This window comes from Oryza glaberrima, chromosome 2, assembly GCF_000147395.1.
Source record: "Oryza glaberrima chromosome 2, OglaRS2, whole genome shotgun sequence".
Classification (NCBI taxonomy): Eukaryota; Viridiplantae; Streptophyta; class Magnoliopsida; order Poales; family Poaceae; genus Oryza; species Oryza glaberrima.
Window position 1 is genome coordinate 10,250,826 of NC_068327.1, and position 56,476 is coordinate 10,307,301.

Here is a 56,476-nt window from a genome sequence, read left to right on the forward strand (position 1 = left end):
CGTTTGTTCAGGAACAAGAGGAATGCTAGAATGATGCGATGGCACGCTGAAGAATGTCAACAGGACGGGATGCTGAGACACCCCGCCGATGGTTCGTAGTGGCGAAACATCGACAGAAAATTTAAAGACTTTGGAAAGGACGCACTGTCACGCCCGGAATTTCTATCCAAAATTCCAAACGCTTACATGTGTGTGAACCCTCGTCCAGGAATCAGCCGAGGCACACAATAACAAATTGATAATAGAGTGCAATTATTACTCTAATTAATAAGCGAATAAAATGTCATTACAGAGGTAGATAGTTCCTCTCAATCAATAAAGATCTAAGCAGCGGAAAATAAGGTAAACAGCGCAGACGACTCCACTCCACAGGCAGCTTGACCAGGGCTACACCTAATCCTCCACACCATCGGCATCACTGTAGAACTCCTCCTCTGATGAATGATTGCAAGGTGAGTATATGACATACGCAGCAAGCCATGCAGCAAATATGCAAATGCACAGGATAACAAAGAACGACATAGTAGGGTTTCATTTGCATAAACAGCATTTAATAAACATTTCAGAATTTAATAAAACAGTTAAGTAATAATTAAACAATATTAATCCAATGCTATACAACATACCCTGTTGCATAGGCCCAACCATTCTGAACAACCAACCCGGCTGCACAGTTCCATCTCCAAACCAGGAATATACCATTCCAAATTAGGAGCTAATCAAATTATTACCAGTTATAGCATCTTTCATTATGATGAGAGATGTGAGACTAATCACGAAAGACATTGTTAGACCCGCCCATAACCGCGGGCACGGCTATTCGAATAGTTTTACTCTGGCCAGAGGTGTACCACTGTACCCACAAGACACAGCCCCACAACATGTCACCATGTGCCTCAATACCACCACGGTACCTCAGAAAGGAGCTGTCACAGTACCCCTCGCACAACACAATCCACCACAGCGCACCGTTCCTGGATCATAATCACCCCCTTATAAACAAGGCATGGACTCCCCAGCGACCCCCGTGGGCTTATCTCCGCCACTTCTCAGTCTGGTGCCCCGCAACGAACCATGCTATACAAAAGGTAAAGCCGTTGCCCACGCTGGCTTGTGGTTGGCACGGTTAATGTTTCACAACCGAAACTCGTGAACTGGTCCTTAATTGTCATGAGCACGACCATCAAAACCATGTGCTCACAACCCACCATTATCAGGTTTTAGTTGGCAAATTAATTAATTAACCAATTATGGTTAACCATCATGAGTTATCATTAAGCCATCATTAAATAATAGTGAGTCATAAATTATCCTAAAAGTGTTCTAGTGTTTCTAAGCATGGCTAAGCAATCACATCTAATATCTAGCTGAACCAATATATAAAGCTCAACTAGTCAATTTATAATAACCCAAGGTATCAAGGAATAAAGTAATCAAGAACAAAAGGGCTATAACAAACAATAGGTTAATTCCACCCAATGACATTCGAAAATAAATGCAAGAGTTGAATAAAAATGATAGCTTTAAACGGGATCAACATGCTCAAAGGGTCGTTTGGGATCTGTGTGACTTGCCTTGCTGGCCTTGGAACTCTTCAACTTCTTCTCCTGCGAAAACGGACTCTCCGGAAAAGTCGGAATCTAAAGAGAAAAGAGCAAAAACACCAAAACAGCACATAAACAAGCATGAACAGTACATGTGGATATTTTTAACATGTAGATCTCAGTTTTAGAAAAATTTAGAAACTTGAACCAACTAAATCCGAGCTAAGATGAATTAGTTATGAATTTTTAAAGATTAAATCGGATTAAAACACTTATTTGGATTTTAATTGAATTATGACGCAATAATGAATTATTTTTGAAAAGGAAAAGAGGATTTATTGCGTCAGCGGCTAGGGTTTGCGGTGGACCGGGCGCACGGCGGCGGTTCACGAGATTGGACGGCCGAGATCGATCCATCCAAAACGAATGGCCGAGATCGATCGGTCCACAGCCAGACCACGGCGGACGGCATCGATGACGTCGGTGATGACGTCACCACCGGCGGCGACCAAACCGCGCGAGCTTGCCGGCGAACCACGGCACGACAGCGCGAACGGAAAGCCTCTACGGGTTGCGGGCGGCACGACGAACTCACCGGCGACCAAAGCGACGGCGGACGATGACCGGACGACGTCGGCAACGAGGAAGAAGCGGCGGCGACCTTCGGCTTGACGACGGCGACGGAGTTCCGGTGGTCGACAGCGACGGCGGAGGGGCAGACGAGGACGGCGACGCGACGGCGACCACGACGGCGGCCTTCCCGAGCGACGGCGACGACCGGAGCGACGGCGGCGCACGGCTGGAGCGACGGCGGCGACGGCGGCGCTAGACTGCACGGTGCTAGGGCGCTACGGGCGGCAAGAGGCGAAGGTGAGGGTGGCGGCGGGTAGCGGAGACACCGGGGATCCTTTTAAAGGGGCAAGGAGGCGGCGGCGAAGGCCCACGGCGACCGGCGACGCGAAGGAAAAGTTAGGGTTCGGGAGAGAGAGACGAATCCGATTCGAGATCGAATCCTCCGCTTTCCAAACGATTTTAGTCGATGATTCCAAAAGAGAAAAGATAGAGGAGATCAAGAAGATCATTTCCCCTCTATCGATTTCATCGGAAACGGAAAAGATCGGCCGGATTTGGAAGGAGACGGCGGCGGCGCGAGGAAGACGACGAGTCCGACAGGTGGGCCCCACCTGTAAGCGGGCGGACGCGCGCGCGAGCGGTGGCTGCGGGCCGGCTTGGGCTGAGGGGGAGAGAGAGAAGGTTTTGGGCCGACTTTTGGCCCAAAGCCAAAAGAGACTTTTTAAAATCTTTTTCAATTTAAATTATTCATGAAATGCAATTCCATTTATTAAAAATACTTCCTTAGCTCAAATAAATCCCAGAAAAATCTAGGAATTATAGAATTAAGCAAAGTATTTAATGAAATTTTATCTGGCCCTATTTTATATTGGAATTTATTATTTAAAATTAGATCTTCTCTTCTAGGCTTTTAAAATCAATTCTAATAATTCCAATTAAACAACAATTTATACTTTTAGGATTTTTAGGATGTGACACGCACGAAACATACGGTTTGGTTTAAGTACGGATGGCATGAATCCTTTTAGAGAGATGAGCAGCGGCCATAGCACTTGGCCCGTTACGATGTGTATCTACAACCTCCCTGGCTATGCATGAAGAGGAAGTACATAATGATGCCGATTATTATTCAATACCCCAAGCAACCTGGTAATCACATCGATGTGTACCTAAGACCATTGGTCGAAGATCTTAAACTGTTGTGGAAAAAGGAAGGTGTCCCCGTGTGGGACGAGGACAAACAGGAGGAGTTTAACCTACGAGCGTTGCTGTTCGTAACCATCAACGATTGGCCTGCACTTAGCAACCTTTCCGGGCAGTCCAACAAGGGGTACAAGACTTGCACTCACTGTATGGATAAAACAGAAAGTACGTATCTTAAGCACTGTAGGAATATTGTGTACATGGGTCATCGTCGATTCCTTGCTGCAAACCACCCGGTACAGAAGAAAGGCAAGCACTTTGAACATAAGGCAGACCACTGTACGAAGCTTAAACATCGCAGCGGGAAAACAGTGTTTGCTATGGTTAAAGATCTTAAATTAGTGTTTGGAAAGGGGCATGGAAGCTAGCCTATAGAGAGTGAAGATGGTCACGCGGCGATGTGGAAAAAGAACTCTATATTTTAGGAGTTACCCTATTGGGAATTCTTGGACTTCCGCCACGCAATCGACGTGATGCACCTCACTAAGAACCTTTGCGTAAACCTTCTTGGCTTCCTAGGTGTATATGGAAAGTCGAAAGATACACTGGAAGCACATAATGATCTGAAGCATATGGAACAACACGACGACCTTCACCTGGAACCAAAGGAGAAAGGAAGCCATTACTTGAGTCCAGCCAGCTACACTCTTAGCAAGGCAGAGAAGGAAAGTATGTTTGAATGCTTAGAGAGCATAAAGGTACCGTCTGGATACTCCACGAATATAAAGCGAATAATAAGCACGAAGGAGAAGAAGTTCACAAACCTAAAGTCTCATGACTGTCACGTGTTGATGACACAACTGCTACCAGTTGTAATAAGGGGTATCCTTTCAGACAATGTCCGGGCAACAATAACAAAGCTATGTGCTTTCATGAACGCAATTTCGCAGAAGGTCATCAATCCGGATAGATTAGAAGCCCTTCAGAATGATGTGGTGCAATGTCTTTTCAGTTTTGAGTTGATATGTCCACCTTCATTTTTCAATATAATGACGCATCTGCTTTGTCACCTTGTCAAAGAGATCAGTATTCTCGGACCTGCGTACCTACACAACATGTTTCCTTTCGAGAGGTACATGGGCGTTCTGAAGAAGTATGTTCGTAACCGTGCCCGTCCAGAGGCAAGCATCGCCAAGGGGTATGGAATAGAGGAGGTCATCGAATTTTACGTAGAATTTATTGAAGACCTTCGCCCAATCGGGGTACCTAAATCACGCCATGAAGGGAGACTACGGGGAAAGGGGACTCTCTGAAGGAAAGCAATAATGACTGTAGACAACAATTTATTCCGTAAAGCCCATTTCACAGTTCTGCAACAATCTTCATTGGTGGCTCCTTACATCGAGGAGCACTTGGCTCTATTTCGTGCCAGAAACATCGGTAAGTCCGATGCATGGATTACACGGCATCACATTGATACTTTCCCTGCGTGGCTATGACAATATCTCATGGGTAACGAGATGATTAACCAACAACTGACCTTCCTGGTGAGGGGACGATCTGGCTCGATCGCGGCATTTCAGGGATATAAGATCAATGGGTACACATTCTACACGAGAGCCCAAGACATGAAGAGCACGAACCAAAACAGCGTTGTTCGTATCGATGCCATGGGACACGATGGAACAACTGTCACGTATTACGGTGCCATCGAGGACATATGGGAACTTGACTATGGTCCTCTCAAGATCCCTCTGTTCCGGTGCCAATGGGATAGGTTGACTGATGGAGGCGTAACGATTGCTGACAGTGGGATGACAACGGTTGACCTTAACAAGGTTGGATACTCGGATGAATATTTTGTCCTTGCCAATGATGTAACACAAGTCTTTTACGTGAAGGACATGTCTAGCAAAGGAAAGAAGGGCAAAGAGCCTGACGAGCCGAAGTGCCACGTGGTTCTCCCAGGCAAAAGAAAAATCATCGGAGTAGAGGACAAGACTGACGAGGATTACGATCAGTTGGATGGGCAACCCCCTTTCACGGTGACAATTGACCCTAGTATCCTCCTATCAAATGAAGACACCCCTTACTCACGTAGCGATCACAAGGAGGGAACAATAGTGAGGAGAAAGTACGTGCGGTCAACCGTCACCGCCGATGTATTGCCGTAATTATTGTGTACACGATGTAAACTATTTTGGATGTATTGATTATCCATATAAACCAATCGTTGTATGGCATATGTTAATTATGTATTATTATTAGAATTTTTAACAATTTTAAATCATGCATATGGTAGTTATATGCGATAATTAGAATTTTTAAAAGTTTTAAATCATGCATGTGGCATTTACATATGTTAATTAGAGTTTTTAACAATTTTAAATCATGCATATGCTAATTATATATGATTATTAGAATTTTTATTAATTTTAAATCATGCATGTGGTATGTACATATGTTAATTAGAATTTTTAACAATTTAATATCATGCATATGCTAATTATATATGATTATTAGAATTTTTAACAAGTTTAAATCATATATTTGCTTATTACGTATTATCCACTTAATTTACTACAGACAACAATAATTTTTCGAGGTAGTTGTCATTAATTTTTCGACTTTAAATAATTTTAATGCATTATTTACTATTTTAGAAACACATATGTAATGTTCAGTGCTATTATCTGTAGTCTCGGTTCTTAACCCTAACCGGGTTTAAAAAGAATTTGGAAATAGCGGGAAAATATCTTTAGTCCCGGTTACAACCAGGACTAAAGATCTTAGTCCCGGTTGTTCTCACCAACCGGGAGTAAACATATCTTTAGTCAGAGTTGTTCTCACCAACCGGGACTAAAGATCTAGGGGTATATATATTCCCGATGCGTGCTCTCGTCTTCTCCACCAACACTTAGAAGTTTTTTTCCCCGATCTCGGCTTCTCCTTCGCCGCCACTGCCTACAGCATCCCCGTGCCGACGCCGTCGTCGTATCTCACCGTCGTCTCACGGGCGTCGTCGTCGCCGCCTCCGCCGCCGCCGCATCTCTGGGGTGAGAGCCGCCGCCGCCTCCTTCTCTCTCTCGACCTCGATCTCTCTCTCTCTCTCCAAACCACCGATGCCGACCACGACCTCGATGCGGCTGCCACCGCCGACGACGTCGCGCCGGTACTGCCAACGACACCGACGCCACTGCCACGCCGCTGCCCCTGCCTCGGCACGCTACCGCGACGCCACGCCACCGCCACGCCGCCGCCGTGCCACGCCGATGCCGCGCCGCCACGCCGCCGCTCCGCTGCCGCCACGTGAACGAAACGTGAACTTAATGAGAACGAACGTGAACGAGCGTACGTGAACGAACGAACTTACATGAACGAAACGTGAACTTAACGTACGTTAACGTGAACGAATGTACGTGAACTTAACGAGAACGTGAAGGTGAATGAACGTGAACGAAACGTGAACTTAACGAGAACGCGAACATGAACGAACGTGAACGAAACGTGAACGTGAACGAACGTGAATGAAACGCGAAAGAACGTGAACGAAACGTGAATAAAACATGAACGAACGTGAATGAAACGTGAACGGTCGCCTTATACGACACTACGTGAAATACAATATATGTTACTTTGCGTTTAGACTAATACATTTTTTTTGTATGTTGCAGAAAAGACGTCGTCGTTGTCCCTCAAGCTGGAGTGGTAGCTAGCCCTCGAAGGAATTCGCGCAGGCAAGTGATGTAAATATATGATGGTTAGATTTTTAATATAATTAAGACTATTAGATTTAATATACGACACTTAGACATAGCATATATGATTATCTAGGGTTCTAATGTACGACACTTAGACTTAGCATATATGATTATTTGAGTTCTAATATACGACACTTAGACTTAGCATATATGATTGTTAGAGTTTTAATATAAGATTATTAGATTTGTAATATAGGACTAATAATATAAGACTATTAGATTTAATATACGACACTTAGACATAGCATATATGATTGTTAGCATATATGATTGTTAAAGCAAATATGACCTATAGACTTAGCAAATATTTCTTGTATGAACAGATAGCTGATCGTGATGAGGAACATATACTGTACGATACAATCGCAGAGGGAAGCAGCCAGTACTAGAACGAAGAAGAGGGGAACGAGGATCCAAACCAGTACTTGAACGAGGAAGGGAATGTGGAGAGGGATGCGGAGGGGAACCAGGAGGGGAACGTGGAGAGGGATGCGGAGGGGAACGAGGAGGAGGAGGCTAGTGGAAGTCAACCCTCCGCTGGACAGAAGAGGGCCCGCGAACAACGAGGTGCCGTGAAGAAGCTAGAGGGTCGACACATCATAACGGAAGTGTACGAAGACGGCTGACCTAGTGCCCCGGCAGAAGCAGCCAAGAACTACGTACGACACAGCGGTTGGGTTGTGCGGGATAACGTGCCTGTCAGTACGGTGTTCTGGCGCAAAACAAAGGCACGCGGAGATCATGAGAGCTTTGTCCCAGATTCGGAGAAAGAGATGCTGTGGACCACAATGCTCGAGACATTCACCCTTCCAGCGGGTACAGAGAACATAGTGAAAAGGTGGACTCTAAAGAAAATGGCAGAACAGTTTCAGGGCTTCAAGGGAGATCTGTACCAGAAATACATCCTGAAGGGGCAGACACCGAACTTCAACACATTCCCAAAGCTAAGGGATCCCTGGGACGAGTTCGTTGCTTACAAGACAGGACAACAAGGGCAGGCGATGATGGAAAGAAACAAAGAAAATGCCACCAAGAAGAAGTACCATCACCACTTGGGGTCAGGCGGCTATAGCATCGCGATGCCGAAGTGGGAGGAGATGGAGGCAAGCTTGCTTGAGAGAGGTATCGAACCGGCCACCGCTAAATGGCCTGATCAATCGAAGTTCTGGTACTATGCTCACGGTGGAACGCTCAACCCAGTTGATGGCTCCCTGGTCTTCAGCGATCAGATACGCGATGCTGCGAGTCGACTAATGGACGCAATGGAAGCCTCTTCTCAGGGCACGTTCCGACCAGACAGAGAGAAGGACGAGCTGTCACTCGCCCTATAGACTCCCGAGCATCCAGGACGAACACGAGGGAAAGGGGTGATTACTTGGAATATTGGATTCAAGGAAAACATCCACACGTATAGGAGTCGGATGAGGAGCAAGAGAGATACCGAGGCGAAGATTGCAGATCTTGAGTACAGGGTATCGAGCTACGAGCTCAGCATGCAAGAGGAGGTGGCAAGGAAGGTGGATGAACACATGGTCGCACATCGGTCTCAGGATCCCCAGCCGTACATTCCTCCTGCAATGGTCAGCCCTTCAGGCAATCGTAGCAGCTGTGCCTTAACGGGGCAGGTAGGATCACAGAGCATGGACGCCATGCAAACCCAGGACGAAACCACCTGCCCCGTTGATGACATCACTTAGCGGACACCATGTGAGCTGCATATTCCCCTCAAGAACTTGTCAATAAAGGTAAGCTCGTAGTTTATAGATTTTAGAATTGTCCATTCCGCAAGTTGCTGCTTATATATGTTGATTACTAATAAATAACCTCTCACCACGTGAAGGTGGCATCGGGCATGGCCATCCCAATGGACCCTTCAGGGACTTACCACTACAGGCCGATTCCAGCAGGATACTCCAAGGTCGAAGTTGAGTTGGTGGAAGCCGCGTACGAGGACCTCGAGTTGGACTACCCTGGAGGAGACAGTGAGAAGCATCTACGAGACACAAGCCACGCCATTATACTATGGTGCAAGCGGTACATCATCCTCCCTGGGCGACAAGCAGCATCTCGTGCACCATCTCCTTCGTCTCCACCATCTCCTCCTCAGTCACCTGCACCGTCTCTCCTCATGCTCCAGCACCGTCTCCACCTCAGGCTCTTGCACCGACTCCTCCTCAGGCTCCTACACCGACTCATCCGCAAGCTCCTCATCCGGCACCTTCCAAGTCAAGGCCCCCCCAAGCTCCACCGCCTGCCCCCACAAGGGCAACGAAGAAGGCGAAAGTTCACGCCGCCAAAAACAAGGACCCGGGGTACGATTGCACGCAAGAGGAGCTTGACGCTTATGTGGCATCAGAAGTCAGGAGACAATTGAAGCCTCGAAGTCCAGAAAAGAAGATTCCTTTAGACCCGAGTGTCAGGAACTTCTTCAGGGGTATGTTTGCACCTGCCAAGGAGGCCATAAAGCTATCGGACTATGAGCGAACACTTAAGAAAGCATCTTCTAGAAAGTCCAAACCAGTCCCTCAGGTTGGAGAGCAACCAAACCAGGAGATTGAGCCGTTGGTGACCGGTGAAGAATTTGGAATACAAGATTTTATTAATGACACCGGGCTAACTACGGATCAATTGCTATGAGGTGCACCAATCGAAAAGGCGGAAGTGAAATACATGTACGAACTCGGTAAACCGCTTGCCAAGCCTGAGCAGCTGCAGTCCCTACCGACACAAATGTATAAATTCCATCAACTGTACATAGAGATGAGCGCCACCGGTAGAGAGATGATCGGAGCGAGGATCAGGGACACGGACTTCTTGCAAGGAGAAGATATTCTCTGGATCAATTTCAAGGGTATCTACGAACTATACCAGCTGGACGCTCTCGACGTCTCTATTATGAGTTGTTGGACTATGTAAGTATCGTTCAGTTAGATTTCTTATTACGTTTCCTTTAATTAATTAGGTCCTTGTATATAAGTACACCGTATATAATATATACTTCCTTTTATCGTTGTAGAATGGAGATTCAAAGGGCCTGACGGCGGGGTGTATTCGATACTGGATTCATCGACCCTCCGAAAGTAAACGTCGCAATGCTCGACCAGTATCCGCAAGCCACAGAGGACAATCTCGTCCATATCCTGAAGGCGCAGCATTACAAGACAGAGTTAGTTTTTACTGTCTTCCTACCAAATTTCATTCCCGTATGAACATGCTAAATGTTTCATATATAATGCATCCGACGCACATTGCAGATTCCACTGGGTCCTTTTACTCTTCGACTTGGAGGCCTGCGTAGTCAATGTATATGACTCAATGGATAAAAAAGAGTCTACGTTTGACCAGGTTTTTGAACTTATAGACAGGTACAGTCATAAGTTCCAACGTTAATTACGAATCTTGTTATAATTAATTGCTACTACGAATCATAGCTTTAAACTCCATGTAGGGCTTTCTCTGTCATTTGGTCCGCGGCAAATGGAGAGAAAGACTTAGGCGGAAGTTTAACTTTCATGTGAGTACACATGCTCTACATTTATATTGAATCTCCAATTCAAATACAAGTGTATATTAATTAGATCTCTCGTCATTTGTCATTTATATATAGTGCGCAAAGCAAGACCAGGGAACTAACTTGTGCGGCTACTACGTGCGCGAGTATTGCCACTGCCTTGCAGACCAAATCATCAACACAAGAGAGCTCGATGTACGTACAAATAAATTGAAAATTTCATTGCGTACGTATCGATTTGTTGTTTACTAATTAATTTCATACATTCATAGGATATTCGCTTGAGGGATAACCTCACACACAAGGAATTTATCGCGGCGGTTCAAGAACAACTCATGGGATTCATCAACGAACAAATCCTTGATTCCGAGGGTGAATTCTACTACGACAGAAATACAATTCGTAGGTCGTTAGCTTCTGAGATAACGACTACTACTACGTCAAAGTCGTAGCTAGCTAGGACATCATAATGAATTGTAATTAATACATGTCTATTTTTCTATATGCATGTACACATTTTTACTTTAGTGTAAATATATATTTTGGTCATATATATATGCACATAAAATATTAAGTGCTTTAATATATATATATATACATATGCATTTGCATAACATATATGTATAAATACATATATATTACGCATGTATATGTATTCAAACATATATAAATATAATATATATATATATATATTATAAATATATATGTATTGAAACATATATATGCATGGTTTATATATTAAACCATGTAGCAACAGGGCCATGCAAAGAAAAAAAAAGGTTAGCTCGATCTTTACTCCCGGTTATTTCATCCGGGACTAAAGATAGCGATCTTTAGTCCCGAATTGGTAGTCCCTGTTTGAAAACCGGGACTAAAGGGGGGTTACGAACCGGGACTACAAACGGTTTCTTTACTAGTGTGGGAAGTTAAAAACAGAAAATTATTGTAAAAAATAAGTTGAACGATAAAGATTGAAAAGACTAGGACGTCTTTGGATTTTCCCTTCCATCTTTCACCGATACATCCCTTCCTATCGCCACCACACCCACCTGCTTCCCGTGATGCCTCCTCCTGGTCTTGAGTGTGAGGACGGCCTTCTCGTCACCGTCCAGCTTCCTCACGAATTCTGGTTTTTCACCGTCGTCCTCAAGTCCAGAGACTTTACTACGCTACACTAGTGGATGCCATTTTCTGTCTATAATTTACCGTTTAAAACTCAACGATGGATACTAATTGGTTAGAAATTGAATGGGTACCTTCCAAGCACTGTCGTTTAATCGATCGATGAAGAGTGTGTTTAGTTATTTGGATGTAAAGTTTTTGAACTATACGAACACACATTTGAAGTATTAAACGTAGATTAATAACAAAACAAATTACAGATTCCACCTGTAAACTGTGAGACAAATTTATGAAGCCTAATTAATCCATCATTAGCAATGTTTACTGTAGCATTACATTGTCAAAGCATGGCATAATTATGCTCAAAAGATCCGTCTCTCAATTTACGTGCAAACTATGCAATTAGTTTTTTTCCCACATTTAATGCTCCATGTATGTGTCTAAACATTTGATGTAAAGTTTTTGGCCAAAATTTTTTGCGATCTAAACAAGGCTTATGTTCTCTTGTTGGGTATATGATTTAATACACCCTCTCTATAATATGCAATGGTAGTTGTGTTTTACTATCAAACCGCTGGTGGAATTAAAGCGTGCAACAATAGAAGGTGAGAGGAGGCCAATGTAGACACACACCTTTGGTGGCAAGGAGCAATTTTGCTCACCGACAAAGAAGGTCCATGTGATAGGAGAAATTGTTGAAAACTAGATAGAGATGGGAAGTTAAAAAGAGAAAACTATTGTAAAAAATAAGTTGAACGATAAAGATTGAAAAGTGTAAAATCAAAGGTGTTTTTGATTATTATTCTATGATGAACAATTTGAATTGGAGATTATTGGTTATGATATTTGGAATTTATTTGCGAAGTGGTATTGGAGATGATTGGATTTCATAGGTGATCTTCAGGTACTGCTGGATATGGGTCTGGTCGGACCGGGCATGTGCTGCTGGTCAGACCGGCGCAGCCCGCGGTCTGACCGACCGACTCTGTGTCAGTTTCGGTTTCAGGTTATTTGTTTAGATATCCGTGATTGTTTCATGTTTATGGCTTCTAGATGGATACTATGCGTATGTAATACTGTTGTTTACTAAGAATGAGTCAAGTTGGGGATAGCTTGGTCTCGGAATATGGTTTCTTTGTTTGTTCTATGTGTAGGTGACTCGAGATTCCAGGAGAGTATTTGCGGTGATGGACCGGGAGTCGGCTTGGGGATAAGACAACGTTTATGGTGATCAGAGATCATGTGGGATACTAAGGCTAGAGTTTAATGCACATGGTAGGTGAAGATTCCATATGGCATACGATGGAGGTATTGTGTGCATATGGGATGCGGAGTCGAATTTGGAAGGAATCCAAATTTGTATGATTGGTTATGTAAAGTTTGTTTTTTGTACTAGAGGGTTTCCAAGGGTGATTAGGACTTCTAGTATGAGTTTGGTTCGTGACTTTAGGCTGCCTAACTTGGGTATAAGTAGAGAGGGAGCATGAGGCTTTCTAGTATCGCTTTTGAGAGCAATTGAGTTGATAGTCGAGTTAGGGTTTCGAGTTTAGTCAATATTTGTAAGGAGTGCTGTTGGTGCACTTTGTAAACACATAGAGAATCAATAAAGTCATCATCCACTTTAAGAGTTTTTCAATTTGTGTTTCACCGGGTTTCGACGGTTAGACCGGCGGCTAGAGGCGGTCAGACTAGCGAGTGACCTGTGGTCAGACCGGCGGCGGCGACAGGAGCAGGCAGGCAATTTCGGCGGTTCGACCGATCGATCAGACCGACGGCAACCAGGCGGTCAGACTGGTGCATACACTTCGGTCAGACCACGATCCGTCGAATTTGAGGGTAACGTTTATTTCCGCTAAAAGTTTTGGTTTTCGGGTATACCAACCATTCACCCCCCTCTGGTTGGCTTAGTTCTTGTGATCGATCCTACAAGTGGTATTAGGGCCTTGTTTTCTTCTTTGGATTTTTACCGATCTAGAGTTTTTGCCATGGCTATTAGGTTTTCAACTAAGCCTCATGTTTTCGATGGAACGGATTTTTCTCATTGGTGTAGTAGGATGCAATTTTACATTATGGCTGAGGATTATGATATTTGGAGAAAAGTTTATTATCCTTATGTGATTCCTGAACAAATTAATACTACTGCTTTAAAAACTGAGTTTGAATAAAATTGCAAAGCTCGCAATATTCTTTTGAGTGGGATTTCTCGTTCGGATTATGATCGTGTTGCTCATCTTCAAACTGCCCATGAGATTTGGATTGCTTTGAGTAATTTTCATCAAGGAACTAATAACATTAAAGAACTTCATCAAGATCTTTTCAAAAAGGAGTATATTAAATTTGAGATGAAACCTAGAGAAGCTTTGGATGACTATTTGTCTAGGTTTAATAAAATTTTGAGTGATCTTAGATCTGTTGATTCTTCTTATGATGTTAATTATACACAATCTGAGATTTCTCGCCACTTTTTGAATGGTCTTGACATGTCTATTTGGGAGATGAAAGTTACATCTATTCAGGAGTCCGTTGACATGTCTACTTTGACTTTGGATTCGCTTTACGCAAAATTGAAAACACATAAGATGAATATTCTTTCTTGTAAAGTTGATTCTAAGTCGAGTGCTTTGGTTTCTTCCTCAACTTTTTTGGATGTTGATTCTTCTTCATCAAAGTCTTCCGCATTTGCTTTGTTTAATGCCATGTCCGATGATCAACTCGAACAATTCGAGGAGAAGGACTTGGTTTTGTTATCTAACAGACTTTCTCAAGCTGTGACTAATGTTAGGTACAGGAAAAGAGGTGGACCAAATCGTTGCTTTGAATGTGGTTCTACGGATCACTTTCGTTCGCGATGTCCTAAGCTTGGGAGAGCGAGGAGGGAAGATAATGGTGATGAGAAGACCAACGACAACAAGCCGAAGGGTACATTCAAAGGGAGGAAGATGAAGGAGACTCTCAAGAAGGCTTTTGATCAAGTCTACACCGCATTTGAGCCGCTAAGCGATGTAGATGGTGATAGTGGCGATGAAGATAAGGGAAAGAACATCTCCGGTGTTTGCTTCATGGCGCGTGGTGAATCGGATTCAGAGTGTGAAGACAATGAGGTACGTGTTTTTGAGGAAGTTATTCTTATTTTAAGTGAGAAAAATAAGAAGTGTGAGAAGATGTATAGAAAACAAAAATTTATCATTTAGTCTCTTAATTCTGAAATTTCTAGATTAAAATCTCTTATTCCTAATGACGAGTATAAAATTCCTAGAAAATTTTGGGTGGAGGCGGTTAACACCACATGCTATATTTCAAATCGGGTTTTCTTGAGATCAAAACTTGGAAAAACTTCTTATGAGCTTCGATTTGGACATCAACCCAAAGTTTCACATTTGCGTGTTTTTGGTTGCAAATGCTTTGTTTTGAAATATGGAAATTTGGATAAGTTTGAGGCACGCTCTACCAATGGAATGTTTCTTGGTTATCCCGCACACTCTCGTAACTATCATGTACTTATTTTGGAGACTAACAAAATCATTGAGACTTGCGAAGTTTCTTTCGATGAGGCTAGTCTAGGTACTAGACCAGATATTGCAAGTACATTGTCACATGTTCAGGGGGAGGATGGTCGTATTTTTGAAGACGAGAGCGACGACGACGACGACGACGAGGTCAGCTCGGCCGGTCAGACAGGGCGCCAAGCCGATCAGACCGCCGGCACATCTCCGGTCAGATCGCCTTAGGATGAGCGGTCAGACCGGCCAGGTTCGTCGGGATCGGGTTCTGTTGATGCTGATCGAGATGTACCTCCAGAGGCTACAACTTCGACCAGTGAAGGTACAAAACGTGAAACAACTTCAGAAGTCACTGCTCCTTTGCATATTCAACGACGACATCCGCTAGAACAGATCATTGGTAATTTAGGTGAGCGGACTACTAGGTCTAAGGTAACGACTCATGATATTTGTGCGAATTCTGCATTTGTTACTTCTTTTGAACCCAAAGATGTGTCACATGCATTAACTAATGAATCGTGAATTAACGCCATACATGAAAAACTTGAAAATTTTGAGTGAAACAAAGTTTGGACTTTAGTTGAACCACCTTCTGGACATAATATTATTGGAACCAAGTGGGTTTTCAAAAATAAACAAAATGAGGATGGTTTGATTGTGAGAAATAAAGCTAGACTTGTTGCTCAAGGTTTTACTCAAGTGGAGGGTTTGGATTTTGATGAAACTTTTACTCCTGTTGCTAGAATTGAGGCAATTAGACTTTTGTTGGCTTTTGCTGCATCAAAAGGTTTTAAATTGTATCAAATGGATGTGAAAAGTGCTTTTTAAAATGGTTTTTATACAGGAGGAAGTTTATGTCGAACAACCACCAGGTTTTGAAAATCCTGATTTTCCCAACCACGTTTTTAAATTGTCGAAAGCTTTGTATGGTTTGAAACAAGCACCTAGAGTATGGTATGATATGCTTAAGAACTTTTTGCTTGCGAAAGGTTTTACAATGGGAAAGGTTGACAAAACGCTTTTTGTTCTTAAGTATGGTGATAAACAACTGTTCGTTCAGATTTATGTGGATGATATTATCTTTAGTTGTTCAACTCACGCTTTGGTTGTGGAGTTTGCTGAAACTATGTACAGGGAATTTGAGATGAGCATGATGGGTGAGTTATCATACTTTTTGGGATTGCAAATTAAGCAAACACCTCAAGGTACATTTGTGCATCAAACGAAGTACACGAAGGATCTTTTGAGACGGTTCAAGATGGAGAATTGTAAGCCAATTTCAACACCAATTAGTTCTACAGCTGTGTTGGATCCGGATGAAGATGGTGAAGCTGTTGATCAAAAGGAGTATAGAAGTATGATTGGATCGTTGTTGTATTTAACTATTTCTAGGCCAGATATACAATTTGCTCTGTGCTTGTGTGCGCGCTTTCAAGCTTCTCCTCGTGCTTCACATTGTCAAGCGGTCAAGCGAATAATGAGGTATTTGAATCATACACTTGAGTTTGGAATTTGGTATTCTACTTCATCTTCTATATGCTTGAGTGGATATTTTGATGCTGATTTTAGTGGTTGTAGAATTGATAGGAAAAGTACTAGTGGAACTTGCCATTTTCTTGGTGCATCATTGATTGCATGGTCTTCTAGGAAACAATATAGTGTTGCTCAATCAACTGCTGAATCTGAATATGTTGCTGCTGCTAGTTGTTGTTCACAGATTCTTTGGCTTTTATCGACTTTGAAAGATTATGGTCTTACTTTTGAGAAAGTACCTCTCTTTTGTGATAATACTAGTTGTCACGTCCTGATAAATTCATCCCGAAATAAAAATCATTTCCTAAAAGGAATAATAGAATTAATTAAAATTCGAAAAGAAATTGGATAATACTAAAATACGTACAAGAAAAATTCGAATGTGGCCCGGAGAATTTTTTTTGAATTTCTCCGTGGTCTAAAAAGAGCCCTTAAATTTTACTTGAATTTTCAGAGCACTGGAAATATTATTAAGCAACACAAACAATTATCAGAGTTTATTAAAAAGAAAAACCTAAAATTAATCCACCTCCTCCCTTTCGGCCATGTCTGGCCCAAAGTCCTACCACTCTCTCCCGGCCCGCGGCCAAAGTCCTCCCTTTCTCCCTCTCTTTCTCTCCCTCTCCTTCTCTCCCTCCTTCTCTTGGGCCTCCCCGCCCCCTCCCGGCCCACTCCCTCCTCCTCCCTCTCTCCCCCGGGCCGTCTCTCCCTCCCCTCCTCCTGGGCCGGCCGCCCGGCCCAAGCCGCAGCGCCCTCCTGCCCTAGCCGCGTGCGCACGCGCGCCGCACGCGCGCTGACGCGCCACCGCGTGGGTCCCACTCCCGGTCGTCGTCCTCCTCCAGCCGCACGGCCTTCTCCTCTCTCTCTCTCGTGAACCCTAGCCATTTCCTCCCTCAAATCCGCTTGATTCAATTGGCTAATTCCAAAATTGATTAAGGGGGATTAATACACTTTCCTTCCTCTCCCTTGTCCCCTTAATCTCCCCATCAATCGTGCACTATTTTGACCAGAACGGCTGCGCCATTCATGGCCGCTTCCATGGCCGCCGGCCGCCATTTCTGCCGCCGTTCCCCGCTCCTCCCTTGCTCGGCTCGCTTCCCTCCGCTATAAAATGGAACCCACTCTTTGCGTTCTATCGTTTTAGCCTCCTCCCGAGCCTCCCCGTGGCTGCACCGCCTCTCCCCACCTCATCCCTCTCTCTCATGTGCCGCCGGCCGCCTCTAGCCATCTCCCCCTCCTCGCCCGTGCGCCAGCAGGCCGTGCCGTCGCTATCCTCGGCGTCGCAGCTGCCTCCTCTCCCCCGGTCAGCCCTCCGTTTCACGGGGAAACCACTGGAGGTGCGCCCCTGCCGGCAACCAGTGGCATCGCCGCCACTGCACCGCCTCCCGCCGGCTGTTCGCCGTGCCTAAAGCGTTGGCCGACGCTGCTGTCCCCTCCCTCGACACGGTGACGTCGCCATCAACCTCGGCCACTCCCCGGTTTTGCCCGGAAGCCGCCGCACGTCGCTGTCGCGCCGGCTTCTCCATCCTCCTCGTCGACGTCTCCTTCGGCCGCCCGTTCCACCCCGCTTGTGCACCGGCCAACGTTGCCACCACCACCTCCGGCATCGCAGCGGCGAGCCGGCGATGTCGTCCTTGGCTTCGCCTCCCCTTCAGCTGAACCTGCCGGGGTTCGTCGTCGCCTTCTCACCGGTTCCCATCGTCGTCCTCCCGTCGTTCCCGGTAGTCATGGTGTTCGTCCCTCCGTCAAGCCATGCTGTTCGTCGCCCGCCTTTCGTCAAGGTTGCTGCAGCCCCATCGTCGTCTTCGTCCTAGGCTCTGCGTCGTCAAGCGTTGCGCCGGCTGTGTCTCGCCTTCGTAAAAGGATCGCCGCCGAAGTCGTTCCCTCGCCATTCGCTTCCGTCGTCCCCAAGCTGTCTCCGCCGCACCCGTTTGTCGTCGTCGTTCCCATGCCTCGTTGTGTGGTGGTAAGGGTCTCTCTTCTCGCTGCCCCGTCCTCGTCCTTTCGGTGTCGCCCCGTGCCCGTTGTGCGATTGTCGACCCCGGTACCCGTGTACCGGTGTCGGTAGTCGATCGTGTGTGCGTGTGGTGACATGTTAGTGTGCCCGCTCGGTAGCCGCGTGGTTTCCACGTGTGCAGCCCGCGTGGTGTCTAGTGGAGTTCGTTTGTCAGCCACTTGCCTCGGTTGACACACTGGGTCCGCTTCCGTCGACCCGTGGACCGTCTCTATGTACTCGGTCTACCACGGTCCTTTAGGTTGACATGTCGGGTCTGCATGTCAACAGCGCAGCCTTCCTGTCTTTTCCAGGCTAGCGCTTACACATGTTTTATAGTTGTAAAACCTAATTACAATAATCTGTAAATCTCCATATAACAGCATTAAACTTCGGATGACCATGTCTTGGTCATACGAACCCCGAATCGACCCGTTCAAGTCTCTTAATGTTTGTTATAACCTAAAGAACCCTGTGCTTTCTTTTTATGTACAGCTATTGCTTCTTTATAGGCTTGTAGCTTTGCTTGTGTGCTTCGCGTAGCTTCTGTTGTTCTGGAGGTTTCTGAAGCGTGGTTCGCGGTCGTCGCCGAAGGTTCAGAAGGCCGTTCTCTCTGAGCAAGGCAAGTCACATCACCCTTGAGCATATTGAATCCAAGTTTATAAAATTATTTTGATTTAAATTATTGCACTACCGCTTTACTTAAATTCCCGCGTTATCACTGTTTTATTTAGCCATGCCTATTTACCTTTGTTATGACCTTATTATTATTGCTATTGTTATTATTACCTTGTTCACCCTAGGATAAACAAAACCCCAACTAGTGGGTACTCTATTAACGGTTCCATTAGTATGAATTTAGGTAAATGCTTCGCTGATTAATTAGGCAACACTAAGTGGTTTTATAACTTTAGACTTTGGGAGTTCTCATATGATTTGGACACTGTGGAATGGTTGGCTTGTGATGGAATTGAACACACACCTCCCCCCCTCTATTCAAAACTCCCAAAATGGTTTTAGGTTGGGCTCGAGGTGCATGGTTCTGCTAGTAGCACCTCGGCCACTATAAGGACCCGTCTTCGGGCCTCTATTGCAAAGCACTACCGTACTAACCACATGTCTAATGGGTAAGGCTTAACTTGGTGCTCAGTCTAGTCCTGGCAAGAGTACACGGATGGAGATGGACGAAGTCGGGGCTCGATGGACATCTCTAGGGCAAATGAAGGCTACACGAGCTGCGGCTCGGTAGTCGAGATGTCATGGCACATGGCTGGTGTCCTGCTGCTAGGGGCTCAATCTTACCTACCTGTCTCGGGATTCCGACCGTAGGCTAGGTTGGGTCGGTGCTTTTATCACGGCTAGGATGGGTAAAGGGGTTATGTCACATCCTTTACGACGGGTTCCACGGCCGTGGAATGCGGAGTAAAGATGTGTCTTGTGGGTAAAGATGTACACCTCTGATCAGAGTATAATCTATTCGAATAGCCGCGCCCTCGGTTATGGGCAAGCCTAGCAATGTACCCAAGTTAGTGGTTTAATTCTTAAAACTTGCTTAACAACTAAAATGTGGAATGGTTGGCCTGGATTGGCTTGGGACGAGCTGGGATCTGGGTCTGGTTGCCAGTTCGGTCTGAATCATCGTAGGCCTTAGGTTAAGGCAGGTTCGTGTGGGTTCACGGCCTTGATTAATAATATTGTGTAGCCCTAGGATTGTGCTTGTAAAATAGCTTTGAGCAACTAAGTGTCTTTTAAATGCTGTTACTGCAAAACCTAACCCCTATTATTATCCCCTTGTACCCCCTTGCATTAATCATGCATCTGCCGGTGTGGCTTGCTGAGTACGGTGGTTGTACTCATTCTTGCTCTATCTTTCCCCCCTTCAGTAAGAGAAGCTTTAGAGAAGAAGTCCTAGGTGGAGTCCTGGCTTATACCCCAGTTGAGCGCCTGTGAAGATGGAGCCGTAGGCCCGCTAGTCCGCTGCTGTTTATTTTTGTTTGTCAGGCCTGGAGTGCCTTTGTAATAATGTAAATATTATCGATATAATAAAGATGTGCCTTTTGTATCATGTTTGTGTGGTGTACCCCGGCTTTTCCTGGGACGGGGATTAATACACTAGCGTTCTGGAAAAGGTATTTTTCTGGGCGCGACACTAGTGCTATAAATATTACTAAGAATCCTGTTCAACACTCACGCACAAAGCACATTGATATTCGCTTTCACTTTTTGAGGGATCATGTTGAGAAGGGAGATGTTGAATTGCAGTTTTTGGACACAAAGTTGCAACTTGCTGATATTTTCACTAAACCTTTGGATTCTAATTGCTTTGCTTTTTTTCGTGGTGAATTGGGAATAATTCATCCTTTTTGAGGGGGAGTTTTGCACCTCATGGTTTTATCAAGCAAAAATATGACAATGAAAAAAATTGATATAAGAGAGCTTTGTGTTATATATATGGTATTTTCTTGTGCATGCTAGCAATACTATGAAGGTTTATTTGTCTCCAGCATAGCTTGTATGTGTCCTATTTTTTTATGAGACTTAGATTTTGCTTTTAAGGGAGTTGATGCATGACACTTAAATTCTATACTTGAATTAAGCAAATATGCAATGTTGATGCTAGCATATGGTTTGATCTATAAATGATCTATATATATGGTTTATTGAATTATTATTCCTCAAATAGCTTGTAGTTGCTTATTGTGCAAAGAGAATAAAAATATGAAAAAAATGAATATCGAATCCATGGAAATAGTCTTGACGACAAGGACATATTCGATGTGAGCAAAATAATGGGTGTCGAATCCCTGGAAACAGTCTTGACGACAGGGACGTACCCGGAATAAAAGAGAAAAATATGAGAAAAAGGCTCAAGAAAAATATTAAAAAATTCTCTTGGTTGTTTTGTGCAAAAGCTAATTTGAGAAAGAGTGATAAATGCAATAGGTATATATGTTTAGTGTTTATCTTTCAACCTATGTGCTTGTTAAGATGTTGCATTATAAATCGTATGAAATCATGAATTTTAATTGTTGATTCAAGCTTAATTGTAAAATCTTTGGGTCATGATTATACTTTAATGCATGCTTATTATATTATAGATGTGTTTATCTTCTTTTTATTGCAACACATGACATGATATACTATATGTATGCTAAGCTCTTGAACATTAATGAACATAATTCCTATGCTTGATGAAATCATTGTCAAAAGGGGGAGAAGAGAAGAATTTTTGGAAAGTTGAGAGCATGTTGTTTTTGGTTCAATTGGGAATTTCTTTCTTTTCAAAAGTGAGAGAAGTTTTCCTTTGGATTTCCGAGCACGATGTGTACGTTTGTACGAAGTGCGCTTTTTACCACTTTCATTTTTATTTTTCCAAACACCGAAACATTTTTGATGGGTTTGCCAATGTGTTCATCAAGAGGGAGATTGTGAAATCAAAGGTGTTTTTTATTATTATTCTGTGATGAACAATTGGCATTGGAGATTATTGGTTTTGATATTTGGAATTTATTTGCGAAGTGGTTTTGGAGATGATTGGATTTCACAGGTGATCTACAGGTACTGCTGGATTTGGGTCCGGTTGGACCGGGCATGTGCTGCTGGTCAGACCGGCGTGTATTGCACGGTCAGACCGGCGCAGCCCGCGGTCTGACCGGCCGACTCTGTGTCGGTTTCGGTTTTTCGGGTTATTTGTTTGGATATCCGTGATTGTTTCATGTTTATGGCTTCTAGATGGATATTATGCGTATGTAATACTGTTGTTTGGTAACAATGAGCCAAGTTGGGGATAGCTTGGTCTCGGAACATGGTTTCTTTATTTGTTCTATGTGTAGGTGACTCGAGATGTCGGGAGAGTATTTGCGGTAATGGACCGGGAGTCGGCTTGGGGATAAGATGACGTCCATGGTGGTCAGAGATCATGTGGGATACTAAGGCTAGAGTTCAATGCACGTGGTTGGTGAAGATTCCATATGGCATACGATGGAGGTATTGTGTGCGTATGGGATGCGGAGTCGAATTTGAAAGGAGTCCAAATTTGGTATGATTGGTTATGTAAAGTTTGTTTCTTGTACTAGAGGGTTTCCTAGGGTGATTAGGACTTCTAGTATGAGTTTGGTTCGTGGCTTTAGGCTGCCTACCTTGGGTATAAATAGAGAGGGAGCGTGAGGCTTTCTAGTATCGCTTTTGAGAGCAATTGAGTTGATAGTCGAGTTAGGGTTTCGAGTTTAGTCGAGATTTTTGTAAGGAGTGCTATTAGTGCACTTTGTAAACACAAAGAGAATCAATAAAGTCGTCATCCACTTTAAGAGTTCTTCAATTTGTGTTTCACCAGGTTTCGACGGTCTAACCGGCGGCGCACCGGCGGTCAGACCGGCGGCTAGGGGCGGTTAGACCGACGGATGACCTGCGGTTAGACCAGCAGCGGTGACAGGAGCAGGCAGGCAATTTCGGCGGTTCTACCGATCGATCTACATCGGTCAGACCGACGGCAACCAGGCGGTCAGACCGGCGCATACACTTCGCTCAGACCACGATTCATCGAATTTGAGGGTAACTTTTAGCTAAAAGTTTTGGTTTTTGGGTATACCAACCATTCACCTCCCTGGTTGGCTTAGTTCTGTGATTCGATCTTAAAAAAGACTAGGACGTATTTGGATTTACCTTACTTCTTTCACCTATTCATCCCTTCCTATTGCCACCACACCTGCCCGCTTTCCGAGATGCCTCCTCCTGATCTTGAGGGTGAGGACGACCTTCTCGGCTTTTCCCCACCGTCCAGCTTCCTCACGAATTCTGGGTTTTCACCGTCATCCTCAAGTCCAGAGACTTTACTACACTACACTAGTGGATGCCATTTTCTGTCTCTAATTTACCGTTTACAAATCAACGGTGGATAATAATTGGTTAGAAATTGCTTTGGGTACCTTTCAAGCACTGTCGTTTAAACGATCGATGAACTCTATTTTGGCACGAGTTGAAACTTTATGCATGGCAAGTTCAAGTCGTCTCGTTTCTTGGAGTGAAGCTTCCTCGCGGTGAAACTGCTTGCGGTGAAGGCGTGAAGCCTTTTCCTCACACGCGCACGGCGCCTTCCTCCCTAGCTTCCTTCTTACTACTAGTAGCTTGAGAGTTTGAGAAGCAGAGAGGCCAGGGTTGGCTACGAGCCTACTTAGCGGCCGAAATTTTGTTCCAATTAGACAAGCAGAGAGCAGAATCATCATCTCCCGCCACGGTAACCCTCCCCTCCTCCTCTGTTTACGCCTTAACTAATTGCTAGTAGTAGTACGTCTCATGACTCGTAATCTCCCTAAACTGATCTGAAATGTTCGACAGGATATATACAGGGGGGCCTGTCTGCCTGCATGTTTTGGTTGACATGATCTTGGACATGAGAGAGCCGGGTTATTGATTTGTTTTGGTGGCCGCCGGGCACAACCTGGCATCAACGCTCTCCCTTCTATTGTATGCCCTCTCTCCAATCTTCTTATTTCTTCATCACTTGCTGCTCTGTTACATTGCTTCGTGCAACTGACCAGGCAGAAAACAAAAACCAAGATGATCGTATGGTCGTACCAATGAAACTGTTGGCTTCTAATGTACGAAGTACACTTGCTGATTCTTTTTCTTTGGTTAACTGCACGCTTGCTTGATCTCCTTCACTAAAAGAACTGTACGCTTGTTCTTTTGCCCCCAAAGGGAGTTGCTATCCCTGCTGGATTACCTTAACACTATTACTCCTCACTTCTTATAGTTTACTCTTCGCTAATTTGCAGGATAGTTTTTTTTTTTAGATTTTTTTCTGCACCTTAAGGGTGTACCATCAGGTGCCTCCTCGAGGGCCATAAAATTTCAGCCTGTTTTTTTTGTTTTCTTTTTGGTACAAGTAAAACCAGTTATTCTACAGAGCACTACAGAAAAATAAAAACTTCAGCTTTATTATATATGACTTCAATCACAATATATACATCTATGTTTTTCACTAAATTAATCCACTCTATTCACAGGGCTTAAAGGAATCCCCAGACTCCAATCACCATGAGCTTATCCAAGACCATTGGGTTCATTAGTGGCATCAATGAGTGTGTAAATTTATTTCAATGGGCTACATCTGCTCTTTCCACTCTCCACTCTCGATGGAGTGGAACACAGCAGCAAAAGCTTCAGGGTGAATTATTGCAGTTGCAGAGTAGCCTTCAACGTCTTAGGGATACTCTTCCTGCAAATTATGATCTCATTGATCGAGCAGAGTGGAGGATCCATGAACACTGTGTGGCCAATCTCCTTCCAAATATAAAGGATGCAGTGTACAATGCTGATGACCTTCTTGATGAGTTTAGATGGTATGAACAAAAGGTAGCACTGGAAAGTAATGCAAACCAATCTCCTTTTATGGACTTCTTCAATAATATGATTCAAGGAAGCTTCAATAAAGTGAATGATATCATGGAAAGGCTGGATAATATTTCAAGTCAGTTGGAGAGGATGGGATTGCATGAAACTCCCCAACGATTTGACAAATCACTTAGGCCAGGGACTAGCTCTTTCCCAAATGAGAGAAAAATATTTGGTCGTGACAAGGAACTGAAGAAAGTTATGGAATTGCTCAGTGTACCGATAAATCTCACCAGGGCCTGTTACAAGCGTAAGAGAAATAGTAGCACGGCTGATGCATCAATGAGCACATCAGAAAAGTCAAGAATATCATGTTTTTCTGTGTTGCCAATTGTTGGAATTGGGGGTGTTGGAAAGACCACTTTGGCTCAACATATATGCAATCATCCACAAGTGAAGTCCCATTTCGACCTAATAATTTGGACATGCGTCTCAGACGATTTTGATGCAACAAGGTTAATTAAAGAGGCAATACAATCCTCTTCAGGAAAAGAGGCAACTACTGATAATTTGAATTGTCTGCAACTTGGTCTTTCTAACATTGTGAACAACAAAAGGTTCTTAATTATACTTGATGACGTCTGGGATGATGCCTTGAAGGAGAATGGGCAGTGTTGGGAGAGGCTTTGTTTACCTTTAGAAAATGGGCTACAGGGAAGTATGGTTTTGGTCACCACCAGATCTTCAAAAGTTGCTGATGGAGTGAGCACAATGGACCCATTTACATTGGATGGTTTAAAGGATGACATATTCTGGGATTTCTTCAAACTGTGTGCTTTTGGGTCTCAGAGTTCTAACAATGATCCTGATCTAGAGGACATTGGTAGAGGAATACTTCCTAAGTTGAAGGGTTCTCCTTTAGCAGCCAAAACACTTGGACGCCTGTTAAGGATGAACCTTCAAATTCCATACTGGAATAATATACTATTGAGTGAACTGTGGGATTTGAAACAAGAGGAAACTGACATTTTGCCCGCCCTTAGATTGAGTTACATGTACTTACCATTCCATTTGAAGAGATGCTTCTCATTCTGTGCTGTGTACCCGAAAGATCATAAATTTGAAAAGAACATTTTAGCTGAAATTTGGGTAGCAGAAGGCTTTGTGGAATCTGATGGTGGCTTTCCAATTCTAGACATTGGCCATCGGTACTTTGAAGACCTTGTAAGTCGGTCCTTCTTTCAAAAAGTTCGTGGTACATATGTAATCCATGACCTGATGCATGACATGGCACAACTAGTTTCAAAGCATGAATGCTTCACCATAAAAGAATTGAGTGACTTTCAGAAAGTTCCTCGGAATGTTTGCCATTTGATGATACTGGATTCTAGAAACTTTGATTGTTCCAACTTACTGAGCCTATGTGAGCACACGAAGTTGCGTACTCTACTCTGCGAAAAGTCTCTAATAAGCAATATAACTTTAGCTTCAGTAATGGACCGTTGGTGTAGTGAACTTCGACATATACGTGTGTTTTCTTGTGTTTCCCTAAAGGAGATTCCAATGAGCATTGGCAATTTGAAACATCTTCGGTACCTTCGAATCTCCAAAAAATGTCCTTTTCACTGCCTTCCACCAGAGATATGTTGGCTATATAAATTGAAGTTTCTTTATGCTATAAAATGCGCGCTAGAAAGCTTGCCAAGTGACTTCAGTAAGTTAATCAACCTACAGACATATGAATCAGTGGGATTTGCATACTATCGAATGAAGAACCTACTGGTTGTTGCAGGTAACGATCGAAATGTTAGATTGATGAAGAATTTGAACCAATTCTGTGGGGATTTGGACATATATCCTAGGGGATTTAGTAAGGATCTTGCAATTGAAATTGATCTTAAAAACAAGAAAGATCTCAGAAGACTGACCCTGAATTGGTTGTTCAGTTCATGTAAGAACAATGAAATAGTGCTTCAAGTCCTGCAACCTCCCACCAATCTGAAATGTCTAGAAGTCGCTGGTTATGGAGGTGAATATCTTCCATGCTGGAGCAATAACGGCAGCATTTCTGTTTTCCCATCCCTGACCGACCTAGCAATTTCTTCCTGTGAAAAGTTATCAAGCCTCGACCACTTCCTACAGGCAGATTACATGCCGGTCCTTGAGAGAATAAGTATAAGAGAGTGTGCAAACGTAACATCACTGCAAACTGAAAGGTTTGGTGAATTTAGTTGCCTTGGAGATTTTACTGTGTCTAATTGCCCGAAACTTTTCCATAATTCAGGAAGCTTATCAGTGCCAACCCTCAAGAATCTGGAGTTGCGTAATTCCGGTATTCTTCTCAGCAATATTGAGTGCTCCTCCCTCACCTCCTTGTCCTTTAAATGTGTGCACATGACAGCCATTCCCATACAACTCTTGAGTGGTAACCTTCCATCTCTACAAAAGTTAAACATAATCGAGTGTGAATCTCTCACATTTATTGGAGAATCGTATCCCCTCAATGGAGCATTCTCATTCCTTACTGTCCTAATCATTGAATGCTGCCACAGATTGCCAACCCTCGATGGCTTCCTGAAGAAAGAACATCTGCCCGCCATTGAGATTATTAAAATTTATTCTTGTACTGGGTTACTGTCCCTGCCCGGTGAAAGGTTTGGGAGTTTCACTCGTCACAGTGATTTGAGAATTTCTCATTGTCCAAATATCAATTGGCAAAGTGGATTGGTTTTGCCATCATATCTCAAAAGGCTATCCCTGAATAATTGTGGGAATTTTTCTGCCTGGTTTCCCAACTGCCTGGGCAGCCTCACCTGCCTCGTTGAACTGACAATGATTAAGTGTCACGGTATAGAATCCTTTCCAAACCAAATGTGGAGAAGCAATCTCGCCTCACTCAAGGAATTGCACATTGCTGATTGCCCAGATCTAGTTTCAATCGGTGCGGTGAAGCCAATCTCAAAAATAAAGACGGTGTACATATATGGGTGTCAGAAGTTGACGACAGTAAAGCAGCCTTTCACCAGAAGAGGAAGGTAAAACGTAGCCTTTGTTCAAAGGCCGCATTGGATGGAAACCCTATTGACCCATGGTATTAATTGGTACGTGTGTTCCTACACCAAAATTTTCTCGTTGCGGTTCTTTCTGAGATTTTCCTTTTTATCTTCCTGTCGTATCTAGCAGAAAAAATTTATGCATCCACCAAATTCCGAAATTATGATGAGCATGCTAAACAGCTTGATGTCACCGATATGTACATATTGTTAACAGTATGAGGTTTGCTCTGGTCCTGCAGGTACCTTGGTACCTGCCGGTACCTGTAATCCAAACCATCAATTTCCTTCCATCCAACGGGTGAGAAGAAACCGTACCGGCGGTACTGCGCACGTGATTGTATAGAAGATGAAGAGGTACTAAGGACATAAGGGTAGTCAGGTAATTTCGCGTTCCAATTGTATCTTCTTCATCTGCCTCTTATCCTTTCTCTCTCTTGAAGATGCCGACGAGCAGTAGTGGCTCATCGGAGGGTTCTCGCCGGTGGAGTGGCCATTTTGTTTTTTTTTCTCTTTTCCGTTCTCCGGCGTAATCTCCGGCGCCGCTTCTGGCTGCTGTAGACGAGCAAGGTCGACATAACTGTGCCACCGCGATTGGGGTGGCCGCGCCGTGCGGATGCAAACGCCGTCGCACGCCACACAGCCGTAGCCGTAGGAAAAAAAATTGATATCTCTGGCTAACACATCGTCCACGCCCACCGCTCCTGTGAGAGCTCCAGGCTCCTCGCCAGGGACGCCGCCGCCACTACCGTCTCGCTGCTACCATCTCGTCATCGGTCGCGCTCGGCAGCTCCCTGTGCTTTGGCTTTGGTGGCAGCGCCGGCGTGTCGTTGCTAAACAACTGGCCGTCCTCATCGTCCTTCCCGCCACTGTGCTAGCTTCAAGCCCTTCACCGGCGCGAGCTTTGACACATCCAAGTACGGCTTGCTATGGCAGCAAGCAGATGACGCTGCCAGCGGCCATGGTGCAGCCGCGTGAGGACGAGGAGCTAGCGTACTGTTTTTCCTCATAGTCCAGCCATCGCACCCCTAACGATTGAACGGCCAGATTTTGTTCAGTACCTCCCGGTACAAATTGCTGGACCAGAGCAAACCTCTAACAGTATAGTTAGCTCAAATCCTAGCCAATCTAGGTAAACATGATCCAATTTAGATATTTTCAGCTACATTGAGTAGGGGAAATATGCGGTAAAAACCACCAAATAAGCAAAAATCTGTGAAAACCATACCTAGAAGGTTTCTAAATTCGTGACAAAAAGACTTGTTTTTTCCTGCCCTACCATATATAGGAGTAACCCATATATGCAAAGGTATATATATGTTGAATATACCTGGATGTGTGGCAGTACGATTGAATTTAGTGTTCCCATTGCAGCTTGTTAATTTTCCAGCTGAGTGCCTGTGCTGACCAATACTCTCTTCTTTATTAATGAAGGATTTTTTTTGAGGGGATTTATTAATGAAGGATTGAATAGCTGCCGAATTGCTCTGAGACCAATATGATGGACTTCAATGGCATATACTCCCTCCGTTTCATAATATAAAACTTTCTAGCATTGCTCATATTCATATAGATGTTAATGAATTTATACACATATATATGTCTACATTCATTAACATATATATGAATGTAGACAATGCTAGAAAGTCTTACATTATGAAACGGATGAAGATATTCTCCCGAGCTCTAGTTTCCTCCCTCTATTGTCACTTGGGGTTGGTTTGGTTTGTGGCCTAAATAGGCCTTACCAAATTTTGTCATTGCCAAATTTTGGTATGACTAATTTTGGCAAGGTAAAGTTGTGTTTGGATTGAAGCCAAAATAGCCTAAGTTCACTATTGAAATAGCCTATTTTCTTAGACATGCCAAAATTTGGCTTCAAACCAAATAAACACTAAACACTATTGAAATTACCAAATATTGGTAACCCTAATTTAGGCCTCAAACCAAACCAGCCCTTGGCTTATTCTCTCAAACAATTTGTTGCAAAACAGATAACCCTCTGAAGGTTACCCATTTGTCCTCTCCAACACGACATGTACCCGTTGGCATTTCCCTTTCAAGTTTCAAATAAGTGGGGGAGAAAACATTAAGAATTTCTGTTAAACTGTATGGTTTTATTTGATTGTGCTAAGAGCTTTAGAGATTTGTATGTTAATCTGAAATTGAAGTATGTTTTCATTATTATTTTGTGATGAACAATTGGTTTTTAAGATAATTGGTTTTGATATTTGGTGATTCTTAGAGAAGTGGTGTTTCTCTTTGTATGGAGCCGGTTAGAGCGGGTCGAATAGGCCAATTAGACCGGTGTGGTATGTGCGATCAGATCGGCTGACTCTGTGTCGGTGTCAGTTTCAAGTGGTTTATTTGGATACTCGTGATTTTAGTGGCTAGATGATTTCTATATGTGTGCAATGCTAATGTTGAGTGAGGAAATAACTTGTGCTTGGATATGATTCTTGTTTGATTCATGTATAGATGTCTTGATACTTCGGGAGAGCGTTGCCGGTGATGGATCAGGAGTCAACTTGGGAGAAGATGACATTCGGACGATCAGGATATCATGCGGGACACTTAGCCTAAAGAATAATGCACGTGGTTGATGGAAATTCCATGCGGCATACGATGGGAGATTGTGTGCGTACGAAAAGTGGAGTCAAATTTGGAAGGATTCCAAATTTAGTAAGGTTCGAGTTTTAATTGTAAGAGATAAGTTGGATAGTTGTACGGGAAGGTTGCCTACTAGATTAGGACGACTAGTTGTATTCGTGGCTTTTAGGTTACCTACTTCGGATATAAATAGAAGAGGGGGTTGAAGCTCCTCGGTATCGATTTTTTAGTAGTTGAGTTGAGAGAAAAAGTTAGGGTTTCGAGTTTAGTTGAATTTTGAGATAGGAGTGCTATAGTGACACTTTGCAAACACAATTGTTCTTTGAGTTGTGTTTTTCCGGGATTGGCGGTCAAACTGACGAGAGTGTGGCGGTTAGACCAATGGCACTACGATGGTCAGACCGGTGGCTTCCAGGTGGTGTGACTGGCGGCATCAGGTGACGGCGGTAGAGACAAGACGGTTGGGCGCACTACAACAAAATCATTGTTTTAAGACGTTTCACTTAAGTCGCTACGTAAGTCGTCTATCTTTTACAAGTAAAATTGAAATAGGGACGATGTTTGAGACGCTTTATTAGTTGAGGAAATAGTTTTAAGACGCTTTATATGTTAGCACAAAATTAAATCGTTTAGAGATGAATATTGAGACGTTTCTGTAGAGATGAGTTTGTAGACGTTTTTATTATATGTGTGTCATCGTTATTAGACAATATATAATTATTTATATAGAGAAAGACGAAAACAAACACACTGTTCCTAATCGTCATCATCAAATACCATTATAATAATATTATAATTATTTGGACAAAAAATTGAATATTTAATATTCAGTCTCAGATTAAAAAAAGAAGAGTATCTGCTACAGGACGCATGTTTGTAGAGTTGCAATATAAAAAAATTGTGTATTTACCTTCAATATTGTTCACGTTAATGACTTGGTTAGCGCCTGAACTTTGCAACCTGCAGGTGTTGTGTTCGAACGTAGATGAAAGCATTAAATATTTAATATCAAACATATTAAGACGTACGTGTCTATATTGATGCTTCTATAAAAGCGTTCCTCTATATTTTGTAGAGATGCAACATCTTAAATAATGTAGGTATTCCTACGCCGTCTCTAGCAACATCTTAAATAATGTAGGTATTCCTACGCCTAGATGAAAGCATTAAATATTCAATATCAAATATATTAAGACATACGTGCCTATATTGATGCTTCTATAAAAGCGTTCCTATATATTTTGTAGAGATGCAATTTACACGTCTCTAGCAACATCTTAAATAATGTAGATATTCCTATGCCTAGATGAAAGCATTAAATATTCAATATCAAATATATTAAGACGTACGTGCCTATATTGATGCTTCTATAAAAGCGTTCCTATATATTTTGTAGAGATGCAATTTACACGTCTCTAGCAACATCTTAAATAATGTAGGTATTACTACGCCTAGATGAAAGCATTAAATATTCAATATCAAATATATTAAGACGTACGTGCCTATATTGATGCTTCTATAAAAGCGTTCCTATATTTTGTAGAGATGCAATTTACACGTCTCTAGCAACATCTTAAATAATGTAGGTATTCCTACGATGCTTTATAAAAGCGCCTCAGTTATTTGTGGGAGATGAAATGAAACGTCTCTATCCATCTTAAATAATGTAGGTATTCCTACGACGCTTTATAAAAGCGCCTCAGTTATTTGTGGAAGATGAAATAAAACGTCTCTATCCTACAAATAAGATGTCTCCGTTGGGTTGTTTTGTCGGGAGCTTCCATACCCATCAGACCGAAGGCATCTGTGCGGTCAGACCTGTGCATCTACTCCGTTTAGACCGATCTCCACAGACGATTCAAGGTAACTTTTAATTTCACTAAAAGTTTTCCATTTTTGGTGTTCCGGCGATTCATTCCCCTCTGATGGACTTATTCTTGGTATTCGATCCTACAATTACTACTTCTGTTTTTTAATGACACCGTTGACTTTTTGTATAACATTTTACCATTCGACTTATTCAAAAATTTAGTATAGATATGTACAACTATAATAAAAGATTATAGTTTTTATGATAAACAAGTTACAACAAGATAAATGATATTTATATAATTTTTTAAATAAGATGAATGGTTAAACATGTCGTGCCCTAAAAATCACCCAAAAATTTTATCGTCTAAATTATTTCTAGAAATTGTAAAAGCCAAAAATAGCCTTCAACAATTAAAATCACCAGGTTTCAACTCAAATTGGCATGTGGAATTCACTATGATGGGTACCCAAAAGTATTGGAGGGCTACAGTGATTCAAACCGGATATCTGATGCTTATAAGATAAAAGCCACAAGTGGATATGTGTTCACGCTTGGAGGTGGTGTTGTTTCCTGGAAGTCTTGTAAGCATACCATCTTAACGAGATCAACAATGGAATCATAACTCACATCATTAGACAATGCCAGTGTTGAGGCCGAGTGGCTTCGTGAGTTCCTGATGGATTTGCCGGTGGTTGAAAAACTAGTACCAGCTATCCTACTGAACAGTGATAATCAAACGATGATTATTAAGGTGAACAGTTCGAAGGATAATATGAAGTCATTTAGACATGTAAAGAGAAGACTGAAGTCTATCAAAAAGCTGAAAAGCTCCGAAGTGATAACATTGGAATATGTCCAAACTGCTAAAAATATGACATATCAGGTTACTAAGGGACTATCATGTAATGTGATAGACAGTGCATCAAGTGAGATGGGCTTGAGACTCACTTGAAGTTACACAATAGTGGTAACATATCCTATGTGATCAGAGATCCCATGAATTTGGATGGCGAAACAAGCTATTGGGTGACTAGGAGGAGAGACCTTTGAATGTGCTCATTTCTTTGATGTACTTATCTCCCTATCTGTATGACAGGTTGGCTCATACCTTAATATTATTGATGATGCGAAAAACACACACTGGCATGGGAGATCTGCTTAGCTCTAGTGCAGGTCCAAATCTTGATGAGGTGCAGGCATGCCAGTCAGATTGATCCTGCAACTAACAAGGTATGCAAATACTAGATCAATGAGCCGATCGGCTGACGAGCTGATGGAGTAGTTCCAGCCGATGCCAATACCAGTCGATAGCGCTAGGGTTTTGAGCTATCGGCTATATGTCCAATGTATATTTTGATACTTGAGAAAATAATGATATAAAGGCAATCGACTGATGATAATGCAAGAAAGCAATAATATAATCCAGTAGAAACCAACTGGCTAACAATGACATGATAGAATAAGCAATGATCCGACGGTTAAAGCATACATCGGCTAGAGGTCCGATGTCATAAAATCCACAATATCAGATTAAACAGTGAAACCTTTGTTGCGATCGGCTAAACCCAACTTGTATGTAATCCTTATAAGCTGATGCAACGTCCAGATAACTTATCGGCTAGCACCCCGATAAAACACTAGCATGAACCTATCGGCTCAACAAGATTTATATTATCAACAACAATCTAGTAGGTCGAACCTAACTGATACAGCACGAGATTGTATATGATAATCTAATACTCGATGAGCCGATAGATCTGTCTAATGTGATGGATATAACAAATCTATTTAGAAAAAACATTGTGATTGTAGAGATATATCGGTTAAGACAGAAGATCGGACCTAACCGAGATAGGCCCAACTAAACAGATGTGTCTCTAAACACAATGCAATTAGAGATAGAATTGAGATATTAGATAGGCAAATATATCAACCAAACCAGAGCGATCCAAGAGATCGAAGCGATGCAGCCTTGAACAACACCAACGTAGCCGATAGATTCACCAGGGCCGGCGGAACGTAGGACTTACCCCTTCACCGGAGATTGAACTGAACCGATGCAGCCCCGCGTCAGATGCCAAATTCCGCTGGATGATAAGTAAAAACCTCGGTAAAGAGGGTGGCGATGCGCCAAGAGTAGTTGTATTGATCTAGAGATAGATTACAATGACCCCGGGTGTACATATTTATACCCCTGGGTAGATACTAGTCCTTGTAGGACAAGAAAGAAACTTTCCTAAAGATAAAAGGAAAACATAAAGTCCTTATAGGACACTAAATACACTTTCCTAAAGATAAAAGGAAACTAACAAACTATTCCTAATTAATAGATAACTATTCCTAATTAATAGATAACTTGTCATGCCTCATCCCACTTGAACTCGGTCACTTCTGGATAAACTTCCTTTGATAGATTAATTTCCTTAACCGAATATAGCAGGAATTTGACTATTGGCGATGCGATAATTCTCCTAGGGGCTTACCAAATTTTGGTGTTAACAATGATCCAAGTGGCTTTTCTTAAAATAAAGATGTTGGCGTGAACATCTTAGAAGGAACACACATGTATGAGTCCAACTGCTAGTCACATACTATGATATTTGGGTGATCTCTATATGCTCATGAAAAGGCCCGGGGTATGACTTATTCGCTCAAAACAGAGGAGATGCTAACAACAGCCTAGTATCAGTTAAGGAATTGAGTAAAACCTAACTGCACAAGACTGACAAATCAAGGCATAGTCTATTGTTCACTTATGGTAAGGTGTAGCTCCTTTTCAAGGTGAAAGATAAACTTAAGAGTCTCCACCGAGACACTGGTATAACAAACAGGTGCAGAACTGATAACATTTTCCGTGAGCCCTCAAATTCGGTGAGGATTGTTCGGTTTAATGGGCTAGGCCCAATTTAATCCTAATAATTCCATGGGCCCACAATTAATATTAGGGGATTAATACCACCATGAAAATCAACGTGGAAAGACCTCGATTTAAATAGGTTGCTATCAGAGAACACCTGTTGAGTTGTTGAGGTGGTGGTGGGATTGCCACGCGCGCGCGTCGTGGCCGTGCCATGATGTGTGTGTAGGATGGATTCCTCTCCCAACGTTACGATTTGTTTTGATGATCAAAAGCGTAACCGACGTGCGATGATACTTCAGTAACGAGTAGAGCAGTGAATTGGCATTGAATCAGATTTATTCCCTGCTAATATCTCTCTCGCACAGTATGGAGCAGCGAATCGACATTGAATCAGATTTATTCCCTGCTAACGTCTCTCTCTCTCTCTCTCTATCTCTCTCTCTCGCACAGTATAGATCCCACTTCCGGCATAGACAGGTGAATCCAATTCTCTCTGTTCATGCCCCTCACTCTGATTCTCCCCAGGAAAGCTCTATGTTCTTTTGTTCCTGAGCTACGCATTTATTTCCCCAATTCTAAGCATCTGTGTGCAGTATGGAGCAGCGAATCGACATTGAATCGGATTTATTCCCTGCTAACGTCTCTCTCTCGCTCAGTATAAATCCCACTTCCGGCATAGACAGAGGTGAATCTAATTCTCTCTGTTCATCCCCCTCACTCTAATTCCCCCCAGGAAAGCTCTATGTTCTTTTATTCCTGAGCTACGCATTTATTTCCCCAATTCTAAGCATCTGTGCGCATGGATACTCGAGACAAGTAGGCTTCCGGAACTCTGTTTGCTTGAGTACCTGCATGGGTAGGCGGGCGATCAAGCTTCGGGGGAGCGCGTTCTTCGCGCGACTTCTCTTGGCACTGCATCCTCTTCGTCAAGGTCTTCTTCCTCTACATCGCGATGTCTACCACCGGCGCCAGTGTTAGTGGAGGAGAAGGGAACGGCGGTACTAGAGGAGGTTAAACCGAGAACGTCAGCATCAACGGAGGCAATGTCGATGCTTCATCATCCTCTGGAGCGTTCACTGGGTATATTACTACTCTTATCTTGGTGTTTAATATGTTGTTAGATGCTTTTATTTCTGTTAGCATATTTATGTTTATTACCATGTTAGGATCACCTTTTATTACGTATGTCAGGTTTATTATACTATATTTATATTTTTAGATTAAAATATGCTGAATTACGATCAGATTTCCAACGTCCTCAAGTCCAGAGAATTACTACACTACCCTAGTGGATGTCATTTTCTGTCTCTAGTTTACTATTTAGAGGAGGGAACATATCATGTGCACACAAGTTTTCCGTGCACACTCCGTGCACACTAACTAGCAAATATCACAGAAAATTCTAGAAAAAATTGGACACATACTTTCAATAGTATTACACCTATGTGTGAAATCTTATCTTCAAATTCATTATATTTTAGCTGTAACAAAAAAAGAAAATTTTAACCCTTTAAACCGTCAGATTTTCCTTTTTTTTTTTGCTACTGCTAAAATATAATGAATTTGAACATTAGACTTTACAGATATGTGTAGTACAATTGGGAGTAAATGTCTAATTTTTTTCTAGAATTTTTTATAATATTTGCTAGTTGGTTTATACGGAGTGTGCACGAAAAGCTTATGTGCATTGGATATATTCAACGGTGGATACTAATTGGTTAGAAATTGGATGGGTACCTTTCGACCACTTAATCGATCGATGAACTCTATTTTGGCATGAGTTGGGCGTTGGAACTTTATGCAAGCCAGGTCAAGTCGTCTCGTTCCTTGGAGTGAAGCTTCCTCGCACGCGCTCAGCGCCTTTTCCTCCCTCATTTATTTATACTACTATCTCCGTTTAAAATTAAGTGTACTCGTGAATTTTCGTATTCAACGTTTAACCATCCGTTTCATTTAAAAAATATTACAAATTAAAAAAAAATTAGTCACATATAAAAATAACAACAAAAATACTAATCATAAAATTTTTTCAAATAAAACGGATGGTTAAACGTTAGATATGAACAATGTAAAACTGTCCTCTTTATAGAACGGAGGTACTACTTACTACTCCCTCCGACACATTTTAGTACTACAAATTTGTATATATTCACAGTATTATAATGAAACATATATATTCTTAAATCTAATTTTATTGGTACGAAGGGAGTATTAGCTTGAGAGTTCAGAGGCAGAGGCCAGTGTTGGCTACGAGCCTACGAAGCGGCGGAAAATCTGTTCCAATTAGGCAAAAGCAGAGAGCAGATTCACTACGCGTAGGGCGCCGGGCAGACGATCAAGTTAATCATCATCTCCCACCACGGTAACCCTCCCCTCCTCCTCCCGTTTGTTTGTTTACGCCTTAACTGATTGCTAGTAGTAGTACGTCTCATGACTCGTAATCTCCCTAAACTGATCTGAAATGTTCGACGGGAAACAGCAGGGGGCTGCCTGCAGCTGCATGTTTTGATTTGTTTTGGTGGCCGCTGCAGCCGCCGGGCCCAACTTCGCTTCATTGCTCTCCCCTCGATTGTATGCATGCCCTCTCTCCAATCTTCTTATTTCTTCATCACTTGCTGCTCTGTTACTTCGTGCGGCCGTACCAATGAAACTGTTTGCTTCTAATGTACAAACTACACCTGAGGATTCTTTTCTTTTGGTTAACTGCACGCTTGCCTGATCTCCTTCACTAAAAGAACTGTGCACTTGCTCTTTTGCCCCTGCGTTGCAACGGGAAAAACTAAAGTTGCATACACATACAAATGATCAAGGATTTATTTTCATATGATCTTAACTCTTCTATAAAAAAATATTCTTCACGTAGAGCTGCTAGGTAACTTGTTTTTTGAAAATATTTTTGTTCTCACCTCCAACATGAGCTAATTTTTTAAAGAAAACTCGCACATATCCTATTAGAATGGGTTAATGGCATTACTTCTTGTTAGTACCATTGCATTTGCATGTGACATTTCTAATCGGCTCCGGTGATTCCAATTACCATGCAAACAAAATCTTATCACAGTCCTGTCATACGAGTGCTGAAGCTGAATTACGAGCTCTTGCAACTGCAACTGCTGAAGTTATATGGCTCCGATGGCTACTTGCTGATCTTGGCATTCTCCTTTCACAACCTACTTAACTATTTTGTGACAACACAAGTGCTATCCAAATAGCATCAAATTTTGTGAAACATGAACTCAGTATACATATAGGGGCTGATGCTTCCTTTTCATGGTTTCATTGCCAACATAACTTCAAGTTGCAGACTTCTTCACCAAACCACAAACTCAGAATCCGCACAATTTTCTTCTTTCCAAACATAACGTTGTTGATCCGCCTATAGTTTGATAGGGGGTGTTAATGTATATACATATATCTTCCTGTTTTGGCCTTTTGGCCCACTTGGCTCATGTACATGTATATGACTTGAGTCGTGAGGGATGGGGAGGGGATCAACTATGGCCAAAGGGTAAAATGGTCTTATCATGTTGCTTTGTCTTTTTTACTTTAGTTTTGTGAATTATTTTGTCGTCTTAATTGCACTGTTTCAGACGGTAATGGCAAACAAAAGGTACATAGACCAACTTCAGTGGAAAATTTGCAATTGAAGTTTTTTTTAATGGCTATTCTGAGTTAGGGGGGGGGGGGGGTGAAAGTAGTGGTATATTTGTAATTCTCCCAACTGGAAATTCTATAGAGCACTATGAAAAGATAAAAACTTCAGCTTTATCATATATGACTTAATCACAAGATATACTTTTATGTTTTTCACTAAATTAATCTACTCTGTTCACAGGGCTTGAAGGAATCCCCAGACTCCAATCACCATGAGCTTATCCAAGACCATTGGGTTCATTAGTGGCATCAATGAGTGTTTTAATTTTTTTCAGTGGGCAAAATCTGCCATGTCATGTGTCCACTCTCGATGGAGCAACACACAGGATCAAAAGCTTCAGGGTGAATTGTTGCAATTGCAGAGTAGCTTGCAATGTCTGAGGGATACTCTTCCTGCAAAGTACGATCTAATCGATCGCGCAGAGTGGAGGAGCCACGAACGCCGTGTGGCCGAGCTCCTCCCAAATCTCAAGGATGCAGTGTACAACGTTGATGACTTTCTTGATGAGTTCAGATGGTATGAACAAAAGGTGGCACTGGAAGGTAATGCAAGCCAATCTCCTTTTATGGACTTCTTTGATAGTGTCATTCAAGGAAGCTTTAATAAAGTGAACGATGTCATCAAAAGGCTGTATAATATTTCTAGCCAACTGGAGAAGATGGGGCTGCATGAAGTTCCCCGGCGGTTTGACAATTCACTCAGGCCAGAGACCAGCTCTTTCCTAAATGAAAGAGAAATATTTGGTCGTGATAATGAACTGCAGCAAGTGATGGAATTGCTTGGTGTACCTAAAAACGGCACCGATGCTCGTTCCAAGCGCAGGAGAAAAAATAATGATGAATCAACAAGCACATCAAGATGCAACCAAGAAAATATTCCTGTTCTGCCAATAGTTGGAATTGGGGGTGTTGGAAAGACCACTATGGCCCAACATATATTGCATGATCCACGAGTGATTTCTCACTTTGATATGATAATTTGGATTTGTGTTTCAGACGACTTTGATGGGAAGAGAATAACTAAAGAAGCCATACAATCCTATTCTAAGAAAGAGTCAACAGCTGATCATTTGGATTCACTTCAGCACGCTCTTTCTGAAAAAGTGCGGGATAAAACATTATTGATTATACTTGATGACATGTGGGATGATGCCCTGAGGGAAAGCGGACGATGTTGGAAGAGGTTTTGTGCACCTTTTTCAAATGTTTCGGCACAGGGAAGTATAATGTTAGTCACCACTAGATCTTTAGAGGTTGCTCATGAGGTGAAAACAATGGAACCCGTCCGATTAGAGGGATTGAAGGATGATATCTTCTGGAATTTCTTCAAAATATGCACATTTGGATCTTCCGATTCTAGTGATTATCCGGAACTAGAGCGCATCGGTAGAAACATAGTCCCAAAGTTGAAGGGTTCACCATTAGCCGCCAAAACATTAGGACGCCTGTTGAGAACCAGCCTTGACATTGCACATTGGAATAACATACTACAGAGTGAACTATGGGAGCTGAGACAACATAACACTGAGATTTTGCCCGCTCTTCGGTTGAGTTACTTGTATCTACCATTCCACTTGAAGAGATGCTTCTCGTTCTGTGCTCTTTACCCAAAAGATCACCTATTTGAAAAGGCCGGTTTAGCTGAAATTTGGATTGCAGAAGGCTTCGTGGAACCTGAAGGTAGCATTCCAATTCTAGATATTGGCTGTCAGTACTTTGAAGAACTTGTAAATCGGTCATTCTTTCAGAAAGTTCATGGCAATTATGTAATCCATGATTTGCTGCATGACATGGCACAATTAGTTTCAAAGCATGAGTGCTTCATCTTAAAAGACAAGGATGATTTTGAGAAAGTGCCTTCAAGTGTTCGTCATCTATTCATACTCCCTAGCACAAATTTTGACTGCAATCTCTTGCTGAGCCTTTGTAAGCACAAAAAGTTGCGCACTCTACTCTGCCACAGGTCTCTACAGGATAAGACTTTAGCATGTGTTATGGACCGTTGGTGCACTGAACTTCAGCATATGCGTGTGATTGTTTGTCCCTACACAAAGGAGTTACCGGCGAGTATTGGGAAATTGAAGCATCTACGGTACCTTAAAATCTCTGGAGACTGTCCTTTCAAAAGCCTTCCTCAAGAGTTTTGTCATCTATATAATTTGCAGATTTTTTCGGCTACAAAATGCAGGCTAGAAAACTTGCCCAGTGACTTCAATAAGTTAAGGAATTTACGGAGATTTGATTCATGTGCATTTCGTTGTGATCCCAAGTTCCAAACTCATTTTGATGCAATTAATGGACAGGAAGTAGGAGCTATACTGCAGAATGTGAACCATATTTGCGGATGTCTGACGATAGATAATATTGGTCTAATAAGAAAGGATATTGCTGCAAAAGCCGCACTAAAGAACAAGAAATATCTCAACATGATGACCCTGAAATGGTCTTCTATGGGACAACAAGTGCAGAAGTTGACAGAGGTGCTTCAAGTTCTAATTCCTCCCACTAGTCTCAGTTATCTGAACCTCACGGGTTGTCCGGGTGAATTTCTTCCAACCTGGTTTCATCCAAGTAATTTGCCAATGTTAACATCCCTTGAGCTTATTGCTTGCCATGGTTTTGTGACCATACCAATTTCCAGCATGTCACAGTCCATAGACCCAAATGAGATACCCAGGGTTCTAACTGAGAACAATACAGGCAGACCTGGAATATTTTCATCCCTGAACCACATAATCATTGAAAGTTGCAATAAGTTATCAAACCTCGACCAATTTCTACAACCTGCTTACTTACCGGCCATCAAGACAATAAAGATTACAAAATGTAGACAGTTAGTTGAACTGCCAACTGACAGGTTGGGTGAATTCCATTGCCTTGAAGAACTGGAGGTGTCTCATTGCCCGAATTTGAATGATCCACAAAGCTTGTCAATACCTACCCTCAAGAAGCTCAAGCTGATTAATTCTTGGAATCTCCTGGGAGACATTGAGTGTTGTTCCCTGACCTCCTTGGTTTTCTCTCTTTGGCATGTAACCTCCATTCCCTTGCATGTCTGGAGCAGTAGCTTTCCAGCACTACAGAAGTTACAGATTTCAGACAGTGGGATTACTGGAGAGTCTCAATCATCAGTCCTCACCAGCCTTTCTGTTCCAGGAGAATACAGCAGCATTAGAACATTCTCATGCCTCACTGACCTGAAAATAAGCAGCTGCAATAATCTGACGACCCTCGATCATCTCTTGTCGCCTGAGCATCAACCTGCTGTAGAGAAAATTTACGTTGCCCTATGTAGCAGTCTGCGTACCCTGCCGTGTGAGCTGTTGAAGGACTTTTCTGTTCTGAAGGATCTGAAGATTTGTTTCTGTCCAAGTCTCAAGTGGCATAGGCGCCTGGTTTTGCCATCTACTCTCCAAAGGCTCTCCTTAACTAGATGTGGGGATCTCTCTCCCTGTGTACCCAGCTGCCTGGAGAACCTTGCCTCCCTCGTGTCACTGGAGATCACCTTTTGCTCAATTGTGGCATACATTCCAGCTTCACTGTGGCGCGGTAATCTCTCGTCGCTCCGGGATTTACATATTCGGGGTTGCGAAGATCTTGTATCAATTGGTGGAGCAGGCGCGATTGCGGAAATAAACAAGGTGAAGATAGAAGGCTGTCTAAAGCTGAAGGAAATAGAGCAGCCAATGAGCAGAGCCAGACTGTAGATCTCATGAGAGAGCCGATTCAATCTTTGTGTGATGATGCCAAAAATTTCCCTTCTAGCTCTTACCAAGATTTTCCCTTTCTACAAGCATTGTGTCCTGAACTCTTTTTCTAATGCTACTTATGTGCATACTGTTTCCAAATTAGTTGCTTCTAAACCTTAGCTAGTTACTGTATGCTACTCCCACCATCCCAAAATATAAGCATTTTTAGCATAGTGACAAGTCAAGCATTTTTAACTTTGACTATTAATAGAAAAAAAAATAAATAAGATCAATCATGTAAAATTGATGTTACTAAATTTATCATTAAACAAACTATCTAATATGCAATTCTTTTTATTTAAAACATTTTATTTTTATAGATATTTTTTGTCAAAGTAGCATCTCGGAGACCGTGTCAGAATCCAAAAATGTTTATATTTTGGGACGGAAGAAGTATATTCTTAACCTGTAGTAATTAAGTATACTTTAAAATATTAGTTTAAACCAGTGTTGTGGAAGACGGTATACGGATGTCGGACGGAGAGGGTACCGTCAAACGATTAATCGGAATATGGTCGATTAATCGGAATTTAACGGAAATTTAACGTTTGTACAAATATATGTACCTAGTTGATAATAGTTTGCCTTTTTAGGAGAGGAAAATACATTAACTTCATATATATTTGAGATTTTTTTTCTTGAGATCTATTTGAAATTTTAACAAAAGATTAACATAAAATCTTGGATATTGTATTACATTTGGTAGAGGATTAGATGGAAAGAACATGTTGCTGTGAGTTGCGGGAAATTCGGAAGGGCAAATATACAGCTACATACTACAGAACACAGTAATGGGTTGGGTTGTTGTGGGCTGGGCCATGTAATAACGGTGATTATATGGCCGATTAATCAGAAAACATCCGATTAGTCGCTAATTATAGGGTTTACGCGTTCTTTACCAAGTAATGAAGGCCGTATCACCATGTCGTGACGGACTGCTCACCGTTACCACTATCCGTTTTCCACAACACTGGTTTAAACAGCAAAATAACCTATATCCTTCACCTGTAGTACTAACATATAATTTAAACTTTAAACGGCAAGGGAATTTACTTATCGAGGAATCCAATTACTGTGGAAATACATTGAGGAGTATAAAACATTCTTGTTTTTGTTGAGGGCACTGTACCGACCAAAGTTCTCTCCTTTATTAATGGAGGATGGAGCGACTGGTAAAATGGAGCTAATAGGTGGACTATTGGAGAACTACGGGGCACATCTTTTGATAGCAAAAATCTACTCATCCATAATTTTCTTCACTCTGTTGTCCTGTTTTTACTTAACTACATAAGATGATTTCTTTTCATCAAGCAATTTACTGGAAAGCATAATGCCTCTGAAAGGTTTGATTAGCCTCAAGAACTTCAGCTTGATTACTGAAAATTGAAAACTCCAATTATCTATCATATAGTAATGAAAACTCTAAGCAGTCCATTTCTTCAAATAGATACACCCTGCCCATTCTCTCTTACCCTTCAAACAGGTATAGTAGTGAAATCCACTACAAAACAGTGAGGGTGCTTATTCTGAATAAATTCGTTCACAACAGACTGCACTGAGAGAAGGGCTATAAGCGTACAGCGATATATGACTATCGAACACCCATTCCAGGAAGGTTTTTTTTTAACATCTACTGAAGCGCGTTCAGCAAAAATAAAGAGGAAGGGTGTCCTGAACAACATAGCCAAAATGAACACCTCAAGATATGCTGGAAGCTATTCCATCTATGCCTGGATCACTAGGCCTGGGGCTTCTCCTCGGCTTTCTTTGGCTGCCAGGCAAAAAGATGTCAAACTTGTCAATGAGAAACACAGCACGTCGAATACTGCCAATGAGAAATAATAGTAGAACCTGGCTATGGAATAGAAAATTCTCTTAGATAAGTCTGGCATCTAAAAAGAAATAAAACGCAAAACATAACACTCTGTTTTTTTAGTAAAAATATTTGAGTTGGTAGTGGTGATGGCCATCAGACACATCAGGACATCATTGCAACAGTATGCACTTCTGTTTCAATGCACAAACAGCTGGCTACTTGCAACATAAACTGAACGAATAGACATGCAAACTGTTCCCTGAAAGGGGCAGTTTGTGAGTACAATAACAAGCAAATGAATATACCTAGCAATCGATCATGTTAGTATTGAGATTTTGCATATGAACACTGGCAAATAAAGGATGCTTAGTTCACTAAATTTTAGTACAAAATGAATTGACACAACCTACAAATGAACCCATATTAAACAGTACTCCCTCCGTTTCATAATATAAGACTTTCTAGTATTGTCCATATTCATATAGATGTTAATGAACCTAGATATATACATATGTCTAGATTCATTAACATCTATATGAATGTGGACAATCCTAGAAAGTCTTACATTGTGAAACGGAGGGAGTATAAAGCACTCAAGTTTATATGAATTTGAGGAAGAAAGCATTCCTGTGGATAGTTTAATCAAATAACTATTGAACTTCTTTCTAAAGGTACACATACACACAGAAGGACATCTTTGCTTGTCAATTGCACTGCTTGCATTTAGTAATGGTACGTATTAAATTAAATAACTTTCATAAATGATACTAACCTTTCACACAAGATGCCATGCATGACTAGAGTAAAATTTAGCTCTAGATTGATTAAATGAAAATTTTTGCTTCTGCAAGTTAAAAATTCCCTATAAATTGAACAAGTTCTGAATGAAGGACTTTGGAAATATTTTGGTGTTAATTAATAAGTGGGGAGATTGTAGTTGCCACTAATGACTCAGTTCTCTGTTGTGCCACGAAAAAACCACTAACTGCCTTTACACCATTTCTGTAAATTGTTGTTTTCGATTAGTCCTCTCAGGTACTAAACTGTTGAGACTATTGCAGCCTACCCAGTGCAAACAAAATAGTTCATAAACCATCCCTCATCGAATGAAGAATAGGACATTTCTTTAGTAGCCAAAAAACACATAAAAAGTTAAATCTAGACCTGCTAAATACATCTTAGCTGTATACTGTTGCATTGCTAGCCTGTTAACAGCAGACTTGTATATCACTTAAATTGGCACCTTCACTTACAAACAAGGGTGCAAGTTTGCGAACTTATGGGTACCCACTGACCCACACCATTATCTAAAAGTACATTTTGTCCCCCTCCCTAGTTCATATTAGTTAGAAAACTGTAAGCCAAATGAACCAGCATGGATCGATGGGTACACGCAGGCTTACTAGGCATTTTTCCAAAGAAGCATCAATATCTGTTATCTAAGACGGAATTCCATACCTTAACCAAACTCTCATGTACAAGCCTTAGATGAAAAACATAAGTTTATGAATGTCTCCAAAGTACCGGCTCAAACTATTCTAATATGATGCCTTGAAGGCTTTTTTGAATTGATTCTAAATAAATGCTTGCTACATTGTTCAGCCCTGCTGCCCGCACACGACTTGTTTGTTGAATTGCCGGAGTGGAAGTCTTATGCTTTTCTACCTTGCATAGTGGGCCTTTATTATTGGATTAAGATGTTATCTATAACTTTCTTCTGTATGATTAGAAGTATACCGCTATATGAGCCTCATGGAGTTGTGACGAGTTTATTGAACTGGGACTAAAAGCTAACGAATACGGTAAGTAGTATCGCCCACAAGGTGTTCGATCAAATGAAACTATATAATCACCCAAAAGGCCACCCATAGTAGCACAAGAAACGCACGCGCAGGCAAGGTGTTGGACGAAAGGAAGACGAAGAGGCGAACCTTGATGCCCGGGAACGACATGGTGAGCTCCTCCTCGGGGATGAGGACGGGCCACTTCTCCCCGCCGTCGCGGAAGAGCTGCTCAGTGTCGAGGAGGCGCCCGCGGTCGAGGATCTGGTCGCGGATCCCCTGCGCGGTGGCGCCCTCCGCGGCGACGAAGGACTCCTCGACGCCGTTGAAGTAGGTGACGAGCACGCGCGGGGGCGGGTGGGCGTTCTTCTCCCCGGCCGCCGCGGCGTCGGCGGGGGGCGGCGAGGGGAGGCGGCGGAGCTCGACGGAGCAGGCCGGGTTGGAGTCCTTGGCCTTGCGGCCGTTGCACTGCGCCAGGAGCTCCACCACCGCCGCCTTCCGCGGGTCCAGCGGGCAGTACTCCACCACCACCTTCGACAAGAACTTGAGCATCTCTCCGACCCACGATTCGGGACGCCGGAGGATGACGGCGACGATGCGGTGCGGTGTTGCCGGGGAAGAAGAAATGCCGGGACGATGCCCGAGCTGACGAACGCGGCGATGCCGGCGGCCGACCACGCGGCGTCGACGGCGGGCCGCGGACTCCCTTCGACCCAGCTTCAGCGGTGGCGCGGGGCCGACAGGCGTCGATGCCGCGAGGCGGGTGGGCGGGGGCCGACTCGAGGCGATGGGCCGGCGGGCGTCGACGGCGCGGCGTCACCCGTCGATGGCGGCGCTCGGTCGAGGGGATAGAGCCTGATTTAGGGTTCTGGATGCAGGGGTATATTGATCATTTCGTGCCCATTCCACGCTGGCATACACATTTGGCGATGTACAGTGCGACAGGTGGAAAAAAAAAAAAGAAAGAAAACATCTCCACAATGGCATATTGTTAATGCAAACCTAATAAGGGTATTTAAGCAATTATCGAACGTAAAAGTGATGAAAAATTAAATTTCTCAAAATAAATCGGACACTAACATGACCTAATAACATGACTAATAGCTGGACTTGAGTCCCTCCTATACCCACAAGACTCATGGATACCCCCGGAACACCCCCTTCAATTTTTTTCATCATGGATGATAAATTTAATGTCTCTAAATGGCTGGAGATTGAAGAAACTGTGTAACAGAGTCCCCTCAATTTTTTTGTTCCTGGATCCGCCCCTGGTTACTGACCGTGCAATTTATACTAGTAACCCACATGTCATGGTCTCGGGGAGTCTTCTTTCTCCAAAGAACCTCAAATCAGACCAACTGAATTCCACATGCTATAGGAGTGGCAGAGAGTGTCAAGCCGCTGTCGTCTTGTCCTTTCCTCTACCACGCTTCCCGCTTGCTCCAAGAGGATACCACTAGCTGGGGGATGCAGGAGCGGTAAGGAATATTCAGTCACCATTGAGTCGGTCCTATGCTTCGAGTTCCTTCTTGCTTGCTCAATAAGGAAGACGACGTCACGTAGATTAGGAGGACACATTTGTTAACTGTAGGCTTAAGAGAGACGACAAGCTCAGAAGACCAAGGTTACATGGGAGGTGCATTACAGTAGAAGAGCTCTCCTATAATGCATGTTTTGGTTTACTAAAACTGAAGGCACTCAGAAGGAAATTGAATGGATAGAAAAAAATTGGGAAGGGGCATATATGAGGGAAAAGTCTATAATTCTAGAAAAAATAATGCAATAGACCTCAAGGCTGAAAATGTAGATATGAATTACACACAGGGAGGAGAGAAGAGAGTTGGAGAATAAACTGAAGTTTGTTATCAGAGAAGTAAAACTCAAATGGTTCCAAAGAAGTAAGGAAAAATAAATTTTAGAAGGAGATGGAAACACTAAATATTATCATGCTAAGGCAAATGAAAGAAAAAGAAAAGGACAAATTCACTCACTTATACAGGATGAAGGAGAGATTAAGGGACAAGCTAATCTTCTAAGTTATATAACAAAATTCTATAAGGAGCTCTTTGGCCACTCAAAAGAAAACACAGTAACTCTAGAGTTGGAAGGTGTGAAAATAGTTTCTGAAGAAGACAAAATAATGTTGATCAAACCTTTCACTCTGGATGAAATCAAAACAGTGGTCTTTGGTCTGAAAAAAAAACACCTGGCCCAAATGGTTTACCTGGAGGGTTTTATATGAACTTCTGGGAACTAACTAAGACCCTCTTTGTTTTAGCTTAGGGTTATCATAATCTGGATTATTAGGAATAATCTGAAATAAACATGTAGATTATTATAATCTATAAGCCGGATTGATATAATCTGGTAATCTCCTCTAAACGTGCTTTTGCAGATTATTGGGTGGCTAAAGACCTACTACCCTTAAAAATTTTATACAAATTACCCACCACTGCCATCGAACCCAACAGATCAAGCGCATTCGCTTCCTTTCTCCTCAGTCGCGCACGAACCTGGTGTCTTCCCCAAGCCGTGTGTGCATCCGCTTCCTCACTCCCTAGTCGCACACGAATCCTTCCCCAAGTCCCCACCCTACATGTGAATCCTTCCCCAAGCCCCACCCTGCACCTCGGTTCCTTCCCCAAGTCGCATCGCCACTGTTGTTGTTGTTGCCATCCCATCCTTTCCCCCCCCCACTCCGTAACAGCTGAGGGTATTATAGACATTAACCTTTCAAACCCAATAATCCATGTCTCCAATAATCTAGAGAAACAAACAACTCATAGCTTATTATAATCTAGCTTATAGTAATCTGGCTTAATAATCTGGATTACGATAATCTTAAGTTGAAACAAACAAGGCCTAATAAAATATAATCTGCTAAGGCTGATAAATGATTTCCATAGGGGAGTGAATAAAATTAATAGACTAAATTATGGTGTTGCAGACTAGCGCTCACGACGTAGTCGCGGAGGTCGAGCACTCGAGCAACTCAAAAAGGCTACTACTACTACCGACGACCGAGTCACAAAGCTAGAGGCCCAACTATCAGAGGCCCGGGCAGACACAAAGAAGCTTCGGGAGATGGTTGTCGGCCACGAGCGGCAGTCGCAAGGTTGGGAGGAATGTGTGGAATAAGTCTAGGAAAACCTAGCATCTCTTCGACAAGGCCTCCACTTCAAGTAGGGAGGCACGAGAAGGTACCCGAGTTCCCTGACAAGACTACGGTCTTGGGGTCCCTGGGCACCCTGATCGGCAAACTGGAGGCTACGGTATCCAAGCACGCCGCTCAGGCCGCCAAGGAGATGCACACCAATCGATGGACGGGCACTTGCGATGTCCTTGTGTGTATCAAGCTCACGCACCCCTAGATCAACCTGGAAGAGGTGCTATCCAAGAGCGGGGTGGAGAAGACACACGAGGGCATAAAATACTTTCCCGAGTCAGAGCTATCTGTAGGAGGCGAGTCAGAACGAGATCGAGGGTGGCGCAGCAAGCGAGCTCGATGGACAATGATGGTGTTGCGTTGAAGGAACCCCATGGCCTCGATGCAGAGATTATATTTCCCATCATACCCTTTGCCCCTTTGGTAATGGACAGTTGGATATGTGTGGTACCTTATGGTACCTGGTAAAAATCCTCACCCTCAAATTATAGTATTTGATATTGACTCTGACAACATTCTCACGAGTGTTAATATAATTAAAGATATTTTTTTTCTAAAAATATGGTGCCACATTATCCTCTTTTAATTAGATAATAAATTATTTTGAACCATAATTTTTTATATTGTGTATTAGAAAAAATTGCAATGTAAATATTGAAACTTGTAATGTTATAAGCTTTGAAATTTACAGTGTAATTCTCACATAAGTGTAGCTAATTTACTGTATAAGGATGATTTGGCTGTATTTTTTCGGAAAATACAGTGCCATAAATATAGTTACTCCTATTTTAAAAAAGGCAACAGTAAAACGTGCAATGTTGTTCACTTGTTTGATAATCTTGATAGTCTCTTATGTAACTCATATATCATTCTCCTGCTTGCATATTGTAGCGGTGATAGTTTCAGGCTTACTAGCAATAACTGCGCGCTACGCAGCGCGTGTGCTTAAGATGATGAATAAAAGGAAGTTGTCAGCTGGTAATTTGTAATCATACATGAGATAAGAACTATATGTAAGCTAGCATTTTGTTGTGCACACATAATTTAGCACAAAGGCGGACCAAATTATAAGTATAAATTAGCTAGTATGGCTGTATGATTTTCTAGCTAAAAGATCAACTCAATGTTCTGAGCCTTGCAATATAATTATTGCACATGTAATGAACAAACATTCATCTGTTGAACATACACATCTCTAGATTCCTGTCAAATAAAAAAAACATATCTCCAGACTCCACATATATAGCATGTGCATTTTTTGAAATCCCATATGTCATCAGCTCCAATTGTTTTTGTTATTTAGTTACCTACAAAAAAAAGTACTTACAGAAAAGATAAACCGTTAATAATATTGATTGATACCATCTGAGAATAAAAAGAGACCATAAATAAGGCTGATAGCATCAAGAACACATAATAACCCATAAGGTACATATTGAACTTGATGATTTCTCAAGCAGCACTGCTTGTGATAACAATTGAGAAGAGTACGCATCTAGTACAGACATCGCACCTCTTGATCTATCTCTAATCTCTAGTGTACCTATTACACATATATAGCATTCTAAAAAAGTAAATATTATCTAAATGCCCAAAATGTAGATAGAAAAGAAAATATGGACTATTCATATCAACAATTTTAGCCATTTACATCTGGTATTGATACTACCGTTTATATTCAGGGCATGTCTCAACATATTGCCATTTAGCTTGTTATACATAGAGCCTGAACTGACCTAATGAAGACATTGTAAAGATGTGTATTTGTGGTCTAGTAAAGTTCTAGCCAATATCAAAATCTTCAACTGAAGTATAGAATTTCTTGTTGCTAGATATACAACATTCCTTGTGATTGTCAGTAAGTTCCATAGCCATTGATTGACATGGTAGTATTGGTTATTGTGCAAGAAAGATCAGGTAAAGATGTAGCCTTTTACCATAAAGAAATAACTATCAGATAACAGCAAATTAACAAATAAAATATTATCTGATGAAAAGGGAGGGAAGTTGAGGAGACTCAAGAGATGTAGCATCTGCCCGTAGCATACTATCGTGGACATGTGGTGAGCATTCAGAAGACCAAGATTATTACCTCTTCAAGAAAACAACAAAGAACTTCCATACGATCCAAATAGAAGCACAACAATTGGCAAGTGGCTGTTGAAAGAAGATATATCATCGATATGTAACTTACAATAAGTAGGAAACCAAGAACAGATAAGAGATATCATGGGCTTCATATTTATCAGCTACATATACATGTAATATGTGAAACATCTTATCGGAACTCAGAGGGAGGATCGACGGTTTAAGTAGTGGTGCATATCAAACGGTGTTAGCTGACTGATTCGCAGGAGGGGCAAGATAGTGGATGTGTACAACAACAGGCCAGATTGATTAGAGCCAGCATGAAAGAATGAACACAACAAATAATTAGGACTGGGCAAGGGGGAAGAAATGGCTGTTGAAATGAACTCTCTGAGTTTTGGAACACAGGTAGCTGAGAAAAAAAATAACTTCACATAGTCAAGCTTTTTTCATTCTACCCTGGCACTTTATAGTAAAAATCTGGAGACATCTGTGTTACACTTAAGCCTCCTTTAATTTGCATTCAGCGAAACATTATCAATGGATCGTAGTTCCTACACTAAAAACTACCTCATTCGATATTATCCTATTATCCCCAACTGGCTGTCAATAACTGAAAGCCTACTTGGCTGTTGTAATAAAATATATGAGTTTTGGAACACAGTAGTTGCTCCAATGGTACATAGGCTTCAATTTGAATTATCACATTTTAGTTATATGACTATGTATGTAGCATGTTAAGCATATTTATGTTATCAATAACTATTTCAATTGTAGAAAAAAAAACTATAACAGAAGTATATGGTTTTTAGTGCCTGAATTCGCACACCTAAGGAGAGATACCCTACTTCCCCAAAATGCATTAGTGCTCCTAAAGAGAGAACCTAGCTATAGTGCCTCTAGCTAAGAGGACAAACCAAATTAAGGGACAAAAATAGCATGCCAAAGGTCCAATGGCCACAACATAGGTCAATGGTAGCTAAAATTTCAGTTCTAAATAGTTTAGGATGACTTCATGTGATGTTTTAAGAAAAGTAACTGATTCGTATGGAAGAAAAACAGAACTTACAAAGATATGTTCCACTTCTGCACAAGAAGACAAGAGAAAAAGAAAAGGAGGAATGAGATGTCTTACCGCTATATGTTTCCATTGCAGATTAGTTTTATTCACACTTTCAAGTGAACAAAGTCCACTAAAAGCTACCATCAGTATGTATAAAGACCATGGGTGAGGTTGAGGGGCAATATATTCAGGATTTGACTTTTCTTTTCGGCGGATGAGCTTAGTAGCAGGACATGTTTGCACAGAAATCATATTGTATTGCATAATTGTTTAACCTTTTGAAAGAGGAACAAATCAATATATTCAGATAATGAAATAATATATCTGCAAGAGTTCTTAGTGCAAATTGCGAACCTGAGATATAGTTATCTCATCCAATGATAGAAATATACAACCTGCCTAAGTCGACGAATTGAAGAAAGCGAGGTCCCTGTGAGAAATATCAAAACTTAAGCCTAATAAGATCATTTAGATGGTACTAAAAATAGCTAGAAACCATGAAACAAAATAAAAAAATTCCTTTTTAATAGTCAGTGTGTGTAGGGAACTTAATGTGCACCCATCTGAAGACCTGCATCAGCATGGCACACACCATGTCCTCATATCTTGTTTGTGCCTTAGAAGCATTAAAAGACTTGTTTTGTGTGGACAATTAATCTTGCAACAACTAATCTGTTACCTATCAACAAAAGTAACAGTCAAAGATCAAGCTAATACTCAAAATTGTTTGTCAATGGAATATAAATGAAACTATATTGTTGATAAGGCATGATAGAGAGATATGATGAACAGTCTTTCAGAGTACATATAAAGCAAATATTTGCATGTGTTGTCTTAAAGAAGGAATAAATCAAGGCTAAAATGATCAAGGTGTCTTAAAGAATGAATAAATCAAGGATAAAATGATCAAGGTACGATGACCTTGAGCAGTTTCTGCAAGGCATGAAGCCATCAAACCAAGCCTATTTTTTTTTACCAGAACGCAAACAGATTGAGCTTATCACTGGACATTGCAGAAATGTCACTCTTCTAAAACAAATAACATCAAGGAAAAACAAATGGCCCAGAAACATCAGATTTCATCATCAAACATACACCACGGCAAAGCTGACAGTAGCATATCACTGCAAAAAAACACCAAGAATCAACAGCAATCGTTAAGTACGACAACTGAGAAGACCATACATACATGACCCCAACAGGCTTGTGCATGGATTTCTTACCATACTGCACCATAGCGAATGCAATTAAAATCAAAGGAAATAATTGGATTTCAGTTTATCTCATCATTGGTGGCAAATTTAGCAAGAATATTACCATTTGAATATTGCAGAGCTGCGGCCATCCTTAATAGTGAGGACATTAACTGAATCTTGCAGCCTTGCAAGCAGCCATAACAGCGAGGATAAAACTTAATGGATGGCTTAGCCTGACAGCGGATGCAAACTGCAGCAATGGAAGCCAATCCTCTACCTAATCTGCTGTACATCCTAACCCATGAATAACTCAATGGGACCAAGGCAAGATGGTGGATCCTATAAAACCTCAAGTGAATGCATGGGAAATAATCAATGATGTGGTAGAACAGACTTACATTGCAGCCTTTGTGCTAATGGTCGGCTGGTCGGCGCAAGGACATGAATTAGAACAGGAGGGAGGGGAGCGGCACCTCGACTGATGGCGTCGACCTTTCACAGCTGCAGCAGATCGATGATGCAAAACCAACATGTCAAACGCCAGCGGACAGAGAATACGCGAGTGGCGGCGCCGCGGATTTGGTGGACCTGACCTCTAGACCTCATTGGGAGGGAGAGGCAGCGGTGGGTCGGCGACGATGGCTGGAGGAGGGCGAGACTGCGATGACGACGACGTGCGCGAGTGGAGGAAGATGGCGAGTCTGCGATGGAAACGATGCCGTGCGAGTGGAGGAGGACGGCGAGGAGAGGCGAGGCAACGCGCGTGAGGGCAGGAGAACGGCGTGGCGGCGGCGGCGACGGCGCATGCGAGGGGAGGAGCCGAGGAGGAGAGCGTGGCGGCGCGCAGAGGGAGGAGGGTGAGTGCGCGTGCGAGGGTGGGGGGCGACAGGGCTAGGGTTTGGTGCAGGCCGGCGAAATCCACACCGTCTATTCCGGATCCAACGATTTCACGGGTGCGGAAGGGCCGGCACAGTTGGACACGTGTGCGGCCAGATCTACCCTAGATCGAGATACGACGGTTTACGGTGGATATCAGCAGGGACCAATGCGTAATTAACAGAACTGCGGGGGCTTTTTTGCAAAAGTGACATCTGTCGTGGCACCCCTAACTTTCCAGCATTCCCACGGAGTTTAAGTAAATCAAATATATCAGCGGGGACCAATGCGTAATTAACAGAACTGCAGGGGCTTTTTTTGCAAAAGTGACATCTGACGTGGCACCCCTAACTTTCTAGCATTCCCACGGTGTTTAATTAAATCAATATATATCCCCTCCACACCCTTGCACCTCCGTGTCTCACGCACGGCGTGTTATTACTTCTCCGTTTCCTTTTGTCGTATGAGCAACACTAGAAATTTTTTTTTTAAAAAAAAATCCCCAGTTCTTCGATGCTTCCCCCCATCCCATCAACCATGGTCCTGACTAAGCTTTGGCTGTGTTTAGATAAAGGGGTGTAAAGTTTTGGTATGTCACATCAGATATATGAACACACATTTGAAGTATTAAACATAGTCTAATAACAAAATTATAGAATCCACCTGTAAACCACGAGACGAATTTATTAAACCTAATTAATTCATCATTAACAATGTTTAATGTAGCACCATATTGTCAAATCATGGCGCAATTAGGCTTAAAAGATTCGTCTCGCAATTTACACGCAATTTGTGTAATTAGTTATTTTTTATCTATATTTAATACTCCATGCATACATCCAAATATTTGATGTGACAGAGTGTAAAATTTTTCGAAGGGATCTAAACAAGGCCTCTATGGTGATGGTGGCGGCGGCAGCGGTAGCGGATTCAGTCCCTCTGCTGCCGAGCACAAGCGACACGAGCAGATTGGCAACCTCGCCGTCGAGCTCAAGCACCCGCGCCTTGCTTCGGAGCCATCAGCCATGGTACCGAGGTAACCTAGCTTCATGGGACCACCCGCGGCGGCTGATTTGGTCCCTTGCAGCCGAGCACAAGCGACACACGAGCAGATCGGCGACCTCGTCGGCGAGCTCGAGCACCACGCAGTGCATTAGGCAACACAACATCGATCTCAAAGTGCGGGCCACCCAATCGATTGCCTTGCTTCCGAGTTGGAGCTTGGGCTCTTGGAACTAGTAGCAGGTAGTACTTGTCTCTGATCCTGATCTTCTTTCGTGGTTTTGCTTTAAATCTGTTCTTTTGGTACGGTATCATAATGATATTTTGTAGCTTAACAATATGGCAAAAATATTTTGTAGCCTGAAGAAGTGAAGATAATATTTGCAATCTCATATCCCCTAGACTATATAGTTCAGTAACTTGCAAGTGCAAATTGTTTATGTACTAAGGAAAAGGCTATACGTACTAACTTTTTTTTACTAAATTCTTACTAACACTGATGTGTCATGTTATAAGTACACCTAGAATTTTTGTAACCTCCATCTACTTAAATCAAACGGTTGAGATGATTGTTAGTAAAAGTTTAGTAAGAAAAATTTAGTACATGTAGCATTGCTCATGTACTAAATATATTTAATAAATCAATTGAACATGTAGTGAAAATCGTGTCATATTGCTGAATCGGCCTCCCTTGATGCAACCCTTGACTTTGTGGAGTCATTAACATAGGAGTACG

The 56,476-nt window shown here is 42.3% G+C and overlaps 3 protein-coding genes and 1 long non-coding RNA gene across 13 annotated transcripts; 2 read left to right on the plus strand and 2 right to left on the minus strand.

Moving 5' to 3' along the window:
- Nucleotides 1-23,696: 23,696 nt before the first annotated feature.
- LOC127761563 (putative disease resistance protein RGA1) lies at nt 23,697-31,227 on the plus strand. Of its 5 annotated transcripts, XR_008015267.1 has the most exons (6): nt 23,697-23,913; nt 24,015-24,143; nt 24,218-24,277; nt 24,686-28,114; nt 28,309-28,448; nt 29,501-30,529. XR_008015267.1 is itself a non-coding variant. In XM_052285876.1 (4 exons), the coding sequence occupies exons 3-4, from the start codon at nt 24,717-24,719 to the stop codon at nt 27,589-27,591; spliced, it is 2,748 nt and encodes a 915-aa protein (XP_052141836.1). In that variant the 5' UTR covers nt 23,697-23,913; nt 24,015-24,143; nt 24,686-24,716; the 3' UTR covers nt 27,592-27,684. The 5 variants fall into 5 exon arrangements, 1 of the variants encoding a protein (XP_052141836.1); XR_008015265.1 differs by lacking the exons at nt 24,218-24,277; nt 29,501-30,529 and adding an exon at nt 30,545-31,227; XR_008015264.1 differs by lacking the exon at nt 24,218-24,277.
- Nucleotides 31,228-36,109: 4,882 nt separating this feature from the next.
- Nucleotides 36,110-42,895, plus strand: LOC127761631 (putative disease resistance RPP13-like protein 1). 6 transcript variants are annotated; one of them, XM_052285956.1, is made up of 5 exons: nt 36,110-36,429; nt 37,555-37,711; nt 37,829-37,920; nt 39,185-41,095; nt 41,169-41,325. In XM_052285956.1, the coding sequence occupies exons 4-5, from the start codon at nt 39,216-39,218 to the stop codon at nt 41,194-41,196; spliced, it is 1,908 nt and encodes a 635-aa protein (XP_052141916.1). In that variant the 5' UTR covers nt 36,110-36,429; nt 37,555-37,711; nt 37,829-37,920; nt 39,185-39,215; the 3' UTR covers nt 41,197-41,325. The 6 variants fall into 6 exon arrangements, with proteins under 6 accessions (XP_052141916.1, XP_052141911.1, XP_052141914.1 ...); XM_052285951.1 differs by having other exon boundaries at nt 39,185-42,895; XM_052285954.1 differs by having other exon boundaries at nt 37,832-37,920; nt 39,185-42,895.
- Nucleotides 42,896-44,125: 1,230 nt separating this feature from the next.
- LOC127764120 (uncharacterized) lies at nt 44,126-47,223 on the minus strand. Its single transcript, XM_052288952.1, has 2 exons — nt 46,500-47,223; nt 44,126-44,523 (listed from the first exon to the last, which is right to left on the minus strand). Exons 1-2 carry the CDS (start codon nt 46,899-46,901, stop codon nt 44,491-44,493), a joined length of 435 nt encoding a protein of 144 aa, XP_052144912.1. The 5' UTR covers nt 46,902-47,223; the 3' UTR covers nt 44,126-44,490.
- Nucleotides 47,224-50,491: 3,268 nt separating this feature from the next.
- On the minus strand, nt 50,492-54,716 carry LOC127764124 (uncharacterized). The gene is made up of 3 exons (XR_008015813.1): nt 54,456-54,716; nt 53,021-54,363; nt 50,492-52,941 (listed from the first exon to the last, which is right to left on the minus strand). It is a non-coding gene; the product is annotated as an uncharacterized LOC127764124 (long non-coding RNA).
- Between the last annotated feature and the right edge of the window lie 1,760 nt (nt 54,717-56,476).

Excerpts from the sequence above, each read along its gene's own strand:
- LOC127761631 (XM_052285951.1), top strand. The coding sequence starts at position 39,216 with ATGAGCTTATCCAAGACCATTGGGTTCATTAGTGGCATCAATGAGTGT.
- LOC127764120 (XM_052288952.1), bottom strand. The coding sequence starts at position 46,901 with ATGCTCAAGTTCTTGTCGAAGGTGGTGGTGGAGTACTGCCCGCTGGAC. Across the intron at positions 44,524-46,499 it reads TGTCGTTCCCGGGCATCAAG|CCAAAGAAAGCCGAGGAGAA; the intron begins GTTCGCCTCTTC and ends TTTGCCTGGCAG.
- LOC127761563 (XM_052285876.1), top strand. The coding sequence starts at position 24,717 with ATGAGCTTATCCAAGACCATTGGGTTCATTAGTGGCATCAATGAGTGT. Across the intron at positions 27,439-27,565 it reads TCCCATACAACTCTTGAGTG|ATTGCCAACCCTCGATGGCT; the intron begins GTAACCTTCCAT and ends ATGCTGCCACAG.